At 42.6% G+C, this 72,089-nt stretch overlaps 1 protein-coding gene across 4 annotated transcripts; it reads left to right on the forward strand.

Annotated features, from left to right (window-relative positions):
* Positions 1 to 1,991: 1,991 nt before the first annotated feature.
* Positions 1,992 to 52,417, forward strand: TAPT1 (transmembrane anterior posterior transformation 1). Of its 4 annotated transcripts, none has more exons than XM_081042665.1 (14): positions 1,992 to 2,296; positions 12,175 to 12,305; positions 20,778 to 20,896; positions 32,056 to 32,218; positions 34,511 to 34,646; positions 36,144 to 36,241; positions 36,422 to 36,491; positions 38,020 to 38,100; positions 40,416 to 40,525; positions 41,871 to 41,930; positions 42,324 to 42,392; positions 45,902 to 45,978; positions 47,440 to 47,600; positions 50,234 to 52,417. In XM_081042665.1, exons 1-14 carry the CDS (start codon positions 2,110 to 2,112, stop codon positions 50,449 to 50,451), a joined length of 1,680 nt encoding a protein of 559 aa, XP_080898791.1. In that variant the 5' UTR covers positions 1,992 to 2,109; the 3' UTR covers positions 50,452 to 52,417. The 4 variants fall into 4 exon arrangements, with proteins under 4 accessions (XP_080898791.1, XP_080898788.1, XP_080898789.1 ...); XM_081042662.1 differs by lacking the exon at positions 36,144 to 36,241 and adding an exon at positions 35,822 to 35,890 and having other exon boundaries at positions 2,063 to 2,296; positions 34,511 to 34,609; XM_081042664.1 differs by lacking the exon at positions 1,992 to 2,296 and adding an exon at positions 5,409 to 5,453.
* Positions 52,418 to 72,089: the final 19,672 nt, after the last annotated feature.

Below are 72,089 nucleotides of genomic sequence, written 5' to 3' on the forward strand. Positions count from 1 at the left end.
TTGAAAAAATTACTTATGTTAAAATTTGTTTTAAAAATGCTTTTCTGCATGTTGACTTCGTTATGGGTTTGTTTCATTGAATTGTTTCACCAAGTGTCATATAAAGTAATGTAGCTCCAGTGAAAAGACCCAGTTGACGAGAAACTATGAGTCCCTCAGCTTTCCCATGTCCACTTTGCTCCTCTTGCTCCCCAACACCTTCAGTACCTGGCCTGGACCCCGCTGCTTCCTTTCTCTCTTTGGCAATTATTTAGAAGGATAGACACAGCCTTTGGAACACAATGTCTTTCCACAGGCCTGACGTAGAAAACGAAAGAAATCCATTCCTGCGACTGGATGCCTGAAGAAACAAAATTCTGTTTTTTCCCCCCTTCCAGATTCTGTTGAGTTAAAGGCAGGGGCAATAAGCCAATAAACTTGGTAAGACAGTAAATGGGAACTGACATAAATAAGCAATAAAACCCTACTTCCTTCTGGACAAACAATAACAGAATGGGGCTGGTCTTTACACTATAAAAGATTAGAGAATAGAATTTGAGCTGTAAGCGACGTTAGAGGCCATAAAGTTGTCGGTGCCATTTGATTTTCAAAATAATACTTAAGATTTGACCAGAGCATTTGTTTTTGATGGATTAAGGTTGTTTTGACCAAGTATAACCCACACAGAGAATTTCATGGAGGAGGTTGATGGTGACAGGACTGTTTGGAAACGTAATCCTGTGAAATGTTCCGTTTTACGAAGGATGAGGATTTTCCAAAGGTATGGTTCCTCTTTGCCAGGGGCAGCTGAGGGTTAGTTCCCGGCTGTGGGGCTCAGTCCATCTTGGTCCCTCGCCACTGCTTCCTGCCCTGTGGTCGGACTGCCAGGTGGCTGTGCTCAGCGTGCTGCCCCAACAGCCACCGATTTAAACTTGCTGCCAGTTTGCAACCATATGCTCACTAGTGTCAAGAAACCCCCAGGGTCTTTTCATGAACCAGCACGAGCTCGATTTTGCCTTGTGCAGGCCCTTCACGTCTGGTTCTCAAGTTTAGGTCTAGGGAAACTTCTAGACAGCTTCATGTTCGGGGAGGAATGACAGTTTTCTTTTGTTAATCAAAAGGGCAACGGAGGGACAGGTGAGTTCTGAAGTTGCCATTCGAGAAACTGACACGCCACTGTGCGCCTAACTGGGGCACGCAGCACACGCGTGGACAGCAGGTGACGAAGGTCCCGGGGCCTTCCCATCACTTGCGCTATCCCGGGGGCCAGTGGTGGGCACGCCGCGCTCGGGTGCCGGTGCCGGTGCCGGGCCACACGCGGAGCGGCAAAGGACAGTCCGCCCCCGGGAAGGGGACGCCCGGCTGATGGCGCGAGGGCCGCGACGGCCACGAGCCTTCTCCTAAGGGCAGTGTCAGGATGTCCGCCGGCGCGTTAAAAGCATCAAGCACCCCGCTTCCGGAGCGGGGTCCCTGAGGCCTGTGGCTTCCCCCCGCGCCCCCACCTGTTGGACAGCACCCCCGACATCCTTCTGGCCCAAGTGCTCCGGGAGCTGTCAGCGGAAACCCAGGGGCCAGGGACTGTGACAGGCGACCGTAAACATGCAGAAGAGATGGAGCCCAAATAGCGGCCGCGCGGGCGGTGCCAAGGCCGAGCCGGCGGCGCCGACGCACGCCGGGCACCGAGCCTGCAAAAAGGGCCCCGGGCGGGCGGCCGGGCACCTCGCAGACCGCGGGCAGCAGGCGCAGCGGCCGCCCGCCCAGGGCTCCGCCGCCGACGCTCCGCCCGCCGCGGCTGCCGCGCCCGGCCAGCTCCCGCCCAGCGCCGGCCCCGAGCCCCGGAGGCGCGCGCTGTCCCCGGCCGCGCGGCCCGACCGCATGGAGCCCGGCTCGGCGCGGGAAGCCGCCGCGCGCCACGGCGAGGCCCGGAGGAAGATGGCGGCGGCCCCTCCCGCGCCGCTGACGCCAATGGCGCGCGCCGGCCGACGGGCCGCGGACGGCGGCGGCGGCGGCGGCGGCGGCGGCCTGGGCTCCGGGGAGGGGCGGGGCGAAGCCGGGAGGGGGCCGGCCGGAGGCGGAGGCCGCGCCGGGGTCTGGAGGGAGGCGGCGGCGCTCGTTTGTTCTGCTCGGAACATGGCGGGCGTCGGCGACGCGGCCGCCCCGGGAGAAGGCGGCGGGGGCGGCCGGGAGCGGGACGGCGGCGGCCAGGCGGAGCAGCCGGGCGGCGGCGGTGTCGGGGCCCCGCCGGCGCCTCAGCTCACGGAGACGCTGGGCTTCTACGAGAGCGACCGGCGGCGGGAGCGGCGCTGCAGCCGCGCAGGTGAGGCGGGCGGGCGGCCGGGCGGGCGGCGCTAGGCCGCGGGGCGGCGGCGGGGGCGCGGGCGGCGGGCGCGCGGGTGGGGGCGGCGCGGACGGGCCCCGGCGGGGAGCGCGCGGCCCCGCATCCCCGCGCGCACGGCCGGCTGCGGGGTCCCGGGCGCGGCTGCGGCCGGAGGTCCTGCCCAGGTCCCTGCGCCGCCGTCGGGGTCCTGCCAAGAGCGGCCGGCGCGCCCCACGCCCGGGGCCGGGGCCGAGCGTCTCCCCGTCGCGGGGAGTCCCAGTTGACGCGCTCGAGGCCGGCTTCGTTCTCTGCGCGCCAAGGTGACTCCTGGTCTGTGTGCTGAGCGAACTTGAGCGGCGGAGACCTGTTAGCCTGCTCTGCTCGGGGCCCGCCGCCGCCGCCGCCAACACGGTGGCGGGGACCGTGAAGTGCGGCCCTCCTGCCCAGAACAGAACCCTGCGCGCCCGTCCAGGCGTTCCCTGCGAACTTTGCCCGTCCTGGAGCTTCGGCCCCTTACAAAAAGAAAAATGGCTGCAGAAGGACACATGCACTTGCGAAACCTTGCAATGACTGGGTTGAAGCGGACTGTTGTGCTAATGCTGTCTCTGTCAGCTGTAGGATTTTATTTTTTGGTTTTTTTTTTTAAGCACTTTTTAAAATTGCATGTGTGGTTATGTTGCAGTTGTGTGTCCGGCTTAAAGGAAAAAGGAAGCGTTTTCGTTGAACACAGAGGGAGCGCAACATTTTAATTCTTACATAATTCTAAGTTTTGAAAAGCAACCAAAGCATAATCCCCAGTAAATTTCTAACCCCCCCATCCCCCAAAATTGCTTCTGCTGCACAGCGAAGGGCCGTTATGAGCCGTTATTTGCTGCCGTTCATGCAAATGTTTTAAGTCGTGAGGTTTACTGCATCGTCGATCGCACTGGGCTATTGAAAATGTAGAAGTGCTTCAGTGCTGATCAGGTGAGATCCTGAGTGATTTGCTAATTCACGGAACTAGACAGAGTTTGGTTTCGACAAAGTCCGTATCTTTGAAAACTGAAGTGCAAACTGTGCCTCCTTCTTTTGCAATTAACCACTTAAAAATTCTCAACTCTGGTTCAGTTGTCAGTTAAACACTTGCTTGCAAGAGTATTTACTTTCTGAATTGGCAAAGTATTAAATCACTGAGCTGCCTGTTTACTCACTTTAGACTTGAATATTAAAAGCACTGTGTTGCGAATAGAAACAAATGTGGTCAGATGTCACTATGAGTTCTTTAAAATATTCCTTGCGTTTCAGGAAGGCCAAGATATTTATCAAAAGCTTTTTGTTTGTTTGTTTTGCATGCACAGAGAATGAAGTTGTCAGGAGCCTTTTGATGAGTACAGTTGTTGGCTCCTGGGGTAATCCTTAACACCCCTTCCCTGGCCCTTCCCAGAGGGGTCTGGACCCCCGGTACTGTGGACTTAACCTAGACTCCATCACACCACACATGCATTCTTTCCTTCATCAACATGGGTTACTGAGCAGGCTTTAACGTATTCGAAGCTGGACTTTTAACCCATAGTTGCAAAAAAGTCATTATCAGGGAGACAGACACGTCCAGCCTTGATTGTCGGAGTAGTCCTCGTTGTTTCCCCAGTTCCATCCGTTACCTATGAGGAGAGATGACAGTGGCACCTCTTGGGGATCAGGACTTAAGGTGAGAATCCCAGGACTATTTCAGCTGGAGTTACCAGCCAGTGTTGTTCCATCTGGGCCTCTACCAGGTATCTGTCTCTTCCGTCTGGGCCTCTACCGGGTACCGCTCGTCACACGACTCTTGCCACTGCTGGTGCCCACTCTCCACCTGATGCCTCACTGGTCAGAGGAGTCCTCCCTGGAGATTAGAATTCTGTTGGCCCTTAAGCTCCCCTGCTGCTCAGTGACCCTGACCCTCCAGCACTGCTCCCCTCCACTTCTCTCTGACCTTTCCTTCTTCTTCTGTCCAGAATTTAGTATACTGTCCTAGCGGCTGGCCTAGGGGACTCAGAGGGCCTTTGAGTGGCACCACCTAGGGTCATGTGAGAAGCTTTCTCCCTGAATAAACTGTCTTACCAGACTAGGTACTTGCACTTACAGTGTGACTAGTTGTTTTTTATGTTGTGGTACTGCTTCTGATACTCTAGTCCCCTTCCCCAAATTAGGGCAGCCTATGTCTTTCCTTTAGTGTCATGGTGGGCTAATCATCAGTTAGTTCCAGAGTTCTCTATATCATTTCTCCCAAGGAATTTAGGGCTCTGATACATGTTTGTTGGCTTCTAGAAACAGCCTAGGATTCTGTGAATGGATATGCAGATTTGGTGCTTATCCAAACCCTCCCCACCAGAGTGAATAATTCAAAACATAGTGTTTGAGGTTCATGTTTTTGTTCGTACTTGTCCTTGTTCATTTATATGTTTAGCAAATATATATGAATATTAGTTTGTGTATATACAGCTGTCTATGCCATACACATATATCTACATCAAGCATTAGCTTTCCTTTTGTTTCTCTTTTCAAATTCTTCTAATCATTCGGTTCTCTGAACTTCCTTTTTGACTTATATGTTGCCTGGCAGTGGACTGAAACTTTTCTCATGTGCTAGTACTTACACCTTAACATAGTTAGAAGTTGATACACCACTCATCATTCTTGTTGTCGTTCTCTCTCTCAGAATGGTCGTTGTGTATTCCTCTGTTGTCTTATGTGGTCACTGGTCTTGGATTCTGGTTATAGTGGTCATCAGGAACTGCGGATTCTTCTCATCTGTCTCTATCCCTACTCAATTAAAAATACTACCAACTTCTTTTGTAGTATTCTTGACATAAGACCAGATAATAAGTACATCTTACCATGTTTTTGTGCTTGTTCCCTACTTGACTCATCTGGAAAGGTTCTCAGTGGGTTAGTGTCTGTAGAGCCATATTCCCATTTAGGATCTAGGTCTAGCAAGTCAACCTTGGACTGAGAATTAGGCAATCTGTTCTTGGCTCAGTTCGGTTGTTGATTTGCTTTGTAGACTCTGTTTGCTTAGACTGCTTGCCTAATCCACTTGGCTCTGTTTCATAACTCCAAGACCAGATACGTAATATCTAAGTTGGCTGTCGTGACTCTGGAGACTTCACAGTAGAAGACTTGGTGTAAAATATGAGTAAGTGTAACACCTACTGGTGAGGACGAAACAATACCTGTAAAATTCAGGTGCTGGAGTATGCCTAGGGGAGGGTAGTGCTTGTGAAACAAGAGCCTGAGTAAGGTATGGCTGGACAGGTTGTTTCTGGTTGTAGCCATACCGTGGGCCCATTTTTCCCCTTCTTTTTAAGTGATGACTCTTCACTTCTACAGCTTAAGCTTGTTAGCCATCTCTTTTGCTTCTCTTCTCTTCCTTTACCCATGTTAGACCTCTTGTTTACCTCCGATAAGAATGAGCAGAGGCAGGGAGAAAGACTAAAACCCAGAAAAACCAACGGATCTCTTTTTTAGCAATTCCCACAACAGTTAAAAGATATTTTAACTATTCATGTTCTCTATGTCTTATATTTTGTGTAATTGAAAACTTAAGTTCTTCTTACAAATAAAGTGTTTTTATTAAAATATGTTTTCATTTAACCAGTTCTCATTCTCCATAGGATCTCTGTTACATGGTAACCCCTGTGGCCCCGAACTTAACCTAATGGGTGACTAAAGGCTGTGATTCTGAAATTAATGCTAAAGGGTCCATAATTAACTTCTCATTTATAAAGAAAAATAAGAATAAAACTGGCTGGGAAATTACTTGGAGTAACCACAACCCTGATACAGATAAAGTAAAATTAGCTTCTCTTCTGACAACTTTTAAAATTCTCACTTGCTTTACCTAACTAGTACATGTAACCTAAACAAGCAGTGAAAAGGTTTTCATTTTGATCTTTGACCAGTTCAATATCTTGGCTTTTTTAAATGTTTAACTTCAGCCTAGTCTACCCTCCAAACTTCTGCCCTAGCAGCTCATTTGTGGCCCAGTTTTGGGAGTGCTTGCATAAAAGAGAGTTTGGGAAAGACTATATAACATTGACTGTCAGAATAATGATATTATAAATTTATGACTATTTTAGCTACTCTTTGCTTCCGTAAATGAGATTATTTGTAAATAATTAAGAACTTGAATGGTACCTTTACTACATTTGAGTTCAGAAGGCAGAATTGTTGCATTGATTCCTGGTTGGCTTTGTATAAGGGTTTACCTCTATATTGTGTAATAAACTTACAGTTAGTGTTTTAGCATAACCTTAGTAAAGTTTGTTAAAGTTTTATGTCATTTAAGACTATGGAGATTTGCTTGTTTCTTTATATTTTCCTAACAGTTAACCAATATTACTTTCCAATTTTTTTAATGGTCAGTGCTATTTTAAGAAAGATATATTTAGACATACTACTGAACATATAAATATATTTGTGATTACTCATTACTTTTAATTAATTTTTTTTTCCTGGCTTCTTATTTCTAAAGCAAGCTATCTTAGTAGGTAATTAAACATAATATTTCTTCTTTTAGGGAAGAAGAAGAAACAATTTATTCTATACTTTTTCTCAATTTAAGATGCTGGATCACAGAGCATTTCTCGTAGGAGATGAATATTGATTAAAAATACTGTGGAGGAATTGATTTGGATTTATGATTGGTATTATCTTTCTTATACTAAATATTCACAATTGGCAGAACTTAGTTCTTCTAATGTAGAAACACTTGCTTATATTATAATTAAATAGTAAAATATTTTTGTTTCAAAAGACTTTTACTGAATGATATTTCTTTTTGGTGAGAATTGGATAAATGAACTAAAATTGGTTGACATCTAAAAAGTCAATGTTTAGAAAATAAAAATTTAAATTATTTTATTTTGGAAAAGAATTTGCTCTTTAAATATAAAGACAAATGTTTGGCATAACCAATGGGAGAGACTCATTTGCTCAGAAGGAATGGAAAAGTTAAGGTACACTTAGCTAGCAGAATTCACGAAGAATGGTACCCATGAGTAAAAGAACAGTAGCCTTCCTAAATAATTGGTCAGGCAGCTATACCCAGTGTCACAGGACAAGTTCAGGTAAGTCTGTAGAATGCTAGCGAACAGTGTTTAAAACAGCAGAAGCAAACACACACACTGAAACAGCTACACTTTGGGACAGAAGATTAAGCAGCATCCTGCAAAATGTATCTGCAGCCCCGGAAAGGTGGGCGTGGACCTGACAAAGCAGCAGGCGAGGCAGCCCACTCCCCTAATTCAGTGTGACCCAGAGGGCTGTGTGTGTCTCGTGGGTTGAAGCCGGAGTAGCGCTAGGTTATCTTCTCTGTAAGAGTGTCAGGCGATGGATGATAATTGTGGTGTAGAGGAGAGCACGCTGGGCTTGGACTTCAAAGATCTGGGTCTACTCCCAGTGTTCCCCTTTTCAGTGACATTGGACCACGCCCTTAACCTCTGAGCCTCAGTTTCTTCACTTGCAAAATGTGTACACCATTATCTGCTCTCTATCTCTCAGAATTGTGAGAATTTTATGAAGTAGTGTGTGCAAGACCTTTGTAAACGGTCTCTTGCCCTAAAGTGAGAGGATCCTAATCCCTTAAGTAAAGTCAAGTCTCCAGGAGGGTGGAAGAAGGAAGTCAGATAAAGCTTTTGAAATATTTCACCCCATGAAGCTTGGTTCTTTTGTTAGTATTGCTTTCCTGTATCTTCTAAACCATTCCCTAGCCCATTTCTGTGGTGTTAATTGTAGGCACACACTACCCTTAGACTCAGAACTCTGGAGGCTGGACATTGAGAGGGTTTGGATGCGTTATACCTGCTTTCAGAAAGCTCAGGCTGGTGAGGGAGCCGACTAGAGTTAAAGTGTAACTTCAAGCAAACCCAGGGTGCCGTGGCAGCACACAGAAGGGAGGTGGAGAGGGTTCCAGTTTTCCAGAAAGAGCAGTGGCCGGTTTACAAAAGCACTTGAGGTAATGATAGTCAAAATAATCTAGTGCCAAAAGCACACACTGCATCATGGCACCCCGCCCTCTTAGGGGTGCAGGTTCAGGTGCCTGTGGGGTCACGCTTTACTGTCTCTTACACACACTTGAGGGGTAGACTACTGGGTTTTGAATTCTGGCTCTACTACTTGCTTCCTTTGTGATTTGGAGGCCTTAACCTGTCTGTGCGTTAGTTTCTTCATCTAGAATGGGCATAACAGTAGAACCTGTCTCACAGTTACGAGAGCTGTGCACTTAAAACATGTTTTTATCATTTGATTTTTAAGTGCTTGCTTTTAAACTCCGTTGTGGAATGTAAACTGGTGTTTATAACTATTGCATATTTAGTGGTGGAATCCTAACACACCCCCGTTTTTTATTTATAATATAGTTAAAACACCTTCGTAGGTTTATAGTGTAAAACTTTTTGTTTAATAGAAAGTGAGTTGCTTAGCTCATATAGTTTGTGAAATATACTTATTTGTCATGTTAGCTGTCATCCATGGAAACAGGATACAGAAGTAGTGTCAATAAACATTAGGTAACCACCCACAGAATTGGTTAATACTACAGATCTTGTGAAATTAATAGTAAGTCGTTCCAAACATCGTGTCATGGTTCGCAGTCTTCACCTGCTTTCATGTAAATCCCCTCAGTCCTTCAGCCATCCTATGTGGAAGGCAAGCAGGGAACAGGTGTTAACAAACCGCTAAGCCTCGGTTTCTCTGCTGTGAAACTGAGATCTGTGGCTTGAGCAGGTCCTAGGGCTGACGTGTGCCTGCTGGTGCCGGGCCCCCTTCTTCTGATTGCTGATCAGTGCTTGTCCTGTGGATGGTAACAAAACTCTTGTTAGGATAAAAGCTTGGTCATCTGCTGTCATCGGGGGAAAAACACCATTGTGGAGGATACTTTCTAAATAAACAAGGGTATAGCTATCTTAACCTTTGGATTATGCTTTTTCAGTTTTAGAATTGTGTGATAACCTGTTTCTGTTTCTCTGTAACATGGCTGACATACTAGCAGGCTGCCCAAGTCCTCTGCCACACTTCCTGGGGGCAGTGCGTGCGTCCCCTCCCGACACCCCAGGGCACTCCCGGGCTGTGACTATCATGCACCCCGCCCTCTTAGGGGTGCAGGTTCAAGTGCCTGTTGGGTCACCCTTGACAGTCTCTTAGACACACACAGAGAAGAGGCCCCTTATCTTCAGTGGCTGGTGAACCCAGCGAGGCACCAAGAGCTTTTCACTCTCCACGCTGGCTCCCCAGAGTCTCGGACAATTCTCTCAATCACAGGCTCTGTTCTCGAGAATCTGGTATTTTCTGCCTTTGCTACTTCTGACTTCTGATTTTGTTTTTGTTCTCTCTCTGCCACACTCTTCTCTATGATTATTCTTCCTCTTCTCTGATCCGCACATTATTTTAGCAAACATTTGTTGAGCACTTATTATGTACTATGCCCCTAAGACGCAAAAGTAAAGGAGAAAACGAGACAAGAAAATGAGTACAGTAGGACGCAGGGAAGCACGGGCAAGGGTGAGGCCGTGGGAACCGAGTCGGGGAGGATGGGTTTGCCTGGAACAGGTGGGGACGTCTTCACAGAGCAGGCCTTGTCTGTGCATGTTCACCTGTGGAAAACTGGAGCGGAATTCTCGGGCCCACGTGTGAACCGACTGACATGTTTACAGGAAATGAAAAGTAGTGTAACAGGAGGTGTGTGATCTAGAGATTCAGAAGAGGCAGGTGAGGCACGACCAGAAAGGTAGCTGGGGGCCAAGCTCTAAGGGATCTGGTCCTCACTGCGGAGGTGTATACCTGCCCTGGAGCTAACGAGGAGTCCTGCGGGCTGTCCATGGCTGGTGTGTGAGCGTGCTGACTCTGCCAGGCCAGGGCAGGACTGGGGGGAAGCCTGGGAGAAGGGCACCAGTCAGGAAGCTGCAGAGAGAGGGTGAGGGCCCCATGAAAGTGGAGTGTATAGAAAAAAGAAGGAAACGTTCAGTGTCGCAGAGCAAGAATCAGTAGGGCTTGGTGAGAGGACACAGGCATCGTCAGAATCGGCCCTGAGCTGCTAGCATGGAACTTCGTGGTGATGCTGTGAGCTAGTCAGGGCTGCAGGGAGTGGGGAAGATAGTGCGTTCAGTTTTGCACATTAAAGGTATCTGGGATTTCCAGGTGGAGTTGCCCAGGAGTCTGAGCTGAAGATATGGTGACTTTCGGATTTTGATGATGGTTAAAACCTTAGACTGTCCAAGGAGAGTATGTGTAGAAAAATAAAGGAAAGAAAAAGAAGGTAACTGAGGACACTTCAGAGAATGCCACCTGAAGGGACAGCCAGCCAGCACGCTGCTGGAACTATGTTCCTTAGGAAGTGGTGTATAGAGCACCGAACCTGCAACCACTTCAGGGTCAGGTGGAGGAGCAGGAGCTGCCAGCGATTTCGCACAGAAAAGTCTGCCACTGGAGAGAGAAGTGCCACTGGTGGGAGGGGTGGCGGGAGGAATGGGGAAGCCACGGGGCCAGATGCTGCGCGGGTTCTGGTGAGGTGACTTTTGGGGCTCGTGACTCAACCAGCTCCCTGGTATCGGTGAAAATGCGTGTGAGTGCGTCTTTTCTGCTTTCAGAGTGTCCCGTTACTTCTCAGCAGTTACATGAAGAATTGGTATTTATGGATATCAGCGAATCAGAACATCCTTTCCTTTCTTATTGGAAATCTGACTGAACGGAGTATGAGTATAATGTTTGCTCCTCCACTGGTCTTGGCTGTTCCTGTTTGCTGCTCAAAAGGCTTTTCTTTCTCCCCTTCTAACGGTAGATCTTGTCCTAGTTCTAGCCAGCCTACAACGCATTAGAAAGTCCCCCCCCCCCCAAGATGTGCCTCAGTGGTGTGCTAATTATTTTGAGCTAAAGGCAACCAAGACTCTCTGGGCTTGAGAGAAACTTCTGCACCTCCCACTCCCCTCCCCCCAACTATCTAGAAGAATTTAAATTAGGGGCCTGGCCTATGATAAGAGTTAATCAGAAATAACTTTTTATCTACCTACATCGCAGGGCAAACTAATAATTCCTGAACATGTGCTCTTTCTGCAACGACCTTCTGAAGGTGCCTAAGCTCTTCCCTTGCTCAGAATGTCATGTATCCCTCATTTTCCCTTTCTGTCTCTGAACCTCTCACGTATGTGGGGTCTCCGACTCCATATGTGCACTGTCCCCGTACATATGTAGGTATTTGTATGTGGTCATTTTCTCTAGTGACTGTCTTATGCTCGTTTGATTATTAGACGAGCCCGAAGGAGAAGCTCGAGGGTGGAGGGAAGTTTCTTCCCCCACCCACACGATTGTTAGCTTCATGTTGGTAATCCTTCATCTAAGGAAATGGCATGATTTAGGCACCTTTGCAGAGATTCTCTGAGGCTGGAGATGTTGCACTGTGTCCTTGTATGTACTTCACACAGGGTAGTTCTTAGACTGAAGCAATGCCTGGTAGGTGACTTGGCTGCCTTTAAAAAAAAAAATTCTACCCCCACACTCACACGCTGTCTCACACACACCCGTGTTATGTATCCTGGCTACGTACTCTTCCTACCTGCATTCATGGTCCTGAATCACCTGTGGGACCCAGGACTAGGCTCTCACTAACACTTTTCTGACTGCTCTGGCTCATAGTAATTGTCCTTTCTATATTCCTGTGGAATTTTCAGTTTATACCACACAGAGCAGCAATTTTCTCAAGAGTCTTTGCTGATGATTTGCATGTAGTCGCTTCTGGGCATAGAATTACAGATGACTTTGTTTTACTGTTGTTTTATATATGTGTTACCTGTGGCCCCAGCTAGCATGGAAGTTCCTTGATAAATACTGTTCTTTTTGTTTTGTGTCATTTTCTTTTCCTGTAGAGCTTTCATTGTTGAGGTTCCTCAGTGCTGAACTAACAAGAGGGTACTTCCTTGAACATAATGAGGCCAAGTATACAGAAAGAAGAGAAAGAGTATACACTTGTATGCGAATACCAAGAGAATTGGAAAAGGTACTTTTATTTTTCTATTACCAGACATTATTTTAAAAGTTACGTCAATGTGTTAATTATTTAAAAAAAAATTATGAACAGCCTGAGTTGAGCTTTGAAAATATTGGAAATAATGTGATCATAAATAATTAAAAACTTTGGGAAAGTAGGAATTCCCATACAGCAATAGACTTTAAAGAGCATATTTTTAGTGTAAGATCCAGTGGTTCTGAACTTTGCTTATTATTGAACTTAACATATTTCCCTTTATGTCCCATCCAAATAATTTTTTCCAAGGACTTAATCTCCACTTACTCCTTTAGTTGTCTTCAGTTTTGTTTTACCAAATGCCAGTTTCTTTGTCCATTCAGCATGATAAATTATTTAATTTTAGCTTCTTTTAAGGTTTCAGTTTCTCAGAAAGCTGTCATATTTAAAAACACAAATGACATACTCTTCAAAGAAAAAGACAATTCATCTTACCTTCTCGCAGAAAACAACATTATAGGATAAGCATAGTTATAGCAGCACTAAAATTTTTACACGCCGTATTCCGTGATTGTCTCACTCTGTCAAGGCCAGTCGGGTAGGACAGGAAGGCCGCTCTTTTTCCCCTGCATTGCTAGGGTTTGTGACTAAGCAATACCAAAATTTCTTCCTAGAAGGAAATAATTAAGAAATAATTCAGGTTTAGCTATATTAAACTATGTCTTCATACTTTTATAGTAACATGAAGCTTACAATATTTCAATCACTGCCTTGGAATTGTGCTTCCTATTAGAGTGGCTTTCAGAAGAGTTTTGTTGGTTTGCTTTATCAGTGTATTATAATGACGAGGTGTGGAAGACAGAAGTAAGGATCTAGCTGGTTTGCCTAGTGTGCTTCCTTTTATTGACAATCCATCAGTTTGGTAGAAGAAAGAGAGTTGGATTTAGAGTGACAACTTGAGAAATGTTGTGTTACATAGGTTATTGGTGGCGTGTCCCATGCTGAAGTTTTAGGAAGTTGGGTGTAGTAATTTACGTAGTAGGGTGAGATATAGAGAGTTGAGGAGCAAGCAAGGATTCTGGGAGAGAACAAATGTGAGGGGGCAGCCATTTGTCGCCTTTGCCAGGATCACTGAATATGCTTGGTTCTCACTGCGTTGTTGCTTTTCTAGGGAGTTCTAGGGTTCTGAGGAGGAAGGAGCCAGGGGCCTGGTAGATGAGAAGGGAGGAGGAGGAGTGTGTGTGGCGCCCTCTGCAGCAACCCTCCTCCAATGCAGCACCGCCTTTGTTTTGTGTGTGGGAATGTATTTAAGATTTTGTTGCGGGTCTGGGTAATGTTTCTTCTGCTTGAAAAAAAAGAAAACTAATTATTGTGTCTTTCTTAAAACACTTTTAACTTGCTTTGCAAAGTTCACTTTTTCTTCCAATAATAAGCCATGAGATGGATGTGTGGCCTGTATTCCTGGACAGGACAATACCAGCCACATGCAGTTTTTACTTACCCGGTCTGTACAGAGGAATGCTTTTCTTCCACCTGTCTGAGCAGTTGTGGATTCCCATTTTTCTCTAGGGAGAACACAGCGGGATTTGCCCACAGTGCACAGCCAGACCCGGGGCACACCCAGGGGATTGCTTCAAGGCGGGGAGGTGTCTGTCGGACCCCTTTTATTACTCCTCCTGTGGCAGACATAATGAGCACTGGCGTCCCCTCATCACAGGCAGGCTCAATACACATGTCCTTCTCTTTATTAGTACCATTGAAATAACAAGCCAGCTTCTGAGTAGATTGCTCACAGAAACTTGTAAGCATTTTATGTTTGTTATGGTGAGTGTTAAGTTGTCTTCTGGGGAAAAGGGCCACAGGTCTTGATAAGACTTAAGTATAAATTCATGTTTTTCAAACGAGATGGTCCATTGTGGGACCATTGATGGGTAACCCGTAAGGTAAGTTGCGAAGTAAGACATCTTTTTCAAATAAAAGAATAGAGAAAGTATTAGAGAGCATTGCCTGTACTAAGGCTAAGTGTTTTTTCATGAAACTTAAGTTTCATTTGTACATATGTAAAATGTGTAACGTCAGAAAACTTGCATTAACACTGCTCACACATAGTTGTAATAATCTTCTAATTCTGTTGCCCTTAAGAGAGGCTTTTGACTTTAGGCCTATTTAGGGAAATTTGATTTAGTCTCTTAGAACAGTACTTTGAGAAGCTTTATTGCTTAAAACGTGTGACAGGATTTGGAGCAATTTCTTCTAAACTTCTAAGACTAAGTGAAACATAGAGGAAAGGAGAGGTAGATTTCAATTGAATTATAAATATCTCTGATAACAGCATGAATTCACTCTGATACTCTTAAGGCCTTAATTTTATATGAGTAGGGTTTTGCTTTTGGCTTTCGTTGTAAGAGTTGGGAGGCCAGACATTCATGCCATTCTAAATTGTTTTTGTAGGTTTACTTTGTGTTTACATTGTCTGTTCTATTATATAATACCTTACTCATTTTTGTTCTTGTTTTTTGGTGAACGTTATATTTTCACCTAGCCTTTTGAGGAAGAGAAATTTGATAATTAAAGAGTACTTCTGCAAGGGTGGCAAATACTATAAAACATGTAATTAGTGTTCATACTTTAAAGTCAAGAGAAAGGTCAACTTAATATCTGTTACTGAACCTGTTTATTGATGTAAATAAATCCCAGGTGTCCAAAGGCTAATTTTGTCATCTGTGTGAACCCAAAACTTCAGGCAATAGTAAAGAAATGCTTATCATAGTAATTTCTAAAATTGTCTAATATATTTAAATGCTAATTTACGGAAGTACCGATCACTTATTCACATATTTACTTATTTTCTCCATTTTTGTTTTAAATACTTACTATGTTCCTGGTACTTGTGTAGTGTGGAAGTACAGAACTAAACATAAGACTTGAGATAGTAACAGCAAGTTGATGAGAAAAAGAGGTAGATTTTGTATGTGCCTTGTAGGGCATATGTGTGTGTGCCTGGGGGATGGTTATGCTAGAAAGATCCATATGGGAAATTGTTAGGTACGTACAAGAACAGACAGTACACTGGTAAGATAGATTGGATCCAGGGTGCTTTTTGTGGTTAGGCTCAGGAGTTTAGACTAGCTTCGGGAGGAAACTATTAAAATATATTTCTTAGGGATAGTTTAGCTGTGTTTGTAACAGAATACCTCATAATGGCTTAAACAAATAAGATTTTGTTAAAATAAGTCTAGAAGAAGATCTCATTGTTGCAGCAGATTCGTGAAGCCGGCATGGACCCAGTCCTTTTTATCTGTCTATTTGGTCATCGTTGGCACATGGGCAATTTGGTGCTCTTGCTCATTGCCTTTTAATAGAAAGATGACAGCTACAACCTCAGGCATTATGTCTGCCATGTAATCAGAAAAAAGAGGAGATGGACAGTGCCACCTTTTTGACTGTCCCTTTTATAAACAATTGAAAACTTTCCCAGCATACTTCCTTCTGCTTCTGTCTTCTTTGCCAAACTGAGTTATATAGCCATCCCCAGCTGCATGGCCAACAAGGATGGTGAGTATTCCTATGCTTTTCCAACAAAAGGACAAACAGATCTAGAATGGTCATTGGGTTAGCCATCCCTAAGGTGTGCTTCCGAATAGTATAACAGTGTTCAAAGTGGATTGGAAATAAGAGAAGCAAGAAAATTTCAGGAACTTTCCATGTGCATGATCTTTCTTCAAATTAAAATCAATTGATCGATTGATTTACTTGTACATGTTCTTTATGTCAGATGTAGGTTGTAATTACTAGGAAGTCTTTTACCAAAATTACGTCTTTTCTGTGGTTACATGTTTATGTAACCTTATCTATCACAGAAGTTAAAACTAAAATGAAAAACACATTTTTGAATTTTCTTTACCTTGTAATTCTATGCTTTTTGGCAATCCTGTATTTTAGTTACCATGTTTTGTACATTATAGTTATTTAATACATTTCAAAAAAAATTGAATTCAACTGATTAGTCTTAAATGGAACTGTTTAGTTGCCTGAAGAATCAATCTAGTGACTTCTTATTTTTAAGCTTTAAATTTGAAGAGGTATACATTGAAGATATACATGTTGCTATAGGTGTAGAATTCATTATTTTTAGGCATAGACTATTGTTATTATTGAAAGAGAGAAAGAGTACTGTCACACAGTGGAAGATTTGGGGTCAAGATTCAATACCCTTAGCTTCTCATCTCAGGTCTGCAGGTAATAGCCCTGTGGCTTGATCAAGGCCATGAACCTTCTTTGGCTTTGACTTTCTTCATCTAAGATTAGAAGGGTGGACTAGGTGATCTCCAGAAGGCTGAATCCCTGACTGGGTCAGTTTGCCTACATGCAACAGGAACAGGAGTGAATGGAAAGATTCACAAAAAGGGAAAGGTTCCATGTCTGGTTGAGGAACTTAGCTGTGCTTGTTTGAGGATCATGGTGGGTAGCATTCAGGACAAATCGTTTAAGAAGTTCCTTTCAAAATAATGAACTTAATCAAAATGTCATATGAAGCTTCCAAGTGGCAGTTAAAGAAGGACAGGAGATTGTTGTATTTCTCAAAAGGAAAACAGTGGCATATGACAGGGTTTCATTACTTTCTGGTCACACCTTGTATGTTTCTGGAAATTTTCATTAGACGTTATTTAAGACTGCTTGTTATGGTTATTTGGTCCAAATAAAAAGGAAATAGTAATTGCCTATTTTGTCAAGATGCCATACAAATTATCTGAAGGTGTAAAAGTACACATTATTCTCATTAGTGATACATAGCAAAGCTTTTAATTCTTAACATTTTCAAAGCTAAGAGTAAATCTAAATAATGAAATTTTTATGCCTTTTGTAAGTTTGATTCATTAAATGCCTATTCTGCATTTTTTTATGATGGTATGCAAACTGGCTAAAGATGAGTTAGCACAAAGAAAATTACGTTAACCCCTATGCCTAGTAAAAATAGTGAGTGAGATCTTTTTGTTCCGCTCAGACTTCTTCAAAGAGAGTAGGGTCTTGGGTCAGACAGACCTGGGCTCGAAAGCCAGTTCCTCCCTCTGACCTACTGCCTTGGGCAAACATTCAGCGTCCAGAGCTGTGGTTTCCTCTTGTATTGAGCAGGATGATTAGAAACTACGTCAAGGAGCTGTGAGGAGGATGAGGTAGTAAGCACTTACCACTCGCTTGGAGGACCACAAGCATAGGGCATATTCTTTGCACAGCCCTTTCAAACTCCTGGGTCGCCATGCAAAGTAAATGAGATAGATAGATATTCCCTTACAGCTCCCGCGAGGGTGCCAGCTGTCCTTACCCAGCGTGTGCTGCTTTACCTCGTTCGAGGAGGCATGAATCTTGTTTATGTTTTGAGGAAATTTTCTCATTTTTCTTTGTGAAGAATTTAAAATGCTGTATCTTACGAGAAAGTGTAGCGTTCTAACAATAGGTACTGTAGTTGGGTCACTTTTTCACATTTCCAAACCCTGAGAGGCATTTCTTTTGCTTGTGTGTTGTGTATTCTCACACCCACGAATGCCTTCTTTCCACCTGGTTGAAATTTCTTCAGATCTCAGTCACCTGTTTTCTTTCCATTTTAATATTGAGACCTATTGTATTGAGAGAGTACAGTGTGGGAAGATGATTGTGTTCCCTCTGAGTTTATTGTGCTGGTTTAAAATGTAAAGGGGCAGGCGCATTAGACTTTAGTTCCTAATGTTTACCATAAATAATACTTACGCATATTCCTCTAAGCCAAAGAAAGGTGACTGTCCTTCTCTTCTTCATAATTACTTTTCTCCTCTGTGCTCTCGCCCAGGCTTCCTGCTCCTGGAGAGCTTCCTTTCCCATCCCTGCCGCCCCCAGCTCCTACCCACCCCTCTGGTGGCAGTGGTCCTCCGCTTCTCGGATGTCATTAGGGATGTCTTCTTCTCTGGAGCTTTTTCTAAATCTCCCCTAGTGGGGTTGGCCATTTTCTCTCCAGGGCTCAGCTGCTCCCTCCCTGTATCCTTAGTTCTGTCAGCACTGTTACCAGGGCTTCGACCTTCTTTATGTACCTGCTGGTGTCTCTGCTGAAACTTGAATGAGCTTACTGAGGGCAGGACACCATCCTTGTGTCCTGCCTGGCTGTGTGCCCCCCAGACTGATCATGTGACATGGCTCATGTTAACAGCTTCGTGGACATAGGATGAATGAGTATTGTGTGCGTCCCCGGTATAGGGTCGCAGGAAAGACAGCTGCTTACTCCCTTTCGCAGCATGCTGCATACACACTGAAATACCTCCTGGGAATGTCGGGTTTCTGGCAGTTCCTGCCTTTGGAGTGGAACAGTCCACCAGCAAACACGGAAAGGCTTCTCAGGGACCAGTGACGGGAGACAAATAATGACCACTAGCTTTACGTGGACTGTGTTCAGTCTTCTGCAACACTCCATTGCGTGTAAGTGTGTGAAACAAGGAAACAGACTCAAACCAACTGCTGGCGACAGACAGAATGACACATTCTGAGCAACTATCATGGGAAGACTGAAAACATCGTCTGTGACACATGACGATAGTTTAACGTTGTACCAGGTGTGCTCGAAAAATATGGTGAATGTTTAAATAAAATTATTACAGTAAAAGACACATTGCCAGTAATCCCCTTCAAAATGCTCACCCTGGCTTTAAACACATGTATCTCATTGTTCTTGCCACTTTCTGAAGCAGTTCTACAAGTCCTCTTTCGTAAGTGTCTTTACTTCATCCTCCATCATGACAATGCTCCATGTCACACATCGCTTCTGGTTCGAATTTCTGTCAAATAATAACATTACGGTGTGTCCTCATCTACTTTATTCACCGGATCTGGCACCATGAAATTTCTGACTCTTCCCCAAAGTCAAAATGACCATGAAAGGTAAACGTTTTGAATTGATTCAGGACATCGAGGCAGCCATGACAGCACAACTAAAGACACAAAAGAGAACTTCCAGAACTGCTTCAGACAGTGGCAAGAACGATGGGATAAGTGTGTTTGAAGTGAGGGGGAGTATTTTGAGGGGGATTAATGGCAGTGTGTCTTTTACTGTAATAATTGTTTTTATTGAAACATTCAATGTAGTTTTCGATCATACCTTGCACTTTCAGTGTTGTTCATAATGACCCTAAAAAAGTTATTAGGGTCCCTGAATTCTGAATATATGTATATGAGAAATACATTTTTGAGACATCTTGCAAAAATTAATGTGTCCTTCCTTTTAAAGGTGTGCTATTAGTTTGCTAAGGCAGCTATAACAAAGTACCACAGACGGGGTGGCTTAAAATCACAGTTCTGGAGGCTGGAAGTATTAAGATCAAGGCATCAGCAGAGCTGATTTCTTCTGAAGCCTCTCTCTTTGGCTTGTAGGTGGCCGTCTTCTCCCTGTTTTTGTTTCATCTTCCTTCTGTCTGTCTCTGTATCCAGATTTCCTCTTCTAGTAAGGACACCAATCATACTGGATTAGGGTCCACTCTAATGAACTCATTTTTAACTGAATTACCTCTTGAAAGACCCCATCTCCAAGTATAGTCACGTTCTGAGGTACGGGGAGGGGTTAGGACTTCAGCATGAATCGGGGGGGTGCAATTCTGCTTGTTAACTGTGGATTTTAACTATTTAATATATCGTACTCGTATGCAGGACAGTTTATTGACTAAGGATACATGGGGTGTTATGTGTGAGGGACGGCATATACATCATACCAGGCTCGTGTGTCAAACATACAGGAAGTCACCTCTCTTACAATTACAGAGTTTGGTCACATGGTTGTGGCTACTTCTCCAAGCCACCAAGACTCCACCCTCCTATGAAGTATAGTCCTACATTTAACGGGTAAAAATGTATAATGTTAAAAAAAATAGGAAGGATGTGGTAAGGACACAAGAAAGGGGGAAGGATATAAACATTAGCAGCTACTCCTGCAATTAAAAATAATGTCTTCTGAATATAGCAAGTTGAAGTGCACATGAAGTTATCTTAAAAATAATCATCAATTTAGATATTTTAACATAAAGAAACAGTATTTTAATACAATGTGTATTTCAATATTTCCCACTTATGAAACACTGAAAAAGAGGAAATAGCAAAATTATACAGAGTAAAAGTTAGAGTTAAGAGTTTTATCCAAAGGTTTTCTATAATATCTTTAAAGTTTGAGGAAGTACTCAGAAAGCCATGGCAGAAGTTGCATAGCTCTGGTTAAGGGCAACTTGTCTTTTGAGTAATCGACTTCTATAGGTGGTAAACCAAAGGCTCTAGAAGAAGAAGTACGGGTTTATACTTTAAAAAAAGGATTTTTTATTAAAATATGGCTTATATACACAAGTAGAATTATTAACTTGTTATTCTCATGACTAAGTTATGACAAATGAATTTCCCACAAAGTTTAGAAATTCCTTGTTTAAAATTTTCATGTATAATTATTTAAAGAATATTTATTTTATGTTTTGTTTCGTTTTCTTCTCTCCTTTTAAAATCCAGCTCATGGTTTTTGGAATCTTTCTGTGCCTGGATGCATTTCTGTATGTGTTCACCCTGCTTCCTTTACGAGTTTTCCTGGCATTATTCCGGCTCTTCACTCTGCCTTGCTATGGCTTAAGGTAAGTTGAAGATCATGAACTATTTTAAGTTAAATTATTTTTACTGCTTGTAGATGTTAAACTACATAATCACTTGGATAGGTTTTGCAGAAGAGGGATAATTCATATACTTTTATTCACACTTTGGTCTTTAATGCATAAACTAATGCTTTTTATCTTTTTAATGAATAGAATATAATATGTTTATGTAATATTTGTACTTTGAATATGCGTATTCATTTTCTGAATGATTTTGAACCAGAGCCTTGCTTTGGCCAGTAAGTGAACGTTATTAACACAGGAGGCTGTGTGTAGGGAGAGTGAGAAGGGCCTAGGACCTGTGAGTCAAAGACCGCGTTGCCACTGCGCCACCTTACCCTGTACTGTTATTTTCTGCAAGTCCATTGGCCACCTGGGCATGAAGACTGGGTTCTAGGCTGGGAGATGGGGGTGAGTGGGTGGTCTCAATCTACAAGGGAGTCCTTACTACAGGGGTTCCTCCTGCACCCTGTTTGAGAATCACTGTTTTGGTGGCCTAGGGAGCCTTAGTAGCTGATTACAGGTAAGACTCCCTCTGATTTGGGAGGGGAAAACTCTCAAAGACTCTTGTCCTGAATGGGAAAGATCGGACAGCCCGAACCAACGTGAATTAGCTGGTGAGCTGTGGCCCACTACTTGACTTCTTGAAGCCTGTTTCCCCATCAGTAAAAAAGGGAATATTGAGAACCTAGCATCTTTTACCGCAAAGATGGGGAGGAATAAATAGAATACCCAGCGTAATGCCTGATTCACAGTAGACACAGAACAAATACTAGTTTCCTTCCTTTTTTTCTCTACCAAAACTAGGAACAGTACAATGAAAATGTTAAGCTTACATGAATCTTGATGTGTTATTGGTCCTGAGGTTACGGTTTTCTCTCTTTGTGTAGTTATGTCAACATGTCTCCACTCTGTGTAGTCACTCGCTATAACATTACATGGTTCTTAGCATAGTTGCCCAAGTGACATTTCTGACATGCATCACTTTTCTAAACACATTTCATTCCCAAAACACTTTGAAACGCTGAAATGCACAATAACATGTGAAACTTCATTTAACTATAAAGTAGGTGACTAGTCTGTGATATATAATTAAAATTATGATTAATAACAATAACAGCCATGGAAACTGAGTTACAAAATCTTGATCTACAGACTTACATGCTGATTTTTTTTTAAACACTAAAGTCATGGAAGAGTCTCTTTTAAAATAGTAAATAAGCAGATACTTAATATTTAGTAAGCACTGAATAAAGCATATTGTTCCTTTTAAAAATGGTCCTTAATCAGCTTTAATAAGGAAGAAGTCCTTCCAGTATATATGGAGCAATTTATTGATCATGGTGATCAAATGGTGACGAGTAAAAATTCTTCTTTGCGTGATCACGTGGAGTAAAACAATTACGTGAACACCATTGTTATATGTGATACTTTACACTCTGTAACCTTACTTTCTTTCCAGAATGAGAGGATTGTGATATGTTTTTGTTAAGTACATGTTAATCGAATGGGAAAATCTTTTTGGGAATTTATCATCAACTTTAAGATATATTCAAGTACATCCTTTATACTTTTGGGAGAATTTTCAAGAAGGCTTTATTTTTATTAGCAAACCTTTTTTAAAAGATGTTTGTAATATTTGTAGCACAGTTAATATTAACAAAGCCTAACCTCCTGTATTGTTTTCTTTTATCACTATTGGAAGCTCAATAAAATCATGGTTATTTCAGTTACCTTTTCAGAAGATGATAAAAACAAATCTAATAAGACATTACTAAATATAAAGCTTCGTGTGTGATTGCATAACAGGGGTGAACACATGGACATGTAGGTAAAGCCAGGTAAAGGTACCTGACAAAATAACTGATGCCATATAGGTGTTTTCACGTTTACACTATGAGCTAGGTTACCTTTTAGTTACTCTTTGATCTACCTTGAGGCAAATTGTGTTCTAGCCATCTTTAAGTGAATGGCTTTTAAATATATGTCATGTTCTAAGTGGCCATTGGCATGATGAGATAAGATATTCACAAGGTATTATTCTGAGGCCTCTCTTCTGGAGTGGGTCCTTCCTTGGGGATGTCAGCACATGGTAGAGGTCACCGAGTGACCTTAGGGACTCGCAGTGTTCCCAGTGCCTCTTTTTTAGGCTCTTATTTGAAAACCCATCTTGTTGTTGTATAGGCATTTAACTGTGTCATTTCTTTGTGTTTCTTGTCACTTGGGGAAGCAGGGCACCAAAGTAGCATTGGAGAAGTCTTTCAGTGTTTGCAAACTAAGAGTTATTGCGGGGAGTTCAAAAATCTTCAGTCCTCTACTCCCATTTGCTTTGTTCAGTGGCTAATGGTCCTTGGAGCCAATGGTTTCTATATATTTTAAGGTTTTTTAACACAAAGATGATTGCTTTTGTATATTTATATTCTCAATCTAAATTAATTTCAGTAGTATTTAAAAACAAAATTAAAGTGTGTTCTACTTTTAAGGTTTTATAATGAAAATAACAGTAGAGGGCAGCCTATTATGTTACACCCTGCATTTCAGACTTAATTATAAGTTTCCCTGTGCAAACAATTCTTGACTATTTCTGCAATTTGGATCAACTGAAAAATTACTGAAAATTACTTTTTATGTTGTCATTAATAAATATATGCTATACGTAAAATGTGAAATGCAGTTAGAATTATGTAACAAAACTCCCCGCTATTTTATCTACTCTGTGAGTGAGTATAGGCCGGGTTACACAGAATATGAAAACACTGCCTACTGTTTCAGTGACTTCATACTTTATTAAAATTGAGTAATTTGTGCTTACAATGATATGGGGTACAATTTGTATTTTCTTTGGTCAGTTTAGTAAACAGTGTCTTTTTGAGCATTATTTTTAAAAGTACCAAACTTGAAATATTTGAAACTATGTTAAAGTTATTAATATTGTGTATAAGAACTTTCAAATATTTTAAAAATATAAAAATACATTTTATTTTTGTAACATTATTATTCAGGAATAGCCAAATTTTGCCTTCCTCTAGCTTTTCTCCCAACATCCTCCATTCCCATTAAAAATTATCTGATTTGTCTTGCCTGTAGCTGTATCATGTTCCATCTTTCTCAGCCAGTAAAAAGTGCTCTTTTCCTCAGTCTGACTATTTTTTCCAAGGGATAAGAAGAAATTAAAGAGACTAGCAAATAAGTTGATTATATTCTTTTTGTTTTCTTTTTTCACTCTGCTCTATTTCAGTCTTTTCTATAAAAAACACGTTACTCTCTTTCTTGTCCCTTAGTTCTTTGAAATTTTCCCCCAAAAGGGGGAAAAGGGTATTTGTCAAAGTAATCCAGAGGCTGGCATGAAAACAGTAATTTGTAGTCTCTACTATTGTTTGTTTCAGTATCATCTGTAGGAAAATAATATTATTGCCGCCTTTTCATATTTGAGATTAGTGTTCTCACCTCCTCCTCTTGTAGTTATATATGGTACAGAATCCATGAGAGGCTTTTGAAAGCTGACACCCTCCGGGATATTCTGCTTTAGAATCTATCTGAGCCTATTTCTGAATCTTCTGGAAACTTGCAGTGGCTTTTGGTGTTGGTTTTGTTGTTTTGCCAGTATGTAAGTGCACAAGGACTCTGCCTCTCACTAAAGCTTGGGTGGGGGCACAGGGGGTGGGGGTGCAGAGGGGAAGGGGGCCTGGGCGCAGAGGGCCAGAGATTCTGCAGCTCTTATGGAAACCCAGTCTTCATCGTGATCGCTCCACTGCTGGGCATCTTGCCAGCTGTTGACTGTTAAAGTATTGTTCACCTTAAGATGTTGACAGGATAATTATCTTGACTCTGTCGTCGTGTGTGTTGTCTGCAAAGGAGACACTGCTTCCATAAAGATTGTGCATCTGTCCTGAGTAATCTCAAGAATACTGAGTTAAAACTATTCCTAATAAATACACCTATATTCTTTTTCTTTTTTCCTCCCTTCTTCCGCCCCTCCCACCCACCCCCCACTCCGGTTCAAGCCATTGTTTCTCAGTCTAGTTGTGTAGGACACAGCTCCCTGGCCCATGCTGGTATTATGAGCCTTGCTAGACACCCACCTCTCTTTACCTCCCCAACCCCCCACCCCCGCGGCAGTCCCTAGGCCACTCACAGCAGCTCACAGCAGGTCTCGCTGGCTGCTGGCCGCTCACGATGGCTGCTGGCCACTGGCCACTCATGGCAGCACACGGTAGCACACAGCTGCTCACGCTGGCCACCGGCCACTCACGCTGGCCACCAGCCGCTCATGGCTACACAGTAGCCCACTGCAGCACTCAGCAGCTTAGGGCAGTTTACGCCAACCTTCAGTTGCTCACAGCCACCCAGCTCCAGGGAGAGCTGTTCTTCACAATCTTAGCTGTAGAGGGCGCAGCTCGCTGGCCCATGTGGGAGTCGAATCAGTGATCTCGGTGTTAAGAGTATGGCCCTCCAACCACCTGGAACACTGGGTCGGCCCCTTAGATTCTTTAAAAGCAGATGCAGTTAGGTATTTCTTCCCTTTCCCAAAAGGGTAGTATCGTTTTAGAAAAACATTCAGGATGCTTCTTGAATGTGGATAACTTTTTTTAAAAGAAGTTTTGATTCATTATATGAGGTATCCGTATTTCTTGGAAGAATGAAATTATTTTGTCTTTTTAGAAAAGTAGACTGCTCCGTATTATGCTAAGAGAGGTATCAAACATGATTTTTCCAAGTTTACTTGTAGAATAAAGAATAACCAATTGTTTAAGTTTTTTCTAATTTGCCTGGCATTTTTGTAACTCCTCTTTCCTCCTTGAACTTGTGACTTCGTTTTGTGTTTTAGAACTCTCAGTCATATTTGAGTTAAAAGTTGAGGGAGATTATGAAGACAAATGATACTATCTGGTGCTGAGAACTGATAGCTATTTTTGAAAACTTTTAAAACACTTTAGATCAGGGGTGTCCAAACTTTTTTCAACGTTTTTTACCAAGGGCCATATGCGGTAAAATACACAAACAGCCGGGCCACTCACTCAAGGTGAAGTACGTATTGCCTCACCTGGTTTATTTAAGTAAACTAAATATATTTTTGGAATTTGCTGTGGGCCAATTAACAATGGATTGCGGACCACAGTTGGCCTGCGCTCGGCAGTTTTGACACCCCTGCTTTAGACAGTAACAAGTGTAAAGTAGGTGTAAGTACTAAATACTAGAGTATTTTTCTTTTATTATTAGAGCAAATAAAATATGTACAAGCAAATTTGCTGATATCTCACCCTGGTTTTCGGCATTTTTGAGGCTTCTTGGACTTCTTTTTATTTAAAGAGACTTCTTTTTATTTAAAAAAAAAGAGTGTTCTTTTTTTGTTTTGTTTTGAGAGTTTACTTCATAGGAAACCTCTTATCTTCCAGAAGAATTATGAATTTAAAATGCTTGAGAGTTTCTTAACCCATTGGGTTACCTCTATATGCCTTACCTTCTTCAAAATAGTTCTACCTAAAATTAACCGCACACATACAGAAGATTTTTCTTTTTAGACATATGCCTTAATCTTGGCCTAAGTGATTAATGCCAACCTGTAACACATGTAGGGAGAGCTCTTGGTAACTTACTCTGGGGAAACAATTATGTCTGGTATTTCCTCTTACCAGGGCCGATCTATGTGGCTGATTTGTAGAGAACAGCATGTTTTATTAGAGAGTCTTCCTAACAACAGGTTTTGTTGTCCCCATTTCCTCACCATGACGCTCTAAGTAGCGTAGCAACTTAGAGCGTAGCAACGTTACAACCTTCTCTCTTTCTTTCTCTCTTGTAAATCAGACCGAAGGGAGGAGCACTTTCACTTCCTTTATAGAATGGAATGTGGTGTCACAGGGACTCCTTGTGGTGAGTAAACCCTGATTTTTCCTTCTATATTCTTGGCCAAATTGACATCAGTACAAACAAATTACAAATTATAATGCAGAAAAATAATAACAGCACAGGCAGATACAACCATTTGGGGATGGACTCATACTGAAGTGTTACTTGGTGGTAAAGTTTTGTCCACTTTGTACAGGATTTCCCATGACCTCACCTAACAGGAAAATCACTCAGTAAAATGATCTTGGGTGTACACACGTTGGTCCAGATTTGACAGCAGATACTCATCCCGTGTCACAGCAGTCCACTGAGTTTAGGCCGCGCCACAGGAGCAGTTTTTATTTTGTATCACTCTCAGCACTCAATGTCGCTTTATAAAACTAGTTATTTTTGTTTCTAGTATCATTTGAAGCCCAAGGAAAGCGTTAGTCATTCAGTTAAAACATCTTAATCTCAATACTTTATTCCAATTAACTTTAAAATTATAAAGGGACTTCTCTTTCCACAATAGGAACCATATTTAATATTTAACATTTTCTATTTCAATAGTGCTTATATTTCTTCATTCTTTCAATTATACCACAAGTAGCTTAAAATGTTAAAAGAGAGAAAGAGAGAAAGAAACAAAGATCCAGCCTATGCATTTTATAATGAAATATCTCATGCTGATACTTTGGCATGTTTTAATACCAGTTTGAAAATGAACTAGGCAGGGGTTACCCCATTTCTCCTGCTCATTTTTGTATTGTCTCTTCTTCCTTGTTGATCTTTCTGTCCGAGACCAGTTTTGACTTTAATCTTAGCCAACATGCGTCTTCTGCTTAAGAGGGGGAGGTCATCTTTGTCTGCTACATCGTCTGTTCCCATGTTAGCCTTTTGAGGCGATGGGGACACTTCAGTTGGTAATTGTGCTTCCAGTGGAAGTATTTGAATGAGTAAGATAAAATTTAGAAATGTAGAAAATTTGATTTCTGAAAGAGTGGTTTAACTTGCAAATTAAAAAAAAATTAAGTTCCTTTGAACGTCTTGTTTAATATTACTTGTTTTGCAGTAACTCAGAGCCAACCTGTAAATTAGATTCGTAGGTTTTCACAGCTTACTCCACTTGTTTATGTGTTCGTATAGGATTTTCAGCTTTTGCAAAATGAATTGCAGTGACTGCTGTTTAACAGACATTTATAAGGAAGAGCTTTGGCCTGAAAGTAATGTTCAAAAGCCAATTTAGAGTTGATTGGCAGGGCTGTGGATAAGCTTCTTACGGTGTTGGAAATGCTTATCGTGTGTTCTCTAAAAATATCCTAGCAGAGAAGAAAACAAATACTGGGACTGGTTCTAGTTGTTACAAACCAGGTGAACTTATTTTGAGGTCAGGTGTTTTCTTATTCAGAGAGGCCATGATACATACAGATGTCTTTAAGATGCCACCTTACAAACAATTTTTGTTTTGCAACTTTTCTTTTTCATTTACAGGGACGTTTATATGAAAACAAGACCCTTGTTTCCTAAGAGTTGTGCTGCATTTATTTGACTGATGATGTGGGGACAGAGTCCCCGAGAGCAGCTTCCAAGCTCTTGGCCTGGAAAGGTGCTGGCTCGGTTATTAGATGGCCATCAGCTGTAATCAGATGGCCATGTGCTGTGCCTGGGTGGCCATCAGCTATAACCAGTTAGACGTTAGCCACTAATACAACTGCCGTGCCTGCGTTAGGGGGTTGGTTGGTTGGCAGAGAAGCGGATGGTGGATTGCGGCTAGCATATGCGGTTGGCATGCGTATTGTGGATTGCGGATCGTGTTGATTCTACTTCGTGTGTCTTGTCTGGTCGCCAGTGAGACTGGGGTGCAGGAGGACCCCTCGTTGGGGTACTGGTGGATGTACGCTTTTGTATCTCGACCAGTCGCCATCCAGAATATAGTGGTATGACTCCCCTACCTATGGCTCCGTTGTTGTTCCTTTTTGGGCTCACCATATCCTGCGTTCTGTTGAGGGGAGCGGGAGCTGAGACCCTGCATGACAGATGGTCCTGATTTTGAAAATCAGAGTCATCTCTGTAGCAACTAATTATGATAGATATTCACCAGAGCATAGAGTGCAAAGAAAGCAGTGGATCCAATGGGCAATAGCCCTATTTTTCTATTTTTAGAAATAAGGAATAAATGTGATATGTTTTTAGTACAGTAATTTTTCTAAATGAGATTACAACACAGTCATAAATTGTATTGTATTATGCTCAAAGATTATGCTCAAAGATTAAAGAGTTGTTGATTCCTGGAAGTTTAAAATTCCTTTTAAGGAAGAGTCTAGAATGGCAGGTGGTGGTGAAGAGCATGTCACCTGGAGCCAGGCTGCCGAGGCCCAGGTCCCTGCTCCCCCACTTCCTGATTTACTGACCACGGCTGTAGGCACGCTCTTGACGACTGTTTGCCTCATCTGTAAAATTGGGATGGTGATAGTACCCTCCTCAGAGCATTATTGGGAAACTAACCTGAAAGTATGCAGTGTGCCCAGAATGGTACCTGCCACATAATAACTGGATGGGAGGTCACATAAGGTGTTTCTACAACTTTTCTATTGTTTTTACAGCCTGGTTTAATCCCGGGCAAGATAAAGCTCATAAAATTTATGCTAATTTTTTTTTTTAATTTTTAAAATTTAATTTATTATCATCTTGGTTCAAAATGTGTGGCATTATTTTCCAATGTTTGATAGATCTAATTTCTAACAGTGACTTGTACTAAAGATAATAGTTCTTCATAGTTAAACTAACAGATTGGTCCTTTGCTGCAAATGTTTATAAGGAAATACAATTGATCTATACATTAAATAGTCCTTTATGTCTTAGATAGAAATGCTTTGACTAAGATCACTTAACTAAATAAATGCCAATCTAGTACCAAAGGCTCTAAGTGTAGTTTTCTACCATAATTAGTTACCAAAATCATTTTGGTAATTAATGAAGTTTCATTAATACCACCTTATTTTTCATTCCTATCATTTTCTTTCATTCAGAAAGCATGACTTGTACTTAAATACAAAGGCCTACGACTATTGGTGATTTTCAGCATATGCCCAGCTATGCCCACACTCTGAGGAGGAGGTGGCTGGTGTACTCCATGCCGAAGCTGCCTTCGTCTCCTGGCTGTCCCGGAGGAGACAGTCGCACATAGGCCAGGAGCCCTGGAGTGTTCCAAATGTCTCCTCCTCTCATTGTTTGAATTAAAAATGAGATTAGCTCCAATTCTCAGCAAATATAATTCCTCTTCCATTTTCAGTCTTGTGGGGGTGAGGGCAGGGAATTGATAGTTGAATACCATTGGCAGCGATCTGTGTTCTGGGCTGGATGTTTGGAGACAGGAGACGCAGTTCACTCTGGGTTCCATGAGGAAGAAAGAGCCCGAGTTTGCCCGGGAGAGGGAATGGCACTGGAGAAAAGGGGACAGAGAAACAATGAGAGAGATTGTCAACTTTGTCCTTGATGCAATTTCTCCCAAAACTTCAACTGCTGAGAATAATTGCATTCAGTTTATGATGAGGTCTCAAGACTTGTCATCTGACTTGGACCAAGTCTGACCCGTCCCCCTTTCGGCTGATTGGTTCCGCCTAGTGTCTTCCCAGCTACTTCTAGCCTTTCCTGGACAGTCTCCACAGAACTTGCCTCTTTTCAGGACTATTGCGGTATCCTGTATTCTCTCTGGGGACAGATGAAATTCATTCCTTACTCAACCACATGCAGTGTGCCCGGTAGGAAACAAGAAAGAAGTTCTGTAGCAACTGCTCGCAGAGTTGGCATTGCTGCATCATCGTTACCTTGAAAAACAGTGTTCCGGGTATCAGTTGGGAGACTTACACATTCCTTGTTGAACTCTACAAGGATCTTGGGAGGAAAAGAGCCCCTGACCCAAATGTGACAAGAGTTAGGAAAGCACTCCAGAGAGCAGGTAGCCAGTGAATAAAACACTTCAGCAGATAACCCATCTGGGAAGTGAGCTCACCCGTGGGGCGCTGTGACACTGTTATCACGATGGGTGGAAATGAAGAGATTCTGCAGCTCCTACTGAAAATACGCAGGGCTTTCTGTTGATGGCACTATACATACAAGCTGCTGTAACAGGAGACAGCATTTACTGTCCTGAGACATCAGCTCACAGTGCACGTAGCGAAAACTTCCTTCCCATTTTTGTCACAGGAGTTTATATCCAGTGAAAGAAATCCTGAATTTCTTCTTACCTCCTATACTTTTTGCTGTGTCTTTGTAAGATGTTTCCAGACACAGTTTAGGTTTAGCTCTTCATACTCTGACCTCAGAAGTAAGGAATGATGCTGCTCATATGAATTAGGGAAAAAAACTATTTTCAACTCATGTCACAGATGGCTAACTTCTGTAATGTAAAAGCTATCTTACAAACCAGTAATAAAAAAGTGTGAGAGAATTCACAGAAAATATAAATAGCTTAAATATATTAAGAAGATGTCAGTCTCCTAATGGCAGAAATTAACATTGGAACTATATGAGGTACCATTTTTCCCCAGGAGTATTGACAAAGAGCCAGTTGATCAAACACCGGATTGAAGCACATGGGCTGCAGGCTTTCTCATGTTTCTAGTGGAAGATAAATTAATACAACCCCAGCAGAGGGCAGTTCAGATGTTTCAGTCAAAATATCAAGTGAACATAAACTTGTAATTCCAATTTTAGGAATTTATCCTATAGATATACTTTCATATATGAGGCATGACGTATATATTGCATCATGGTTGATAGGTGCAAAAAACTGGAAATCAGTCAGTAATCTGTTAAATAAAACTACAGTACATCCACACAGAATTTCACTACTATCGAACTGCGAGTTCTTATGAACCAATATGGAAAAATCTGTTACGCTGTTAAATAAAAAGTACAAAGTACAGAACCATGTACATAGAATGCTAACATTGTATAAAAACGGCTGATCCAGGCAGCTGTCGGGCTTCATGATGAGGTGAAAGCTTATGTCATAATCTTGGAAAGCCATTGCTTTAAAGCACTCTCCACAGACACCTGCCCTCTGTGCTCGCTTGTTAGGGCTGCCTACTTCAAATAGTAATTCTGTTTTAACATCTACATTCTGTACTTGGGCAGAAAATTTCACACCATTGAGTAGTCAGTTATACAAAGTTCCTTGTTAGTTTGAAGTTTTTGAAAGATCAGCCTAATTCTCATTACCTCTGTATGCCTGTATATGTCCAATAAAGATGATTTATTTTGAGAATTTACGAAGTAAAACTCCTATTTTTATTACTTCTCATATGTTGCAGGGACAGACGTTTGCTGCAGCCTGCCCAGGTGTGTGACATTTTGAAAGGTGTCCTTTTGGTAATCTGCTATTTTATGATGCACTACGTCGACTACTCCATGATGTATCACCTGATAAGGGGGCAGTCGGTCATCAAGCTGTATATCATCTACAACATGCTCGAGGTGAGTGACAGCCCTCACCTACCCGCTGGGTCAGCCCAGCCCCCGCCTGCACAGGCGTGGTGCGTGGCGCCGCTCAGCCCGAAGCCCACCAGGTCAGGGTGTCCTGGTCTTCAGTGTGTGTCCCCTTGTTAAAAGGCAGATTCAGATTGAGTGGATCTGGGCCGGGGCTGGAGAGCCTGGCTTCCTAGTGCGATGGTGCCTGCGCTGCTGGTCCTGGGGCCTTAAGGCCGCAGGTCAGGGCCTGACGGTCCTCCAGGAGGGAAGAAGGGTTCCTGCTGCCTACACATCCCTGCCCCCTCGAGAATGTAAATTGTCAAATGGTGGGGAAATTGGCTTGGCATATTCGTTGGAAACCCGTATCTACTTTTTGCTAGAACTTTGAAAATTATGTAGAAAATGATAGGATTATATACTGCATATGTTTGTTGTAATAGATTTATATTTAAATTGCTTTGAAATTTTTATAGAGAGCAAGTAAACGCGTTCCCCAATTTTTCTAAGTACTTAACATTTTTAATACAATATATCTGTTTAAACTTAAAGCAGTCAGGTTGTGACAATCTGCATTTATATAAAAAATAAACAGTTACATAAAGCAAAAAATGCTTTATTTATAGGCAGAATCTTAATAAGTTTTTTAAACAGTAAGCTACCCTACGTTGTATAATAAATTTGCGTTTTTCTGTACTACTTTGTAGGAGCATAAGTAAGGTCTGTCTGTCTTAAATTAGCCAGGAGGGGATTTTTCCTAATGAGTGGACAGATGGGGTGATGTTGGGGCTGCTGGTCTTTGTGCTCTGAAGCTGCATTGCTGTGGTGCATGCGGGCTTCCCATCTCATCGCAGAAGACAGGGAACCCGAGCCATCCTCGTTAGTTCTAAATGCATTCACCCCACCACCCCCAGCTTCCTTATTGTAGCTCCATGCTGTACACTTGCTTTGCCCCACCAAGTAGGATGCAGGCGGTGGGTGTGCATGAAGTCTGGGAAGCACCATAGCCATCCTGCTCCCTCCTTCCCCCCCAGAAAGAGGCCTGGGCCTCCCCTCCTCTCGCGCTATTTGAGTGCTTCTTCGTGCCAGTGCCCTGCTAGTCTCCTTTACTGCCTTCCCTCTAGGCGATTACAGGTAACAAGGGCTTCTCCCTGCCCCCAAACTTGATGTGGATGCCTCCTGACTCACAAAGCCCTCTACAATGTGGTATTATTACTATTACTTGGAAATAGGTCAAGGAAAGGGATCCATGGATTGCTGATCAAAATAGTTGTAATATGTCCTCACTTTGTAGACTGTAGTTGATGATGTAGTTTAAACACAGTGGACCAGAGGAGTCCAGAGAGAAACCATCTCCGGTCCTGCACACAGCTGCTGGTTGTTGAGTGTCTCTAACCCTCGATTTCTCATCTGTAAAATGGAGATACTGGGGGAGGTGTGAGGACTAAATAAGATGGTACATAGAAAGGCCTTAGCACAATGCCAGGCACGCTTCCTACGTGGTAGTTGTTTAACTGGCATTTCATATGCCAGGCACTGTCTGAGGCCCTGCAGATCCAGAGGTGAACAAAGCCCGGTCTCCTGGAGCTTACATTCCAAGGTGGGAGACAGACAGCCAACAAGGAGGAATCAGGAAACGATACCTACCGTGGTGGAAAAGAACAGGGTGATGCCTTAGAAACTGTGGAAGCCACAAGCGCTCGATGGTCAGGAAAGGCCTCTCTTAGAATTGCCGTTTCAGCTGGGTCCTGGATGATATGCCCTCCTGTTTCTTTTTTATATGCTGCTTTTTATTACTTACCATGCTATATTCATGGAGATCAGTGCCTAAAAATGTCTTTAGGAAGTAAATCTGCATGCTATATTCTATATAATAAACCTCAAACAAATTATAGCTACTGTTTACAAATACTGAATATGAACAGAATGCTTCAAATGATCTATTTGTCCTCAAGGATTTAAGTTTGAATCCCGAATTTGAATTCAGAGAGTTAAAACGAGAGGAACTATAATTTTGATATATCCTCTCCCTTTTATTTTTGCCAGCATGGAAGACTTTTCTTGTTACACAAACATAGCTAATTAGACAAAGTCTCATTCAAATAGCACAAGAATTTGAGCACTCTGTGTGTGAGGAAGAGACACATCAGTGAGTAAGTGACAAAGACCCTGCTCTTCGGAAGCTTACCTTCCAGTGGGATTTAAAAAGTCAGATTTCTAGTATTTGAGTTGGGTCGGAATTTTACTAACATATTTAAATGGAATAGTAAGAAACACCTTTACAATATTTTTTCTCTTTAGGTAGCAGATCGTCTGTTTTCATCATTTGGTCAAGACATATTAGATGCTCTCTATTGGACAGCAACGGAACCTAAAGAAAGAAAAAGAGCTCACATTGGGGTGATTCCTCACTTTTTCATGGCTGTTCTCTATGTCTGTATCCTTTTAGGCATATCAGAAATTCCAACAGCCAGCGCGTATTCTGCGTAATTTTATCTGGTTAACTGTTTCTCAGATTTAAAATTGTGTGTCTGTGTGTGTACCCTAAACACTAATGTGAAATGTCTGCTTTCTTTTGAGAATTAGTTATAATAGTGATTGTAAATTAATTTAAAGAGCCTCCTGTATGCATGTTTCTTTGAACTGCTACAAAACAGTTCTATTCTCAGTGTAACTGATTATGTGGAAAGCTTTTTGAATGAAAGGATAGTGTTTATAGATACTTTACATTTCTATAGCTTTATGTAACTTTTTTGTACTTATTTTGGATTTTTTTGAAGTTGTCTTTAAGCCTATAAATTTGTTACAACCTTGGGCTTAAAACGTATACAGTTCATAGAGAAGAAAAGTTTGAAATTGTTTGGGAGGAATTTTGGAGGTTTTACTCTCCCCCTACATCCATCTTAAAGCTTTTCTTTTGAAGAGTAAAGGCTTTACTACTGTGTTTCTCCGAATATAAAACCGGATCTTATATTAATTTTTGCTTCAAAAGATGCATTAGGGCTTATGTTCAGGGGATGTCATCCTGAAAAATCAAGCTAGGGCTTATTTTCCGGTTAGGTCTTATTTTTTGGGGAAACACGGTAGACATAAATAGTGTGTGTGTGTACCCGTTCATATATATCTACACACACATCTATACCTACATTTAAGTTCCATGTAGGGTCAGAACCTATTCACAGGACTGTGTCATGTGATTTTTTTCATACTGTCTCTTGATAGTATGAAGGAATTGGATTAATACTTGGAAAGTTAAGGGACTCAGTGGGAAGATTTCTGTGAGAGTAAAAACTTGTTTCAAGTATAATGGACTAAAAGAGTTACTGTTCTGATTTAAATAAACTCTTCTGTGTGTAATATGAATATAATTCAGCAATTTGCCATGTCTTCAAAACTGACATATGAAGAAGAATCTTAATTATCAGACATTTCTTACTGTCTTATATTCCCATCCCCTGAAGAACCATAGAGAAAGATCACTTCCAGACTTTTTACTTGGTGCTCTTTTCTGCTTTAGAATGCAAATTATCTTAATATAGAATGTATACTGCTAAGTGTCTTCTTTCAGTATTTACCATAATTTATTCTATTTGTTTAACAAAAATTTTTAAGGACCTATTTCCCAAGCATTGTGCCAAATTCCAGAGATCTAGAAAGAACAAGACAGGACTCCCAGTCCAAGTGAGTGGACGCACAGAGGTTCATTGCTGCTTTCATTTGTTTCATATGGGAAGTGTAATTTTAATCCTGTCAAATTTATATCAACTGTAGCTAATAGAGAAATTATGAAGATAATAAAATACTATGTGAGACTTGTTTTAGAAAGCATGGTCATCTTTTACCCCATTATTCACTTTGAAAATTGTGTAGTATTATCTCTTAATATAATATGAAAACAGACTTAAGTTTTTTCTTTGACATCACTTACTGCTAGTTTTGCATGCAATTCTTATAATGGTTCAAGCAACAACTCTCAACGTAGCTTTTAACTCACACAACAAGTCCCTGCTTACTATCATGATGTCTAATAATGTAAGTATGAAATTTTTATTTTACATTTTTGAGGTGATACAGGCACTTTAACAGCAATATTCTGGGTGGGATAAATAATTTTTTCTAAATGTTATTTTTCTCTAGGAAGTTTTACATGTACTATGTCCATTTTTAAAACTGTTTTAATGATAAAGATGCTATTTCTGTTTGCTGTTTCAGTTTGTTGAAATTAAAGGAAGCGTTTTCAAGAAGTTTGAAAAAAACAATCTTTTTCAAATGTCAAATAGTGGTATGTACAATTTGATTCTACTTGCAGCTTTGTTCGGTATTATTTTGCAGTTTATTCTGAAACTTGAGTGTCACATTTCATTTGGGCTACTGTTACTTTGACTTTAGCTGTCCTTTTTCTTACTCTTCAACATCTTTTCTAAATTTGCATATTATATTGGTTATTGCAATCTCAGGATATTTAAGATATAAAAAAATTATAAACATTTATATAGTACCTTACCATACTTTCGGAAACTTCTCATGAATCCGGAAATTTCTTTATAGCAGATGATATTATTCTATTCTATAGATGTGGAAACTAAAACACAGAAAATGATTTGACTTTGCCAACTTCCCTAATTACTGAGAGCAGAATTATGAAAGCTCAGACCCCTCGCAAACAAGGGCTGAGAGCTGAGCTACCCTGGAAAAGGAGGCCGTGCTCCTGACTGGGAAGAATTTAGGGATTCAGGGAGACACACGTGGAAAATACCAGCTTGCGTACAGAGCCTAAGGTTTAGCTGCAGGATGAAAGTCCAAATCATTTGCTCTAACAGGGAAAGGTGGAAATAAGAGAAGCCAAGACAATCTGAGGAAAGACTTCAAGGTGAAATTGAAATGCAGAGGGCTGTAGGGGTTCCCACAGATGGATGGCGTGGCGGGGCCTGGAATTGCCGAGATACTGGGATATTCGGGAAACAGTAGAATGTGTACAGCCTTTGAGATGCGTCACGTTATAGGAGTGATTGCTCTGGCCACAGCCCGTACCACTCAACTGCGTGCGCACACACACATGCACATGTACACGGTGGGTGTGCCAGACTTACTGCAGACGCAGATTTATTTCATTTTATTTCTTCATTACATAGTATCTTAGACTGTAATAATTAAATAGCTTAAAAAGTGAAATGTGTCAACTCGCTGTAAGCAGGAATTTAGTTATTTACTTTTATTAAATTCTTTCAGACTAAGCTGAGCGTACTTAATAACTTATGACACTACATATCATTATGAAACCTAATTTGGGGGATTGTTTTTTCTCCCTAAATTATATATACATTCTAAGAAATGCTATTGTAATACTGATCCTCTTAGCCAAAGGATTCATCAGGTCGGTGCTCTTACTGTGCACTTAACTATTTACCAGATTGGAAACAGTCCAGGATACAGGGGTTTTATGTTCCTGTTTTACTCTCTGCTTCTAGTTTTTCTTCTATAAAGTGAAGGCAGCCGTCATATGTCTCTACAGACCATTGGAGGAATCTGACTCAATCTGAGCAGATTGATGGTTTGAATATTTTTTGAAGTTTGTAGAAAACTGGACTTCTCGATACTAGAATTATGTTGGTGAAAGAAGTGGCTTACCAATATAACGCCATCATATATACATATATATTCATATATACATATATATAAATAGTATATTTATTTTATAGATATTTGTACCTAATATAATAGTTTCATCATATCCTGACTAACATTTATTTTATATGTGCACTATGTTATTATATTATATGCACTACAGTATTTATGTTAATTTTTTTCAGATATTAAGGAACGATTCACAAATTATGTGCTTTTGCTAATAGTGTGTCTGAGAAACATGGAACAGTTTTCTTGGAATCCAGGTAAGTAACTTTTAACAAATACAGTGGCTTCTAATTTTACTCTTGAATCCCAAATCATTCTTTTACACAAGATAAATGAGTATTGCAGAAAACTTTAAAACATTCTAGCTGTTCTACTCTCTGGTATTAGAAATACCTGTCTCAGTAAAATGCATGGGGTATATATTCTCTGTGATGTGTTGGGGTGTCACACCACATGGCATGACACCATGTCCCATAACCATGTGGCGTCTCTAGCGCTATGTACTCAGTGGGTGAGGGAATCCTGCTAAGAACTGCAGCTCCTAAGCCTCTTTTTTTTTTTTTTAACTGTAGTATGCTGTGATTATCTAAATAAGTCCAATTTTTTTCATTTTAGGGGCTCACCAGAACTTTTGCTCTTTCCTAACATTTGTCTTTTACTTATTAATTAATTAGCATTTTGAATAAGGATAAATTAAAGAAATATAATGTAAAGCAGTAAATTGTTACTTACATACAGCTCTGAATTATGGCTCACAGGAAGTTGTCAAGATTCCATAAACATTCACCATCCATTCAGTTGGCAGACATTCACTGAGTGTGTGCTGTGTGGCACATGTAAAAAGTACTAGACACATTAGGACTCACAGGCTTATAGAGGAAATAGACAGGTAATTACAGCACAGTCTAGTAATGCTTAAGGGAGCTTGGTGGGAAATGATCACGTGCTTAGGTATCTCAAGTAATTTAGAGTTTTCCAGCGTCTGACACTTTCATACAACTTTGTTCTTAAGAAATGAGACTGTGTTTTGCATTTTATTTATTATCCCCATGCCATGCATGTTGTAGGCATTTAATAACTTCTTAATTTATTTTGATGCATTAATTGTTAGTTTTCAGGTACCTGTGAAAAATTAGAAACAGATATAAAATGAGATGTATGATCTTGGAAGTATATTTCCAGAAGTCATTTTGTAGAAACCATAAAATCAAACAGTGTGTCTTACAATTTGAGTTCTAATCTGAACGGATCCAAAAGCTACCTGACTTGTGGAGTCAGAGCCCCTTCTCCACATACATACACCTCGATTCTCTGTGTACCTGGATTCTTGGTGTGTAAGTTAGTTAGCAGGGTGTCTGCCCTGGGGGCTGGTCCCAGCACAGCCCATGTGGATCAACGTCCCCAGCAGGGTTGTTGTGCCAAAGGACAGTGTTCCCTAAGCCTGCTAACAGCTGGATGCTTGGAGTCTTATTCTGTTTACACTTGATGTTCAACAGATTATCTTAAGTTTTTGTTATCACTGTGGTGAATATGAGAGAGGAACACTTCTTTGTTGGTGAATTCATCATTCTTTTACTTCTTTTAGTTATTTTTTTATTTTCTTCTCTTTTTAAACCAATGTACCATTGATGGAAGCTTTCCCTAAGTTCCCATGATTATGAGTACTAGCTCTTTTGTATGCCAGGCACATTGCTATGCACTTTACATCATTATCTCTTGTCGCTCACATCATGGTGAAGTACGGATCTTTTATTCTGTAGGTAAGAAATCTGACACTTAGATCATTAAGGAACCTGCCCAAGGTCATACAGCCAGTTAGTGGCAGAGTTTATGTTTAAAGAGATCCCTTGATTCCCAAACCTCAACATGGTGACAGACTCGCTGAAACTGCTTTGTCAGCGTGTCTAGCCCCAGCAGCTGCCCAGGTCCTGAATTGCCATAGGTCATCGTCAACATTTCTGACTTTCTTTTTGTTCTGTCCCATTCTTACATCCTTCTTGAGGGTCTTAGGAGGTTATCTGTTTGCATTTTTTTAATTAGATACTTGATACTGAATTGACATTTTAATAAATGTAAAGATGAGCAAAATTGACAAATTACATCTGTATGACAGTGAAATAAATGATTAATCTATGTATTTGTCATAGTGATAAAAGAGGGGGAAAATATTGTTCGGTTGACTTGTCCCTGGTGGCACATGTTCCTACTAGCTATTTACTGTCACCCTGAGGCATCTATAGAATGAAAGGATTTTAAAAGGAACCTGCTTAATTAGTCATCCCACCAACAGTGCCATGTTGGCTCCAGGAAGGGAGGCAGGGGCTCAGTTCCCCACTGGGTCTTCCCCTAGTAGTACAGAGAAACTACAAAATAAATGTTGGTTGAATGAATTATCCCTTAGCTTGGTAAAATACGGCTCCTTTGGTAATTAATTGAATGCAAGTTCTCTCTCTGTTATCGTTTATTGAAAACATTATAGTTTTGCCCTGTGGATTTTAGATGTCTATGATAGCCTCTGATATTATGAATTTTGTTTATATTAAGTAACTTGTCTTTTTTCCATACTTTATAGATCATCTCTGGGTATTATTTCCAGATGTCTGTATGGTGATTGCATCAGAAATTGCTGTGGATATTGTAAAACATGCCTTCATCACCAAGTTCAATGACATTACTGCAGATGTATGTATTTTAATAAACATTTCAATGTCTGATGTTGACTTCTGTAATATAAAGTTGTAGAAGGTCAAATTTAGTTTTACTGCATTTATGAAGATAATAGAAGAGTACTACTGCTTTAAAGTTAGAATTATAATTTTAACTTTCTAAAAATTATTACATTACTGAAAGTGTAATGTTTCAATATTAAACAGTTCTGATGCCACATTTTTGGGTGGCGGTGTGGATTGACTAGTAGTTGAGGTCAGAGTGTCACTAACTTACAATTAGTGCAAACTGTTAATACTACGTCATCTGTTTAAACTTTTAAAAATCACATTGTTTGTATTTAAAACATTAGACTATCAAAACTTCTCTCTCTGGCTAGATTTTTAAAGACTTTATAGTTAATTTTTTTTTTTTCCCCGTGGGTATGGATAGGTTCTGGTAAGTTTTACAAGACAAGAACCTTACATTTTTCTGGTGAAAACGTTTGATGAAACAGAAATTTGGTTTATATTGTACCAGATATTCTGTAGTTTCCAGAAATAGACCTGTGGATACAGGCTCATCTACCAAATGTGGGCGAGTTTTCTAGTGCATCCCTCTTTCCTTCAGCAGTACCCAAATGAACAGTCATTTCAGTAGTTTTCTAGATTTTATTTGGGTTGCACTTTGTCTACTCTGCTACTTATTTTATTTCAAAAGGCAAAAGATTTAAAATCCGAAGCAGTTGCAACTGCTACAATATGGTGATTTGATTATGGTTTTCGGAATGCTTTAATATATTTGAATAAAATACAGTTTTACACTTTTCAGTAAAGCACTGATAAAGTAATTTCACCATTTAGTCTCTTGGTTTCCTCAACACAGAATGATTCCCTTTTCATGGCATCATTTTCTCAACATCTGAAGTCGAAATTAATAGGCATTATTCAAGTAGTCAGTGCAGCTTTCAGTGGAAATGGCGATTTACAGTACCTTCATGACTGCTGTGTTCTAAGAAGGCATTTTTATGAGATATACAGTAATAATATTTTTTAAACTGTTTATTTATTTAATTTAAAATTTTGAATTTATTTTATATATATTACACTGCTTAAAATACCCACTCTTCCCAAAATTCTAAACTCTCAGGATTATAATCATCGAGTATCCCTCTTTGAAGAGAAACCTTAAAAGGCTTGTGAATATAACAGGTGGGATAATTGAGACTGTGTTTTATCCTTATTGTAGGAAAACAAATAGAGAAACACTACCCAGATGTCTGCTTGGTTCTTTTAATTAGCGAATATGTTCATCTACAAAGTCTTTCCACATGACGTATTTGCACTGTATTATTTAATATTGCCTTCTTATTTGTCTTTAGGTCTACAGTGAATATAGAGCCAGCCTTGCTTTTGACCTTGTTAGCAGTCGACAGAAAAATGTGAGCATTATATCCAAAACATAATCTGGAATTAATTGACAGTGATTTAATTTAGCATGGAATATTGATGAATGGAAAGCTACATAAACTTAAACTTCTTACGTAAACTCTGTTCTTGACACTAAATGTTTACAAATTAATAAAAATAACACTAATACTTAACATAAATAGGGTATGATCTGTACAGCACTGTAACAGTTATGCAACTTTGTATTTAAAACTTCTTATAAACATTTAGATTTCCACATTGTTTTACTAAATTACATAGTAGGTGCCTGGTTCTCTTCATGCTGGTAACCGCACCTGTTTAGAAAATAAGCTGATGATGATTGAATAGTACTTTTACAAATGCAGTTTAAATCTCATAAATCTTTTTCCCCTTCCTCTGTCCAGGCGTATACTGATTACAGCGACTCCGTGGCGCGGAGAATGGGGTTCATTCCTCTCCCACTAGCTGTTCTGGTAAGTCCACACTTTCTTCTTTTTCTAAACGTTTCGATAGCCATCATTATAGGATAGTAATAAATGGATTATCAGTAAGTTTGTTTCAGAAGGACTTGGTATAAAAATTAAAGGTAAATGACTTGGAAGGAAATTTTGTTTTAAATTATAGCATTATTCTTTTGGAATTTGAGCCATCCAATAGATAAATGATACTAAAGAACTGTTCTTATATAATGGTTTTTCTAACGGTGAGAACATTCTTTTGCCATTTGTCACTTGGCAAAGATTTTGTTTTTTGAATGGAAATACCTAGTGGTAGGCATTGGCGTGGCCACTGTAACACATATTGGTACAAGTATGAGTTGATCCAGCATTTCTGAAGGGCATTTTGACAGTATTACGGAATAATTCTAGTTCTAGGAATTTATCCTAAGGAAATAGTTATAAAAGGCACATGATGATTTCTAGGCAAGGTTATACACTACAGTGACATTTATAATAGTAAAAATTTGGAAACAAATGAAACAGATTAAATAAATTATAATATGCTCAAATGAAGAAATATTCTGTATTCATTTTACAAAGTTTTTACAATGAAAATTTCTACTCTTATGTTTGGGAAATATATGTGTGTGTGTATGTGTGTATACATATATACATATGAGTATATGTATATATGTATACACGTATTAAATAATAGCACTGAAATTTACTAAATCAGCTAAAAAAAGTTATCAATTTTTAAAATCTTAATGAATTGCTCAGAATAGCCTTGTAAGTAGTTACTAGCCACATCCAGCTGTAATGACGTTCATTAAGAAGACTTGCTGGCTGCACTTGTATTTCATTATATTCCTTATTGTGTCTCTGTTGTCCTCACTTCAAAACACATGCAACCATCTTTTTTGCTAGAGGTCATCTAGAGTTCTCCCTTAATCCAAAGTCTCATGGAAAACAACTAGGAGATGGATAAAGAAGTTGCAGGTCATACCAAACGGTATTTTAGACCAGCATGCCTGACTTTTTTAGAGGGTGGATGATGAATAGATTCAGTGTCATTTAAATTTTAGTGTGACTCTCTAGATAACCACATCCTAAATGTTTTCAATTATATTAGTGGTTTATTATATAACAGGATAGCTTTCTTTTGCTTCAGACAAGGAACTCCTAGAATTTTGGAAAAATGGAGGATTCTAAAGAGTAAAACAATTATTTAAGGTTTAAGAGATTGATAAAATAGAATATTAAGTTTTTCTACATTTGTTTCCTATAGTTGGGAACATGATACGTACAGCGTGAGGATAAACCCAGATAGCCTGATTGATTTTTGTTTTAAAGAATTGGTTAGGTGATTCGATTTAAATATGGCCCTGCTTTGTCAAATAATGACTATCTAGTAACTTATTTGCCAGAAAACTCTATTCATGATGAGGATGAATTTTTTAATTTAGTATTTAAAGACTTTTTGTTTTTAAATGAGTTTTCATGGTTGTTATACCAAAGATTTAATTGAAAATTGATTAACAAAACACTTGTGGAAAACCTGTATTTGCAAAGGGGTTGTCATCACTATAGTTACACAGTGATCTATCTAGAGGGTTTTTTCTTTTTGTTTTGTTTTTTTTTGGGGGGGGGGTTGTAGGTTTTTTCTTGTTTTTTTCTTTTTTTCTTTTCTCAAAATGACACCGTAGTTTTGGCAAACATCCAGGACTTTTAGGCATATACTAAGGTCTCAGCAATCAGTTCTTTAATTGAGGCCCAAGAATGGCAATGCTTCTAAATGTTACCTTAGCTCCTAAAATTAATTCATATCCAAAAATAGTGGAAGGAATCATGTATTAAGGTCTCATGGAAAGTAAGCTTCGTATTTATGTATCTTCAAGTTATCTAATGATATACTAGATAAAAATGAAGTCAGTTAAGCCTTGAATGTGATCATTGGTTTGCCTTTCATATTAACGAATAAAATCCTAGAGGCATATTAATTTCCAGCACAAATGTTTGTACAACAGGTCACTTCCCCATTAGAGGAAATGATGAGGACTTCCATATCAGTTTTCTCATAGTGAAACTTTATTGAACATATGACAATCTATTCCCTCTATCTCCTCCCAATTGTTCTTTTATTAGCAGCATTTTAAAAGTATTGTTTAACGTGTATCTTATGATGTTTATTTAGGATACCCTAATAAACTCTTCCATTTGATAACATTACTAGATAAGGTCAGTTATTTTCCATTTTCATATAGCAGTCACCGTAGACCCTAATACGGGTTTCCCCCATTGTCTGAAAGTAGAGCATTTCTGTGAAACTTCTCATAAGCCGAAATGATGTAAATTGAAGAAGCAGTAGTTAATTTATGTCATTATTTCATTTACTACGATTAAAACACTTAATTACATCCAGTTTTACCCTAAACATAACCTTCCAAGCTACCTTGGGCTATTCTGATACCTGAGGACACACCTTGCTAACAGATGCACAAAATAAATCAGGATAAAGCCCAGATGCTCTCACAGTTCACAGCTCTGGGGGCCTGGGGCTGAGATGCTGAGTGTCGTTTCTGGGGAGGGAGCTCAGCGGGCCACTCTCGCTGCTGGGCGTGTGAGCTGTCTCCAGAATAGCTCACTGCAAATCAAACGCTGGACACTTTTCACCTTTGGAAGTAAAAGCGAAAATTTCCTTTGGATTTCTTTCGGCTAGTGAAGAAAACAGGTACTAATGTAGGTCTTTCATAAAAACAGTGGCATAAAGTGCTCTTTCAAAAAGCGGGGAATGCCTGTGTATGGGTATAAAGCTGAAGCTATAATATATAAACATTTTCCCCTGAAAGATCCCACCAGATTCAGTCAGCAGACTTCCAAGGCTAATGGTTTTACTGCTATATTTCTGTGAAACAAGAAGTAAAATAGGTGTTCAACCATAATTATCCAACAGACAAATTTCCCATGCTTTATGTAATTGATTTTGTAATAGTATTTAGTTTTTTAAAACAGTACAAACCTCTTATGGTTTCCTTTTCTCCCTGCTCCCTGCGAGTCATTGGGGGATTCTTAGAAAGAGAGAACAAAGGACAGAAAAAGCAGGGATAAGGGAAGTGCCCACTAAATGGCTCTAGCTCTAGTGGGGATACCTGTAGCATGATGAATTCATTTGTATTTTCCTGAATAATGTGTCATTTTCACAGTCAGCTGAGTTGCGTCTCTATACGGTATAAGTAAACGTGTCATTCATGAACTAGGTGTAGTGTCTGACTTCAGAGAGTCAACAGGTGAACGTAGCATTAGCTACAGGCATCTGAGATTTGCCTCAACAACGCAAATCTACCACAAAAGGTTTCACAAGCTGCCACAGTTTGATATGACTCAACAGATCTAGAACTGTTTACTTGGATTTAGACAAAGGCCACAGGTGTGTGCCCAAAGTGTTAAAATTATCATAGAGAACTCTATTTAAATATTAACTAATAACACTGGTTGTGTGTTTTGTTTGTGTGTTTTTGTTGTTTTGGTTTGTTTCTGGCTAGCTCATCAGAGTTGTAACAAGCTCAATTAAAGTGCAAGGAATCCTGTCTTATGCCTGTGTCATACTCTTCTATTTTGGGTAAGATTAACTATTCTTGAATATGTTTTTGGTTATGTGGTAAAGTCTAAATGCAAGATGTAATGGAAGTTAACAGCGACCAAATCATACGCCACCCACTAACTGCCTGGGGAGCTCCCTACCGGCTCCTGCCTCCAGATGTGTTTGTGACTCAGTTAAATACGCTGCTGTGGTAGCATTGATAGCACGGTAGATTTCATTTTAATCTTCAGTGAAATTGTTTTCTTAAAACCCTTCTGCTTAGGATTTAAGTTTCACTCATATTTTCTTTTATAAAATGAAATCTGCCATTGCGTGTAATTGCCTATGTTCAAAACCACTTTGAATTTCTACTGTTTGCCACATTAATGATTTAACACACTCAAGGCCTATGTCATATAAACCCAAAGAAGATGCAGAAATGTAGTTTCTTTGCCTATGACTGGGTTTGGTGAACTTTTATCTGTAAATTTGTTGGTCTCGTTTAGCTTACGCTCTGGTTGGAATAGAGAAATGGTAAGAAAATAACAATATAAAGTGGTGTTTTTGCCATTGTGAGTTTTCTCAAGAAGTGAATTTGTGATAAAGTACCCCGGCCCACCTTTAGGTTTACTTACTTAAAAAGAAAAAGGGACCCTGTCCCCACACTTCTTCTCAGGAGTGCCCGAGAAGTTGAGGGTCTGGGAGACAGTCAGAGCGGAGCATCTCGAGGAGAAAAGAGGGGAGACAATAAACAGAGTGGTCGTAACTCCAGCCGTAGGTTCACTCAGACTCTTCCCCTAGGCTGAGGCCAGCTTTCCAGAGACATCTCTATTCCCTGTTTCCCATTTTGAGTGTGTTTCCTACATTGCTCTCTGCCTGGTGGCTGGCACACAACAGGTGTTCCGGAAGCTTTTGTCACAGGAGTGCAGGAGCAGTCACTTCTCATTGTCCACACCGAGCATCAGGAGTGAGGTACATACTCCACACCTTCAGGACTGTATTGGGGCCAATTTCAGTGATATCCTAAGCAAGGTATAATTCTGATCAGATTACATACCCTCTACTGCTTTCTGTCTGAATCAACACATAAATGCTTACTGCACTGAGGTAACGCTTCAGGTTGTTGACATTAAAAACACGAGGTCCTTCTTTTCTGGTGTACCTTCCACAGCGCCCTTCGAAGTTCTCAGCATTGTGCCTTGTTCTTCAGGTGGGGTTGCTATAATTGCTATCATTTGTTTTACAATCTTATCATTCTAGTGTTTTTCTTTTGGTGTGAACAACCTGCAGTTGCCAGGATTTCATCTTAGATATAAGAAGCAGCACCCTGCTTCTTCACTCACTAAAAGTCGGCAGTGGGGCCCTTGGTGCCATGTCACTTAGGGGCCCCTTTCCTGGGCCCGTCCTCTTCACCACATCCCACCGCCTTCCTGTAGTAGGTGGCGTTTGCATGATTGAGATGAATTCTAACAGTGGTCCTTTGTCTCTTTCTGGCTTTAGGTTGATAACCCTGAAAGTACTTAATAGCATTGTGTTATTGGGAAAATCATGCCAATATGTGAAGAAAGCCAAAATGGAAGAGAAGTTGTTTAACCGTCCCCCCACCAGCACTCCCGGCAAACCACCCAGCAAATCCCAAAGCAAGTGTAAACCCTCTCAAGGTAGGTTGGGCTCTTGTCATCACTTCTCTGCATCATTTTCTGAAGAGTTGTCTGAAGTTTCCCTAGTAAAAAACAGAAACAAAACTGTTTTGTCAACGTTTAGCAAACACTTTCAAGATTTGATTTCACTTTTGCTTAGTTGTTATTTTTAATGTTTCTATTTAGATCTCATCGCAGATAAACCTAATACAGTGCTGAGTTTTTAGTTCATTCATTGTTCAGTAGAGGCTCAGTGAGCACGTGTTACGTGGGGACACGCAGTGGGACCAAAGGGCAGGCTCATTCTGTGTTGTCAGGAAGAGAGGAAGAGTGCGCCTGAGGGAGAATGCATTATGTCTGGTGGCAGTGAGTGAGTGCCCAGAGAAACTGAGGGGGTGTCAGGGGAAAGGAAGTGTGACGGGCGCTGGGGCACTCCCCCAACTGTGGAGAGGTGGCACCTGCCTGGGAGCAGCATCCCGGGCAGAGGGCCAGCATGCACGTACGAAGGCGCAAGGCAGAGACGTGCTTGGCATGCGGACGGACAGCAAAGACCAGGTTGGCTGCACTGGACTGGCCGATCCCAGGGGAGGGGGCTGAAGAAGGAGTCAGAGGCCACTGAGGGCTCTCGCTGGCCCAGGGCCCTGTGGACTGTTGGTGAGGATCTTGGATTTTACTCTGGGAAGGGGCCATTGGGGGACTTGGAGCCGAGGTGTGATGTGATCCAACTGACATTAGAAAGAATCATCCTCAAGCTTTGTGAAAAATAGTCAAGAAGGGTGAGCCCAGTGGCCAAGGCCTGGGAGAGGCTGCCTGGCTCCAAGCAGAGGTTAGTGGTATGGGCGGAAGGACTGACCAGATTCTGGAGAATCTAGGGGAGCACAGGATTTGCTGATGAGCTTGTGCAGCGTGAGCCAGAGAGAGGAGTTCGGATGATGCCAGGGTTTCTGGCCTGGAAGACTTGGAGGAAGAACTCGGACACTGGCTTAGTTTTTCCTCTTTAGACGGCAGCTCCCTGTTCAGTCGGGTGTTGGTGTTCATATGACTTACAGTGGAAATGGGTTCTTTTTAAATGCATGGCACCACTGTGTGCCTGGATGGTACAAAGGTAAATAAATCATGTTCTCAGGGCCTCCCAGACTGACAGGGAGATGACACAAGTGGATAATCCAAATAAGTGACTGAGGTTACAGACAGGCCTGGAGGGGAAGGAGAGGTCCCTTCCTGGACGTGTGATCCCCAGCTATATCCCGAAGGATGCGAAGAAGTAGGCTCAGGTGAAGATGGGTGGAGAGGGCCCTTCAGGAAAGAGAGCAGCATGAGCTAAGTCCTAGAGGCCTGAAGAAGCATTCAGAGAACTAGCAGCTCCGTATTCTGAGAGTGGAGTTGGCTCCGGGAAGGTACCGGGAGATGAGACTTGAGCTAGGCTGGAGTCCAGTCAGAAGGGAGGGCTGTGCTCTTCGTGTATGTTACAGGGAGTGAAAATACAGTAGAAGAAAACCTTGTATAATCACTGGAAATCATTTTTTGTTGTAAAGAAGATGTAAGTACTATTATTGTTAATGGGATTGCCTACGTTTCAGCTAAGCGGATAATTCATAGTGGGTTCGTAGGTATCCCATTACGCTAGGCTCCTTGGCTCATTAAGAAATTAACAAGTGGCAGTCTTGCTTTCAAGGAGTCTCCAGACTAATGGGGGCATAAACCTTAGGAACATACTGCAGTTCAAGGCCACTGGATCCAGAGCCGTGTATAAGAAGTGCATTTCAGACGTGGCTCTGGGAGTGTGTAGAATGTCTTGGGGGTCAGGAGACCGCAGGCTGGACACCATTCAGGAAGGTATTACAAGTCAGGCAGCTCAGGCCTGATGCAAGGAGAAGAGGGACCGACTCTCAAAACTGCATGGGGTTCATGGTGTTTTACAGCACAGCTGAGCTGGGGGAGCAGGGCGCAGGGTGACCAGGAGAGAGAGAAGAATGCTCATTCCCTCAGCGGGGGGGATGGTTTCAGCAGGTGTGTATGCAATGTCAAGACTCATCAAGTTTTTCTTCAAATATGTACAGTTTGTGGTGCATCTTTTTACCTCAGTGAAGCTTCTTTAAGAACTGAATGTGTGACTCAGCTGTTGGTGGGTCCTGGTCCCAGCCCAGCTGTCCTCCAGGCCAGGTTCCAGGATCCCTGTGACCCAAAATCAACATTTGGGGTTTTGTTGGTTGGTTTGTTTTTACCTCTGAGGTGGAATACTCACGACGTCTAGCCAAGGTGACTACACATAAGAGGAGGAATGTGTTGAGAGTTTACGAAGCCCTGATGTCCTGACTACAGGCGCTAATGTTAGTATTTCAGGTCTGGCAACAATCATATTAGGACTTGTTAATATAGGAGGGAGTTTGTTCTGTAGGGGTTCTGATCTTTCCAAGATCAGGCAATGGCGCTATTTGTGAGACATGATACATGTAATAGCCCTTCTGTAAAATTTTGGGTGAGCAAACAGAAATGGCATAGCCATAAGTTTCATTGTAAATTATGGCTGCTTATACAGCTTGCTTCTTGGTTATCATTTACACTGTTCTTCAGGACCACCGCATTGCTGAACTCATATTTATTATAAGTTAGAGGGAAATCCTTTTCTAATTAAGGGCTCTGTTTTTCCACAGAAGAAAACCTGTCTGCCTCAGTCACCAGCCAGCCTACCCATCAAAAGGAAAATGTAATACCACTACTTGTGACAAGCAATTCTGATCAGTTTCTGACAACTCCAGATGCAGATGAGAAGGACATAACACAGGAAAACTCTGAATTAAAACACAGGTCTTCAAAGAAAGATTTGTTGGAGATAGACAGGTTTACAATTTGCGGAAACCGAATTGACTGAGCTCTGCGGCTCTGTGTGCCCAATGCCACATCCCGGGGCAGCCAAGCTGTGCTACCAGGACAGACAGATGCTAAAAGGGGCACTAAAATATTTATTTAAAAACTTAAATTATTAATGGAAAGCAATTCTTAGTATCTTCCTTCCAGTAATGTGGTCTGACTGAAAGTCAGGTCACGGAACAGCAGCAACCTCCAGTCCTGACTATTTGGGAGCTTCCTCCTGCTTGGAGAAGCCGCAGCGTCACTTCCGGGCCGACGAGAACAACCTCAGAGTCATTTTGCTCTTTCCGTCTGTGCTTCCAGAACATCGAACTTTGCCTCTCAGTCCCATCAGTATAAGAATATATATGTGGGAAACTGTGAAGCTTTCACCATGACATTACTTTCCCTTCTCATGCTATTTTCACAAAGTTTTCAAACTCCATTTCATCTGCCAAAGCATTTTAAAAAAAATAATTAAACTTAAGTCCAGATAAATGTTCTTATCACCAGAATAATCCTTGAAGCTGTATCTGAATTAATCAGAATAAGGCTACCTTAAATAAGACATGATGACTAGTAGCATTTTATAGAAAAAAGGAAGCCCTAAGCCAGTTTGTCCATTGACAAAATGTTAATGAATGAAGGTTATGCATCACTGGGGAAATGTTTCATAATTGTTCAGTTTACTCTTTAAAGCAAAATGTGAGCTGTGTATTGTTTAATTGCAGTGGCTAAAATAGAAATTCCCTTACAGAAAGTTACTTTTTATACTGAAAAAGCATAGCAGTGTTAACTTTAATGTATAGTTAACTGGTTTCACTTCAAAACTAATTGCATCATAAATTGTTACAGTTAAAAGGATTTGATGTTCAATAGGCTGAAGAATTGTCAGTGTACAAAATTCCAGGTTGTTGGCTGTAACTGAGTTTTTCAAGGAACAGTTTTAAAGTAAATGTTTTAAGTGGATTGGGCAGGGTCCTCTTGCTTGGGCTCATAAAATACATTGTCCTTCTGTTTGGAGTGTCAGTGGGGCAGGGTCTGTGTTCTGTGGAAGAGTGTGTGGGGAGGTATAATTGCGGGTGTGCCTGTGCTGGGGGTGGGGGGAGAGTCCAGGGGTGTTCGGGCTTGTGGGGCGGCCATCTGGGTGTGGGCAGATGTCTGTGTACGGATGTTGGGAACAACAACCAAAAGGTGCTTTTTGGTTCTTGTTGAGATAAAAGTACATTTCTACTTAATCACTAGTTGTGGCCTGCATCACAGGACAGATTATTTTCCACATTTTTTCTTGAGAACCCTTTCTGCGTTTTTATAAAAATTTTACATCTAATTTCAGAGTGTCCAGATGTCACTGTTAACTGTTATTTCCTTTGATGTTTTCATTTTGAAGTTCAGCTCCTGTGCTACTATTTCAGGGATATGATATTCAGAGGTAAATTTTAGGTGATTTGTCTGTTTCCTAGGTGAAATGTAAAGCAAGCTTTAATGCATTGGCTTGTGCATTTGAAATACAAAACTGAATTTTAATGTTTCGCATTAACTAAAGAAATCTGAAGGTTAATGTTCGCATAGGGTAAAAGAGGAACCTGTATTACAGAAATGCTTTTGTGAGACCATGCAGTATTTTATGTTAAAAATGAAAAGACTTAATTGCTTTGTGCATGTTTTAATGAAGCCCCATTTTAGATTTTTTTTTCTTCTCTACCTAAAAGGAACAGTGTCCACAGTGAATGAGAATGAGTTTGGGGGAAAACTTTGCCAAGCATAGCCCTAATCAGAGCAAGAATAGGATGTGGGTATACCTTTCAATTCAGCTTGAGTTACTTTGTTATTGTACCGTCACTTTCGAACATGGTCATTTCCTTTGCAGAGTACATTGGGAATTCAGAATGATGTTCATGTGTTCTGTTAAAATGGCATTCAGTACTAATTTTATAAGTGCATCTTGTGTGAAACAATAAATTCAATTTTGTAATCTTTTTTAAAAAGGTCACTAAATTTCTTTTGATAATGTTTACTGTTACATTTCGTGGAGAGTGAATTTCCCACTCTATAAAAGAATTTATTTCTAATTGACAAGTGACAGGACTGTCTGGTCTTAATGGTGACAAAATGTTTGATTTTTATCTTTGGGGGGAAAAAGGGCCAGGCTTTGGTCATAGGCCATTTACTATCTCTCACGAAATGAAGATACTTGCATTTTATAGGTTTTGAATGTCACATAATATGCTTTTCTTATTTGGGAGTCAAGTTCAAGAAAGTACTTTGGTCTTAAAAATAATGTAAGGCATGAAATAGGTCAGACCCTTTATTAGCTTTTCCTCTGAAACAGAAGCATAAACACTAGGGGTCATTCAGGAGCTTGTCCAGATTTCCTTTGTACGTTGTACTCTGACTAGCATTTATACTGTTTACATATTCATGGAAGAAACTTGTTATAATTAGGCCCCCCAAATTCTTCCTTCCACTCTTGGTAACTAAGCAGAGGAGGACATGCACTCACACAATAATTTAAATTCACAACATTATGATATGTTTCCATTTCATCTATCCTTTCAACAGAGATTTATTAACCACCTATGTGTCTGTCAGGCACTATTTTAGGTGCTGGGACCAGCAGTGAAGAGAGGCCCTGTTCTGGGGGAGACCGATAGTGAACAGTCAGTGAAATAACATCTGCTGGAGATTCGTCCAGTGACCACATGATCTCTCTGGTTTATTTTTGTTCTAAAATCTAGTGCTCTCCCATTTTTGTGTAAGTCTGATTTTTTTCCTATTGGATTTGGTTAAAGTAAGATCACTGGGCAGCAATTTCAAGTGCTTCTATGAAATAGAAATAAGGAAATGCTTTTTGCTAAAGACCACTAGTTGTCCGTCAGACTGTTCTGTTCCTACACACAGAGTTGTAGCTGCCTCGTTGGGAATTGCATTCCCGAGCCCATCTTGCTATTCCATGTGGCCAAGTGACCATTTCTCACCAAGGGATGGCAGTTGTAGGCGTACATGTCATTATAGGTTCCCTCCACCTTCTCTCCCTTTCCCTCCAGAGAAGGTGTGACCTCGCCCCAACAGTGCAGATGAATGGAAGCCCTCAGGATGCCATAGCCACCGGAGGAAAGGAACCTGGGTCCCCAAAGGTGCCCATCAACTTGGAACACTCAGTTCAGTCTAGACATAAAATAGAAATAGATGCTTTTGTTTCTGTGCCGTTGAATATGGAGGGTCTGTATTACAGCCCACATCCATGCAGTAGGACATCTGAAAGGGCCTCCAAGGAATGAGGAGTTAGACCTAACTCTAAAACACATGCTTCAGAGAACACTCTGGATTCTTACATGTATCATTTGTTGTTTTTAGGGAAAAGAAAAGATGACTATGCCCCATTTATTCAGCAGTCAGCCCCCCAGCACTTGGGCCATCTATTAGGTTGGTACAAAAGTAATTGCAGTTTTTGCAATTTCACCTTTTAAACTGCAATTACTTTTGCACCAACTCAAGTAGAACCTGACATTAAACTTGCTTATAGTGGCAGAATCCTTTTTGTTCATATGTTCTACCAAACAGATAGGACTTGGCCCTTGTCTCAGGAAATTTGTGTGCAGAGTAAAAGCAGATTATTATCAGAGCCTAAGAGGCACAGAGGAGTAAAAGCAGAGTTAATATATCAAGAAGGCAGCAAAAATGTCATCTGGGGTGAGTTTGAGGCAAATGGGGCCGTGCAAATGACTATTGAAAATATCCGTATGTTATGGCCCCATGTGATAGTGCGGCGTTCGTAAGTGCCAGAGACATCTAGGATGGTTTAGATTCAGTTCAGTCTGATTAAGGAGGAATGTGTAGAGTGGAGAGGGGAAGTTGTTAAATTGGCGTTCTGAGGGAGTTGTAGTGATCTGAAAAGTGCCTACAGGGAACAGCTGCTGCTCAACAGCCTTCTGTTCTAACTTCCGGTAGGAAAAGATAGTCAACACATGGGGCAAATCAGTGAAAGACATGTCTTGGCATCGTAGTCAAGTTGTACTTGAAGTGGTTTGATATTTAAAGTCACACAAAAGGCTAGAATGTATTTTGCTTTTAACTTACAACTTTCTTTTTGGCAGGTGAGGAAACTATGGGGATCCTTTTTTTTAATTAAATTTATTGGGGTGACAATTGTTAGTAAATTTACATAGATTTCAGGTGTACAATTCTGTATTACATCCTCTATAAATCCCATTGTGTGTTCACCACCCAGAGTCAGTTCTCCTTCCATCACCATATATTTGATCCCCCTTACCCTCATCTCCCACCCCCCACCCCCTTACCCTCTGGTAACCACTAAACTATTGTCTGTGTCTATGAGTTTTTGTTTCTCATTTGTTTGTCTTGTTCTTTTGTTGTTTTTGGTTTATATACCACATATCAGTGAAATCATAGGGTTCTCTGCTTTTTCTGTCTGACTTGTTTCACTTAGCATTATTCTCTCGAGATCCATCCATGTTGTCACAAATGCTCCTATATCATCTTTCCTTAACGCCGAATAGTATTCCATTGTGTATATATACCACAACTTCTTTATCCATTCATCTATCGAAGGACATTTAGGTTGTTTCCATGTCTTGGCCACCGTAAACAAAGCTGCAATGAACATTGGAGTACACGTGTCTCTATAGAGAAATGCTTTCATATTTTTTGGGTAGATACCCAGGACAGGGATTGCTGGGTCATATGGTAATTCTATTCGTAATTTCTTGAGGAACCTCCACACTGCCTTCCATAGCGGATGCACCAGTCTGCATTCCCACCAACAGTGTATGAGAGTTTCTTTTTCTCCACAGCCTCTCCAACACTTGTTACTATTTGTCTTGTTGATGAGAGCCATTCTGACTGGGGTGAGGTGATATCTCATTGTGGTTTTCATTTGCATTTCTCTGATGATTAGCGATGTTGAGCATTTTTTCATATGTCTATTTGCCATTTGTATGTCCTCTTTGAAGAAATGAGGGGATCTTGAGAGTACACGTGGCACCTTTTTAAGAGGATAGATCAAGAATTAAGGAATGCATGCTTGAAGTGCGAATCAACCTGCAAAGCGGGTGTTTTTGAAACTGCAATTTTTTGTTGTTGCTTAAAACCTTTTTTTGGTTAATTTTCAGTTACAGTTGACATTCAGTATTATTTCATATGAGTTTCAGGTGTATTGCATAGTGGTTAGACATTTGTATAATTTACGGAATGATTCCACTGATTAGTACCCACCTGGTACTATACGAGGTCTGACAATTAAGTTCTCGACCTTGTTGCTACGATGTTGCTCACCTTATTTGATATCAGAGGGATTATTCATTATGAATTTGCACCAACTGGACAAACATTTAACCAAGTTTACTATTTGGAAGTACTGAAAAGGGTGTGTGAAAAAGGCAAAAACTACCTGAACTTTTCGCCAACAATTCATGGCTCTTGCATCACGACAATGCACCAGCTCACCCAGCACTGTCTGTGAGGGAGTTTTTAGCCAGTAAACAAATCACTGTATTGGAACATCCTCCCTACTCATCTGATCTGGCCCCCAGTGACTTCTTTCTTTACCCGAAGATAAAGAAAATATAAAAAGGAAGACATTTTGATGACATTCAGGACACCAAGGGTAATACAATGACAGCTCTGATGACCATTCCTGAAAAAGAGTTCCAAAAATACTTTGAAGAGTGGACTAGGCACTGGCATCGGTGCATAGCTTCCCAAGGGGATTACTTCGAAGGTGACCCTAGTGATATTCAGCAATGAGGTATGGAGCACTTTTTCTAGGATTACTATATCCCTATGCTGTACTTGACACTCCCTTGACAGTTTTGTAACTACTAGTTTGTACTTCTTAATCTCTTTCTCTTTTTCACCTTTTCCCCCACCCCACCTCCCATCTGGCAACCATCAGTTTGTTCTCTGTCTGTATGAGTCTAAAACTGCAATTATTTTCAATAAGCACAGTGTCATTTCCTTTTAGATATGTCTACATAAGAATGTAAATACTGGAGAAGGTCAGAAATAGCTAAATTGTCAGAGTTAACCAGGTGAGTGAAATACAACCAAAACATGCATCAATATTGTGTCGGGCTTGGTCTGACAAATGCCAATTGCCCAGTCATGGTGCAAAGCACAGAAATGAATAAGCTCTACTCTCTGCTCATGAAGCTTATCTGTAGCCGAGTGGGGGGACTGACAGGTGAACTGACCGGGCCATTCCAGTCCCATGGGATAAGTGCTACCAGAAACACGTCCACCATGCCCACCACTGGAGCCCTAGAATCTTGTACATTTCCTGGCACGTGGAGGCGGCTGGTAAACATTTACTAGATGAAAAAACATGGCGGCCATTGTGAAAGATGTGCACTGGGGCTGCCTTTCAAAGGCGCAGGAATTGAACAGATGAGGGAAAGGAAGGGCAAGCCAGATGTGAACGAGGGAGGAATCACACAGCATGGCCGCAGCATGGCCCCATCCACTCACTGGTTCATATCTGAGTGCCGTAAGTACACCAAAACACAGACGCCGGTGCTTGGAGACAGAAAGAGGGCAGAAGAACAAGATCTCTCAAATCTGTTCCTCGCAAAGCAAATGTGGGGAGTTTGTATGGAGCTAGGAGTTGGAGGGGTGGACTTCCAGGGACCTGAGAGAGGAGTCTGTTTCTTCAGTTCTAGATGACACTTTTTCCGCATCAGACGCCTGGTTGTCAGCAGCTGGTCCCATTTACCTCGGAGACATTCTTTCCTCCTGCAAAACAAACTCATAAATTCTCCTCCTCCATGACCCTGAAGTTACCTCTTCCTGCTTAACAAAGAGACACCACTTCAGCGACTTAGGACTGCATTCGTGAGAACAGAAGGAGCTGAGCAGGGAGAGCAGTTAACATGCAAACAAAAGTCTGGTTACGAATTAAATTGTGTAATTCAAGCTGCCCAAAATACTAGGGGCATTACAATCACGAGGGGCTCGGCTGCACTGAGAATACAAGAAGGAATCGCATCGTTCCAGGGGAGATTGGAGGAGGAAGCAGGGTTTAGACCTTGGAGAGCTTTGAAATCCTTACCAAGAACCGTGGATGTGATCCTGTAGGCAACGGGCAGAGCGTAAGTGGAATTTGAAGGTGGATTTTTTAATCACCAAATGAGAGGATAAATTGGGAAAAGAAAACAAAAATCTACTTCTCCAAGATCACGCAGGTAGCACATTGCAAGGCAGAAAGTTAAACACCTTCTGTAACTGGAAAACACATACTCAACCTCCATACTATCTGGGGCTTGTGAGAGGAGGGAGAAACAGGCAAGGAGACCCCTGAGGAGGCCACGGCCATCATTCACGCCAGGGTAACAGGATGTAAGGGATCTGGGTGGTGGTGAATTTCTGGATGTTGGGTGTCTAGGACCTTTGCCCCTCTAGAAAGCATGGGGAGGGCCCTCTGGCTGCGTGGTGTTGGAGTCAGGACCTTGCTCTGTGTGACACCGCAAACTTCAGTCTGCAAATCGGGTTTGATAAAACGCACTTCTCAGGGTTGTTGGGAGGAGCAGAATGTCTCCTGTAAAGCTCGGTTTGTGGATGGGAAAGCACTGTTCAAATCTCAGTCGCGTTGACCATCATTGCCTGATGCCTCGCGGCCCAGGTTAGTGGTCCTCACAGTGTGGTCCCCAGACCAGCAGCATCCCATCACCCAGGATCACGTCAGAAATGCAGATTCTTGGCTCCCACCCAGGCCTGCTGAATCCAAAACTCTGGGAGTGGGGCCAACAACCGGTTTTTACGGCCCTCCAGGTGATTCACTTGCATGTTCAAGTTGGAGAACTACTGGCCTAGAGCCATCACTCTGTAGGATCTGGACCTCAGCATTATGGAGCCAAAAACACTGGCTGCGTTTCCCAAGGCCACGAGTAGAGAGACTGCAATCAAAGTTGCGGGCCAACGTTCTTTAGCATATGCCTACATTTTATTTAAAATCTCCATCTGATGCCGCTTGCTCCAGGCAGACAGCTGGATAAAGCACAGCAGGGTTAGAACGCGGAGCCTCAGTGTTCTGCCTACTGGACCTTAAGGCCCTGCCCCTTCCCCCAGCTGTGGAACTTTTCAGACGAGTCATGCAGAGGTCGGAAAGCGCTGGGCCAAGATACCACACGACTTCCAACGTTGAGGAAGGGAGAAAGGACACACGTTCCACTGAGTGGTGCAATTGAACACCAAAACCCCGCAACATAGCAGGCAGGGCAGGCAGTGTTCTTGTCTTTGGGAGCTTACATTCCAATGGAGAAACCAGATCATAAACTTGGGAATGGTTGAGTATTGCAGAGGGTGATAGGTGCTATAAAGAAAACAAGGTAATGTGATAGGAATGTGATGGTTTCTTGAAACTGCATGGTCAAGGAAGTCCTCTAAAGGGAATATGTGAGCAGGGATCTGAGCTAGAAGGAACCTCCTTTAGGCAGAGACCCGCAAGTTCAAAGCCTCTGGAGTGAGAGTGAGTAGGGAGTATTACACCAGCAGAAAGAAGCTGGTGGTGCTGGGGGTCCTGCGAGGGGGACAGGCTGCAGACTGAAACGCACTACAGGGGTGGAGAGCAAAGGTCCAGGTCATCCAAGCCCAGGGGCCAGGAGCTGGTTGGCTATTCCTGGTCCAAGGGCCAGGTAAGAAGTTAGGATATTTCTTCTTTCTGCTGTGTGAAGAATGAGTCACAGGGCAGCGGGCATGGAATCAGGCACCAGTGAAGGGGCTGTTTGTATGGAATAAACTGAGCTCGGGCTGCCTGGAGTCAGACCAGGTCAGTACCAAAGCCCCCAGGCTGACCTCACTCTGTCTTCGTCTCAGAGGGCAAAGCAGCAGCTTCTGTGCAGGGACCTCTATACCTCCATTGGCAACACAGACACCGACAGAGGATTCAGCCTAGAGGGCATCCATGTGTTGCTACAATGCTGACACTGCAGTGTAGGCAAAACTGCTTTTTGTCTGATTTTCTGTTTCTCACTGGAAGATGGATCTTGGTAAGGAGAAGGCTCCAGATCTGCTCCCTTTTGAAGTGGGCCCATAGGACCATGACGGAAGCTACATGTCCAAGAGGGGAAATGAAAGGAAGCGCCCACAAGCCCCACGCTGAGTCAAGAAACCCGGCTCAGCTCTCCCACTGTTGGGACTGGGCAGAGAACCGGAAAGGGAAAGAAATTGTTGGTGAGGTGAATCATCATACAAGGCCCTTTTAATTCATTCCTCATTTAATCTGCGTAATGTCCTGCAGAGTTCCCATTTTACAGATGTGGAAACCGAGATGCAGGAGGCTCTTTTCTCAACAGTCACCCAGCTAGAGAGGAACACGGCCAAAATTTAAACCCTGGTCCCTACATGGACCTCAGGACAGCTCTGCACAGGAGTGCTTGCCAATTCACGCAAGATGTTTTCTTTTTCCTTTTTCTTTTTAAATAATTTTTTTTTCAATTATAGTTGACATACAATATTATATTAGTTTCAGGTGTATAACTTAGAGATTAGACATTTATATAAATTGAGTCGTTTTCTAACAAAAGCATTTGCAGTTAACAAATTTCCCATTCCTTCTGACCTCCTTTCGGTTGATGTTTTCCAGACCCTCATATGATTCTAATTCTCCATAGATTGGCTTTGCTGAGTGCTATTTTTAGAATTTGGATTATGAATGAATTGTTCTGGTTTTGCTTATTGTTGAATCACCTTTTTTCTCCCTAAGGGATCACGGCAACGCGAGGCATAACCACGTGGCATGATGTGATAACTGGCACTTTGTCAAGTCTCTCCATGACTTCTCATTCTCCCGGCAAGGTAGGCACAAGAGGATCATGACATCCTCGGACCAGCCAGGAAACCAAGGCCCTGGTTTTGCGAGAGTCTGGGTGCAGTGCCAGGGTGGGAGAGGAAGGCTCCTCACCATAGAGTGGGCACGTGCCTGCTAAACATACGGTCCTAATATGCTTGACACTCCTGTCCCCATGCTAAGGAGGGAGGGCACCCCCTTCCTGCTTTGAGCAATGGCAAACACCACACATTTTCAAAGCTTTTATTAGTGTCGATCCTCACTAATATATATTCATTACAGAAAAGTCAGAAGACTGTTAAGATCAAGGTGGGCGCGGGGAGAGGATTGTGTATAATTTTACCTTCTAATTTGGTGCATGGTTTTCCCCACTGTTTCTGATAATATATGCACACGCATAGGTTTCTAGATGTAAGTATATTTCAGTGAGACTCTACATGCTTGTTTCTGACATATTACATTTCCTTTACACGTGGTGGGAATTTTTCCATATCAACAACTTAAAATATTTTCATTGGCTGCAGAGAATTCTATATATGGTCATATCATAATTTGTTTAATCAGTTCCTTTTTGTTGGGCGTTTGACTGATAAATCCCAGAACTGGAATTACTTGGGCAAAAGCAGCAGAAGACTTCTGATGTGCATTATGAAATTGCCTTCCAGAGACACGTACTACATGAGTGTCCCTGGGTTGCACGATTGTCCTAATCCTCGCCAACCTCACATGTGTTTCAAAAAGGATACTTGGTTTTAAAAGTGTAATTAACTATTTTTAATATATTTATTAGATTTTCTTCCATTTTAGTGCCATGTGTATTCATATCTTTAAGTTTTTTTTTTGTTGTTGTAACCTGCAAGTGGGGTTGGGAGGTAGAGACCCGAAAGCCTCCTGATTGGCCTACACCAGTGTTTCAAGAAATGTTTGCTGGGGACCCATAACAGGACATACATTTTACATTGAAACCCAGTACACACACATGCGCGTAACTGAAAAGTAAACTTGCACCAACAACCCTTCGCTTTACTGTGATTTGTTCAAAGATTTTCTGTTTATAGCCTTAAATGCTGTTCATGCCATATTAAATTGATTTCATAATCTTGTGAAGATCGTGTCCTATCGTTTAAACTGGCTTAAACTGAGCATAATCAACTGCCTGAGCAAAATCAGGATTTCATTAGCACAGAATAAAAGGGAGGTGATCTCAGGTATCCCCAAACTAGCACCAATATCAGATCGAACGGACATGTGAAGGCTGAGAGAGAGGCAGTGTGAGTGAAGGTGGAGGGGCAGGCAAGTGTCCGTGTGTCCTTCACCAGGTCGGCATGTGTGGAAGGAGGTGGGCTGGGAGTCACGGGCGCGCTGCCTGCCATGGAGCCCCTTGACGGCCAGACTGCAGGAGAATCCTTTCAGAGAGCGCCTTGGCGCAGGCTCTGTAACAAATGACCAAACACCGGTGGTTTAAGTAACAAACGTGGATTTCTCGGTTCTGGAGCCTCAATGTCCAAGATCAGGCTGCTGGAAGGTGTGGTCTGATGAGGACCCTTCTCCTGGTTTGCTGTCTTCTCGTGTCCTCATATGGCAGAGAGCAGAGAGAGCGGAAGCAAGCTCTCCTCCTCCTCTTATGAGGGCACTGTGATGGTTAATTTTATAGGTTAACTTCACCGGGCTAAGGGATGCCCAGAGAGCTGGTAAAACATTATTTCTGGGAGTGTCTGTGAGGGTGTTCCTGGAAGAGACTAGCATTTGATTCAGTAGATTAAGTAAAAAGATCAATCCTTACCAGTGTAGGTGGGCATCCAATCCATCAAGGGCCCAAATGGAACAAAAAGATGAAGGAAAGGTGACTTCTCTCTCTCCTTAAGCTGGGACACCCATCTTCTCCTGCCCTCAGACATCGGAGTTCCGGGTTCCAGTAGGGCCTTCAGATTCCAGGACTTTACACAAGCAGCCTCGCCAGTTCTCAGGCCTTTGGACTCGGACTGAATTGTACCCTCACCTTTCCTGGTTCTCCAGCTTGCAGACGGCAAATCTTGGGACTTCTTGGCCTCCATAACTGCATGGGCCAATTCCTATAATAAATCTCCACATAATTAATATATCTATATATCTCCTGTTGGTTCTGTTTCTCTGGAGAACCCTGATAATACAGGCACCAATCCCATTCATGAGGGCTTCACCCTCAGGACCTCATCACCTCCCAAAGGCCCCACCTGCTGGTACCCTCCCATTGGAGGTTAGGAGTTTGTGGAGGAGACTGTTCCATGACAGGACTACTGTCTGACCCGTGAGCTGGAAGAAGGGGGAGATTGCTTCGTGCAAACACCACTTGAAGACTATCTGATCATTGTTAGCTGTTCACTCTGATATAAACCAGTACGGCTCCCATCTCCCTCTACGTGCTGGTTCCTAGAAGGGCCATTGTCCTGACCTGATCAAGCATGTAACATCCCCTAACTGGTAGCCTGCACGTACGAGCACTGGTGACGATACCCCCCTTACCCTGTTCTTTGGCTCCTGCAAGAGCTGCAGGCCTTTGTTCCGTCTTGCAGCTACCCAAGGTGTGCCATCTATGGAAGTTTCCCCTAATAAACTCTATTAATTACCAATTGGAGCCTCTTTCTTTGGTCTTTCTCTGCTCTCTGCTTATAGAGGTAGATTTTTTTGGTCTGGGTCTGTGTGTACTAACAGATTTCAACATATAAATTTGGTGGTGCACGAGGAGGGGACACAACCATTTGGTCCGTAACAGAGACAGATATCCTTGGGCAGGAGTCCTCAGACCCCCAGCAGCCTTTCTTCCCAAGTTCATTTCTTTAGCAGCAGATGACCACATCAGGGCTGTTCACCACACCCAGCACCATTTCTCCAGTTATTCTCAGGGTGCAACTGTTTCTCTGCATTCTTTGTCTCCTGTGGGATCACTTTTCCTAATGTTTTTTCAAGGATGCCATCATGGCAAACGCTCCTTCAAGGTTCTGTCTAAACTCATCATCCAGATATCTCCCCAGATGGCTTTGGACAACGGTCACACCTGAGAACGTGAGCCATTTTCAGTGGAGTCCACAACGGAGCTGCCATGTATCGAGTGTCTGTATTGGACCCAGCGTCTAGGACAGCACTCGGCATCCGCTCACTCCCCTCCATCGTCGCTGTCCCAGTACAGTAGGCCCAGGACACAGCAGTCGGGTATAATGAGCCCCCTTTTGTCTACATGGACACAAAATCCACGCCCCCAAAGGAGGGCTTTGCTCAGTCTCCTTTGTGTTCAGAAATAAAGCAACTTTGCTTTTACCAGTGATTCTTTTCTGTTCCGTCAGAGGACGGCCTCACAAACTCTTTGATCATGTCATATCTTGATACGTATTTTAGTGGAAGTCCTGGCTCCTGTCAGTGTGGAGTGACAGCTTCCTTGTCATAAAAGTGATGGTCTGTGATGATGGACAGAAAAGGTCCCAATCTTATGAAGCTTTGCTTGGGGGCTATGCTTGTAAGGAGCAGATTATCTAACCAGTTATCATGGACACTGCAAAAATATGTACTCCCTGTATGAAGGGATCTTGCTTAAAGGGAATCTCAACATATTAATATTATGTTCCATTCATTCATTCATTCATTCATTCAACAAACCAAGCAGGAAGAAGAATCCCAAAGAATTGCTTTTACTACAGTGCCTATAAGAAATAGCCTCCTGAAACCACTGTGGTATTTACTGGTGTAATGTTGTACTATGTATGTTTCTACATGCTACCTTGAGTCCTTGTTGCAAAATGGTGGTCAATACAGAATTAATGAACAAAGAAACAAAATCTCCATTCTCAGGTAAATTTGGGCTCCCCGGGACTGATAGCTGAAAGAAATGATAACAATGTGATGATACCAAAACCGTGTGTTTTAGTAAGACCTGATGCTTTCTGGACTGTGTTCTCATCAATTATCTTGTTTAACAGAGGAAATCAGTTTAATTACACTCATTTTTCAAAGTAGGAAAACAAGACCTGGAAAGGTTAGATAATCCGCCCTAGGTGACACCTCTGGCTAGTAATGGAGACAAGACTCACTCAAATGCAGGTCTCTGACCCCCACCTCTGGGTTTGTCCCACCATGTCCCCTGAGGAGAGCACCCTACTGCCACTGCAAATTAATTTTCTATGGTTTCCTAATTAAAACGGCATTAATTAGCTCTGTCATTTTAACATAGATGACTGCTATTGAGGTAGTCTTTCCTCCACTTTGCAAAAGTCCTTTCACTTCCAACTATTTAATTAGGTCACAAGATAGCCCCCCTAGCAAGCTGATGACCCTGTTTGAAAATCTGAGGCTGCATCTCAGTGAGAAGTAGGATCCTCAGTGGGAACTAGTGTCTTCTCTCTCTCTTTAGTCATGAACTTGCTCTTGAGTCACAAAGGCAGCCTCCCAGCCCCTGGGTTTCATCCGAGAGTGGACCATTTTCTCTTTCTGCTATTTTGATCAAATGACAAAAGCTTTTATTTTTAAATAACCATTTACAGCTCCCCAAGTGCGGGCGCGCCATTATCTTATTGGATGCTCAGTGTGACCCCTTGAGGCTGTGACAGACCATACTAGTTTGTGTGCTTCTTGCCAAGTCAGGACTCTCTGCTTAAAGTATGGTTGGTGTTTTAGGTCCTCCATTCTGCATGTACGTTTTTGAGCTAGGTACTGTTACAGTCTACTTTTGTAGATACGACTCCAAGACTCAGAGAGAGGCAGCAAGTTCCAAGGAGCACATTAAGAGGCAGAGGCCAGCTTCAAACCAGCAGTCTGGTGTCAGACTCTTCTGGGAACCACTATTCTGACCCACTGCACCGGTGACCCTGGGGCCATGTTTGCCGGGTGGACCTTGGTCCTGGCCTCAGAGCAGTGGAGGATCATAGAATTGTCCTGTTTCCTGGGTCCCTCCAGGCAGCAGAGACATCGGCTGGTTCAGCACAGGGAGTCGAGGGGTGCAGAGACAGACCTGCTTCTGCTGATGGCATGTTTGATGCCCGCGGGAAGGCTGGGTGCTTGCCACACAGTCTCAGTTCTCACGTCAAGGAGGACAGTCTGATCTCAAGTTTGTAACCGAGAAGGCTGTGGTGACGGAGGCCAGGTGAACCTGCTAAGATCACGCAGCCGGTACTGGAGATGAGAACTGACCCCGGTTTGCTGACACCCGAATGTCCTAGAGGCCCACTGAAGGGCGCCATCGTCCGCACCCAGCGTCTGAGACGACAACCTCACCGGGGCTGGTGCCAATCGTGGAAGAGCCTGTTGCTGGCTGACATGACTCGCAGTGTCAACCAGGCTCAGGCAGGAGTCAGCGGCTCCTTAGTAAAAACCTCAGTCACGCCAGCAAGGATCAAGGTCCAAGACGTGATAGATAGAACATGCTTTCCTTATGAGAGACGAGAGGGAGTTGTTTCCAAGAAAAACATCTGCTCACATTGACCGTGATGCTTCCTCCTGGGTAAGAAGTATGCAATCCCGCCAGTTCTTTCCTGTGGGGACATGGAACCGACTCAGGACCCATGGATGAGATCTGGACATCCAGCAAAACTGGACGACAACACACACAAAGAGAGAGGGACCTGTTTTCTGCATGGAAGGAGGGTGGAGTTTCCAGTCCAGCCTGGGGCATTTGAAAAGAGACTAGGAAAAATGGGAGGTCCTGGGGGAACCCCTTCTTCCAGCTGCTCTCGCATGTGAGACTGCCACACCTATTGAGTTAGGAAATGAAGGTGGCAGATAAGGTCCCCACTGCTCCCAGGGCCACTGCACCCCGAGCCCGAGCGAGCATGGGACCCACACAGCAGGACAGGAGTGGTGTGGGGTGCCGCTAAGATCAAGTTACAAAAGGCCCAGGACTGGCTGCATTCTTCATACTCCAGCAGGAGGTTTTAAACTCCTCTGTAGAGCTCTAGGTTACCCCCGCCGCCCACCCAGTACTTTAAGGGCTGCTGCAGGAGTGAGGAGGGCTGGGGGGCACAGGTTTTCCAGGGACAAAGGGGTTTAGGTACCAGGGTAGAGGCACAGGAGTTCGGGGCACAAGGGTCTGGGTACAGGGGTTCAGCAGGCAGGTTCTTCTTTCTCACAATCTCTTAAAAGGAGAAGTTCCACTTTCATCAGGTTGATTTGTGGCCATTCTCTGGGGGCTGCTCCTGGGGGTCCCCTCTCCTGGACACTCTGCCATCTTCCCATGGTCCAGCCATTCAAAGGGCCACTCCTGGCATAGCTAAGGCCTGAGTCTGTGCCGACGGGCCAGTACCTAGGCGTTCTTCAGGAAGTGGCCAGAACGATGGGATACGCGTGTTTGAAGCGAGGGGGAGTATTTTGAGGGGGACTAATGGCAATGTGTCTTTTATTGTAATAATTTTTGTTATTTCAACATTCTCCGTCTGTTTTGATCACACCTCATAGGTGCCAGTTTTTGTGTGGACATCAGCTTTCATAATTTTTTTCAAAGTGACAGCTAAATTGAGGTATAATTCACATACCATCCGAGCCGTACACAGGACCGGGCCCCTGGGAGTGTTGTACGGATGGTTTGAACTCCAGATGGCCCAGAGATAATCAAATGACAAGGACCCTTTTCCTTTTTAAGTGCAAACCGGAGGATATAACCATGGTCTGTGTAGCCCAAGGTACGGGGTTCAGAACCATAATACAAATGGAGGCAGTCGTGATGAACGGAGGCCTTAATACTGTGTATGTACATTTCCTGTACCTGGTTCCACTCAGTCGTTCGGCTTCCTCATGGCCTCCCATGTCCTCGCCTTCCAGAATGTTGCTGTTCCTCACCCATTCAGTCGGTTGCACAGTAATAAGGAGCTCACTCTCGTATTAATCATGTTTTTTTCTTCTGCATATATAATGCTTGGTCATCCTGGGGCCTCGTTGACCCTGGAGGGACTGCCCCTCCCAGGCTGGCTGATTCCTAGAGACAGCCCGTGGCTGGCCTGTCTGTCTGGGTGTCTTTCCTATGCAAACCAACCAATGCAGAGCCCGGATTCCCAACCACCTCTTCTCCAGGTGCTCACTCTCGGGGCCACTGTCCTCCTGCCTTATTCATCGCAGGGCCAGGCACCAGATAACTAGGGACCACTTGTTCGCCCAGGGCCCACTGAAATTGTCCACACTCACCAATCCCAAGCCACTCACCCTGTAGGAAGTTCCTTCCTGTGGAAACCGTGATGAGGACTCTTGGCCATGTTTCTCCTTTGTTCCCTCTGCCTACTGATTGACCTCGGGGCTTCCCTGTGTGACCTGTGTGCTGCGCCTCCAGTTTCGAGGGATCTGCGAGGATAACACATGTCTTCCTTCACGACTGTCACTTCCGTGTTGGTGTGTCTTACTGTACCTGCCAGCTACTCTTTAACCACTTCTGGGAGCCCAGGCGAGGGGCCCCTGCTCCTTAACATCCTTCAGACAATTGCGTAGGCCCCTGCTTTCTGGCACCATTTCTTCTTTGTCCTAGAAACCAGGAGGGGGCTTTTGTCTCCTGCAGTTAACCCTGAGGGTAAGCCTCTTCGCCCAGACCACACAGCTGGCTGGGAAGAAAGACCCACCATGTCCGCCTCAGGGACCCCAGCCCTCAACGAGGAAGCCCGTTCCACTGATCCTGGCGGTTGTATCACAGCCTCCAGGCTCCAAAGTTTTCCTCTCTGAAAGCGAAAGCATTTCCCCAAACCCAGAACGTTGCCCTGGCCATTGTGTGATCTTTGTTTTGGCCAGCCTCCAGGCAAAGCCGTTGCCTAAACAAGTTTTTTTTTACGTTCCTTGATGTCTGGATCATTTCCCAGAAGTGACCTGGGCTCCAGGTTGGGTTTTAACCCCTGGAGAAGAGGAATGCAGGACTTCTGTGAACCTGAACCTCGTGTTCTTTCCATTTATGGGAAAGTGCAAGGGATGACAGGATCTTGTTCTGGTCGTTTTCAGAGAGTGAGTAACTTCCAATCTGATCTCAGCCTGAACGTCCTTTTTCCTTTTTCTCATCTCACATCTCATTCAAATCATGGGCCCCGCCTCCAGTCTGGGCGGGTCGGCCCTGGACTGGGGCTCAGGGTGTCCTTCAGCTCAGCTTTGTCCTTGCTGTGTCGGGCTCCTCCTGAGGAGGGAGAGAGAAGATGTGATGTCAAGAAAGTCCTGTTGGGCTCCTGTTGGAATACCTGGCCACTGGGACCTGCTATGTGAAAGATGCCCAGAGGTTGGCCCTCATGTTAATTTCCTCATGCTGCCATAACAAAGGACCACATACGTGGCTTAAATCAACAGAATATATCAGGTCAGACAATTAAGTTTGTGAACTTGTTGCAATGATGTTGCTAACCTTTTTTTTGGTGTCAGAGGGATTATTTATTATGAATTTGTACCAATGGGGCAAACAGTTAACCAAGTTTACTATTTGGAAGTGCTGAAAAGGCTGCCTGAAAAATTACACAACCTGAACTTTTCACCAACAATTCATGGCTCTTGCATCACGACAATGCACCAGCTCACACAGCACTGTCTGTGAGGGAGTTTTTAGCCAGTAAACAAATAACTGTATTGAGACACCCTCCCTACTCACCTGATTTGGCCCCCAATGACTTCTTTCTTTACCTAAAGTTAAAGGAAATATTGAAAGGAAGACATTTTGATGACATTCAGGACATCAAGGGTAATATAACAACAGCTCTGATGGCCATTCCAGAAAAAGAGTTCCAAAATTGCTTTGAAAGGTGGACTAGGTACTGACATCAGTGCATAGCTTCCCAAGGGGAGTATTTTGAAGGTGACCCTAGTGATATTCAGCAATGAGGTATGGAGCACTTTTTCTAGGATGAGTTCGTGAACTGAATTGTCCAATCTTATAGTCTCCCAGAAGTCTGGAAGCTAGAAGTCCCTAATCAAAATTTTGTTCAGGCCATGCTCCCTCTGAAGGCTCTAGGAGGGACTTCTTTGTGTCTTCTAGCTGCTAGAAGCTCCCAGCATTCCTTGGCTTGTGGCAGCGTCACCCCAGCCTCTGCGTCTGTCTTCACATGGCCTCTTCCTCTGTGTCTGTGTGCAAAGGGGCAGGGAAAGTTCTCCTCCAGATCATTTGGAGGGAGCATGGCCCTGTCAACACCTTCAATTTGGACTTTTTGCCTCCAGAACTGTACAAGGATAAATTTCTGTCATTTTAAGACACCAAGCTTGTGGTAATTTGTTATGTAGCCCTGGGAACCTAACAGTAGATGTTCAGTAAATGTTTGCTAAATGAATGAATGACAGCATTGTCCAGTGCAGCCATATTCAGCCACTTTCTGTGAGATCCTGGAGAGCTCACGGCATCTAGAGGTCACCCCTAAAGGAGAAGGAGGTGTCAGGACCATTGAGTTTAATTCCCAGCTCTGCTGCTAAGTGTCAGTTCCTGCTCCTGGCCTCAGCCTCTCCAGTTGGAGGAGACGATCTCCAAAGCCCCTGATCCAACAGGAGTGCTGCAGAGGCCAAGAAAACTCTCCAAGCAGCAGTCTCCAGGCAGCTCCGCATGCCCCGGGTCTGAGGCCTCAGCTGGCAGAGGGCCCCAGAACTCCCTCCAGAGCGGAGCACAGGCTGCATGCCCTGCAGTGGCAGCTGCCGTGTGTCGCCCACCCTTGGGGCCTTGTGGTTACCTTCGCCATCACCTCTCTCCCAGGGCTCCCTGAAGCAGATGGGTCCAGTTGGCAGTGGGGCTGGGTGAATCGTCCCTTGGCTAGGAGACAAACTTTGTGTATTGCAAAGGACTTGATCTATACCCATAGGTCAGGCTGGGGGACAAGTGGCTTAGGGAAGTCACCTCCGTGCAAAAGGCTCGTTTCCCATTGAGCGGTTGCAAGGAAGCCCCCCAGTGTTGCCATGTCTCCCAGGAAGTCTGGCCGGCTTCCCCAACATAGAGAAGGGAAGCTATTTTTGGAAACTTGTGAAGATCTACGGAAATTTATCCACAGACTGCCTCTGTAGTCTCCTGAGACTGCTGTTGGATGGCCAAGCCTCGGTGAATTTCAACAGGCTTACATGGGTGTTAAAAGAATTCAGAGCCCCAAATATTTGAAGTGCAGCTGACCTCAATCTTCTGACCTTTCCTGTGACTGATTCTTCCTGGGCAGCTGCTGTGCAATGGAGTGATGACTGCCCTGGCAGCTGGGTGGAGCTGAAAGGACACTAGGGTGAGTCCAAGGACACGTGAGCACTAGAGCAACCTGTGTGACTTTGGCGAAGATCCTAGATTGCTCTGGGCCTCGGCCGACTCATTTGGGAAATAGAGCTCACAGTATCAGGTGTCCCTATGCCAGCATGATAAGGGCTGTCGGTGACTCCACTGAGAGAGGACCCTAGGAAGCTCACAGGTGGAATTTTCCTGGACCCTTCCCTCTGCCCCTGTGCTTGTTGCCGATTATAATCTGAGTGTTTACTGTAATAAACAACAACTGTGTGTATGACAGCGTTGCTGGGCTCTGGAGTCCCTCTAATGAATTATTGAACCTGAGGGTGGTCTTGGGGACTCCCGTGAACTTACCCTTGAAGAACAGGCAACGTAAAGGGGGGCTCAGTGGTGGAGAATGTAAGAGCAGATTCCGAGGAAAGGTGGGATGGGACACTACCCCTGGTTCCCTTGGCCACTCACTGCAGCTCTTTCTGCACCCTTACCTCTGGCCTGGCCTCTCGATTCGGCCACCTGCATTAGGAGGTGTCTCTAAAACTCTGCATCTTTGCATACCTCTCTCCAGACTCAAAAACCTGGGAGGGAGCATGTCTGAGCCTGGGTCACATGCTTGCTCCCTGGTTGCCTGGGAGAGTGATTTTGTGATGGAGGGGACCATGCCTTCCACCTGGATCAGTACAGTGGGAAATCCTTCCATCTCCCAAATAGAAGAGGGGAGCTGAAGCTGAGCAGCCGAAAAAGCTATCCACTTCCAAATGACTTGGATAGTCAGACCATCTCAAAAACTTCTCTCGGAAATGAAAGACTAGAAGGAAACTGCTTGGAAGCAGGCTGGCTTCCTGGTCGGGCCACCTGTGCCATCATACAGGGCTTCACACGGTTGTAGTGCTCTGCTGCCACCATCTTGAAATTCTTAATAATTTCTGAACAAGGGAACCACATTTTGTTTTGCACCAGTCCTTGCAAATTATATAGCCTGTCCTGCCTAGAAGGCATTACGCTTCATGCTAATGCAAGGCCTGGTTATAACCGTTGTTTTACTAGCAAATGATCCATCCATCAAGGTTATTTTCACAGCTGCCTCTTATTTTTTCAGTATTGATTTTGACTTAGACTGAATGCAACTACCATCTGTCCCACTTGTAATGCACCCCTGAGCAACACCCTTGATGGGCAACAAACGCTTTCTAAACACCACATCCACTCGCCTGCTCTGCTGTTGTCAGTCCCACTTGGCTTTGAGCTCTCCGTGTTTCTACCCCATTTCTCCTTCGCTCCCTGGACCCGGCCATGCCCTGCACCGCCCTCGTTTACCCCTTGCTTCAGCTGCTGCTGCTTTATCTTTTCCATTGGCTCCATCTGCTCTACCTCTGCCCTTCAACTCTGGATGAATCCCCAGGGTGTGTCTGCTCTCCTGTCTGGATGCTCCCAGTTTTCTCTCAAGCCTTCAAAAAGAACTTGTCTGCGGAAACTTCCAAGATGGCTGCCCTGACTGGCTTCTGGGCATCACCATCATCAGTTCAGGCCACACCCCTCTCCCCCTCTCATCCTCCTGAATCCACCCATGTGACCATCAGCCATCTGGCTTAACTGGTCTCAACTTTCCTGCCTCCATATTGTCATCATATCTAATACATGTTGATCAGTAACATTGTTCTTGTAATTATTTCTGATAGGGGGGGTGGGTGTATGAGAATCT

Source organism: Rhinolophus hipposideros, assembly GCF_964194185.1.
Source record: "Rhinolophus hipposideros genome assembly, chromosome: 1".
In the NCBI taxonomy this organism is placed as follows: Eukaryota; Metazoa; Chordata; class Mammalia; order Chiroptera; family Rhinolophidae; genus Rhinolophus; species Rhinolophus hipposideros.

Bases quoted from the DNA above. Each gene is read 5' to 3' on its own strand.
- TAPT1 (XM_081042665.1), top strand. From the start codon at position 2,110: ATGGCGGGCGTCGGCGACGCGGCCGCCCCGGGAGAAGGCGGCGGGGGC. The intron at 2,297-12,174 runs GTGAGGCGGGCG...CTTTTCCTGTAG, and splicing joins GCGGCGCTGCAGCCGCGCAG to AGCTTTCATTGTTGAGGTTC. The intron at 32,219-34,510 runs GTGAGTGACAGC...TTTTCTCTTTAG, and splicing joins TCATCTACAACATGCTCGAG to GTAGCAGATCGTCTGTTTTC.